Source organism: Petaurus breviceps, unplaced genomic scaffold (genome assembly GCF_028583685.1).
Source record: "Petaurus breviceps papuanus isolate PSGF00001 unplaced genomic scaffold, PetGlider_PUasm1.0 175, whole genome shotgun sequence".
Taxonomy (NCBI): Eukaryota; Metazoa; Chordata; class Mammalia; order Diprotodontia; family Petauridae; genus Petaurus; species Petaurus breviceps.
Genome location: NW_027185764.1, coordinates 10598165 through 10670253, shown reverse-complemented (window position 1 = coordinate 10670253; position 72089 = coordinate 10598165). Strand labels below are relative to the sequence as shown.

General features: G+C 36.4%; 1 protein-coding gene across 2 annotated transcripts; it reads right to left on the bottom strand.

Moving 5' to 3' along the window:
- Positions 1-15960: 15960 nt before the first annotated feature.
- LOC138159036 (cytochrome P450 3A24-like) lies at positions 15961-60204 on the bottom strand. 2 transcript variants are annotated; one of them, XM_069085379.1, is made up of 13 exons: positions 60128-60204; positions 49360-49453; positions 47416-47468; positions 43990-44099; positions 42744-42841; positions 42201-42289; positions 37812-37960; positions 37119-37246; positions 35631-35703; positions 33394-33554; positions 30080-30306; positions 16752-16914; positions 15961-16056 (listed from the first exon to the last, which is right to left on the bottom strand). In XM_069085379.1, exons 1-13 carry the CDS (start codon positions 60202-60204, stop codon positions 15961-15963), a joined length of 1518 nt encoding a protein of 505 aa, XP_068941480.1. The 2 variants fall into 2 exon arrangements, with proteins under 2 accessions (XP_068941480.1, XP_068941479.1); XM_069085378.1 differs by having other exon boundaries at positions 42744-42857; positions 44000-44099.
- Positions 60205-72089: the final 11885 nt, after the last annotated feature.

The window sequence follows — 72089 nt, the reverse complement described above, 5'->3', positions numbered from 1 at the left end:
AAAAAAAAAAAACCTAGAAATCAACCTTCAAGAAATTCTCAAGGAAAATTGCCCTTATGTTTTGGAACCAGTGGGCAAAATAGAGGTTGAAAGAATTCACCAATCACCTCTTGAAAAAGATCCCAAAAAGAAAAATCCTGAGGATATTGTAGCCAGGTTCCAGAATTCCCAGATCAAGGAGAAAAAATTACAAGCATCCAAGAAGAAACAATTCAAATATTGTGGAAACACAATCAGGATAATACCGGATCTGCCAGTTTCCACACTTAGGGATTGAAGGGCTTGGAATATGATATTCTGGAGGTCAAAGGTACTGGGTTTAAAACCAAGAATCACCTACCCAGCAAAACTGAGTATAATGTTTCAGGGGAAAATATGCTCATTCAATGAAATAGACGATCTTCAAGCATTTTTGATGAAAAAAAACAGAGTTGAAAAGAAAATTTGACATTCAAATACAAGAAACAAGAGAAGCATGAGAAGGTAAACAGGGAGAAGAAATCATAAGCAACTTATCAAAGTTTAACTATTTACATTCTTACATAGAAAAATGATAATTGTAACTTATGAAACTTTTCTCAGTATGAGAATAGTTGAAGGGAATATAAATGTATATATATATATACACATACACACACATACATTTATATGTCTATATAGGAGGGTTTATGGGCATATGAATACATATGTGAGTGTGTGTATTTATGTTTATAGGTATACATAGACAGAGGGCACATGACCAATTGAATAGGAAGGGATGATACTTAAAAGGTGAAATTGAGAAGTGAGAGAGGAATATAATGAAAAGAGATGGGGAGAGACAGAATGGGGTAAATTATCTCATATAGAAGAGGTAAGGGAAAACTGTTAAAATGGAGGGGAAAAACAGGAAGGGAAAAGGGAATGACTCAAACTTACTATCATTGCATTTGGCATAGGGAGGGAATGACATACACACTAAATTGGGTATCTTGACCTACAGGAAAGTAGGGGGAAAGGGAATGAGAGGGGAGTTAATGGAGGGGAGAGCAGGTTGGGGGGAGGGTAGTTAGAAGCACCCACTTTTGAAAAGGGACAGGGTCAAAGTAGACAATATAACAAGTGGGGGAGGGATAGGATGGAGGGAAATAGTCAGTTAGCCACTATGGAAATGTTTTGTGTAACTACACATGTACAACCTATATGGAATTGCTTATATTCCCAGTAAGGGGGGGGTGATGAGAGAAGAAGGGAAAGAGTCTGGAATTCAAATTTTAAAATCAAATGTTTCAAAAATGTATTATTATTACTTTTTTTACATGCAATTAGTAAATAATATATGTAGGCACTGGGGTATGGAGATTCATCTTGCCCTACCAGAAAGTTGGAGGGGGAATGGGAGAGGATATAGGAGAGAGCAGATTGGGGGAGGGAGCATAACAGCTTAATTCATATACCTTTTTAGTGGTCTAGAAAAGGCTATGGATCCCTTCTCAAAATGTTTTAAAATGTACAGAATACAATTAGTTACCAAAGAAATCAATTTTTCTAAAAATTGTTTTCCAAAATTTTATATTGTCCATGTTAAGAATCCTTGATTTAATGTCTATCACTGTGTATAACTCAAAGTAAATGATCAATAGATGTTCATTAAAAGATTGTTATTAATATAATTATGATGATGAAATCCTTTGACAAATCCCTTTTGCTTTTAATGGTATCTTACACTTTCTAAAGCTATGTCACATCTATTTTATGGGTCAATTTGTCTAATTTGGTTCTCACAATGACCCTATAAGGTAACTGATAAACTAAAGGACAGAAATGGTTAATGATTTCCTAACTCAACTACTGACTCATCCATCCCAGTCTTTGGACTCTAATTGTTTCCATTACATGACACAGCTTCTGATTTAAAGCTCCACATGCTGTCTGCCCTATCTATGTACAAACATCAAGAGATAAATGCTCTTAGGTAGTCAATGGCTCAAAACCAAGAACTCTTGGGTTCAAGTTTTGCCTTTCAAGTGCATGCTGGTTAATGACCCTGAACAAGGTAATTAATCAAAACTCTAGAAAACTCTCTAAGACTAAAAGTTGTAGAAAATGTCAAGTAGTGATAGTCCTTCCTTCACCTGGGGATTCTTGTGTCAGGTAATCCACAAGTCTACTTTCTATCCCCTAAATCACTGAGGGCATAGAGCTCAAAAGGAAATTCCTTTTCAGTCAATGTCTAAATTACTATAGGAGTATTAATAATACTGAGAACCACTCAGGCAGAATTTGATGTAAATCATTCAATCCCTAAGGCTTATTAATGAAGCCCTTTGTCTGATGAAAAGAGGGCCTATATACTACTATACCCCCACCCCATCCCAGAACACAGAAAGACAAGTACACTATAACTTATCTTTGGAAAATCTGATGTCTTCAAAAGAATCAGAAGATGCAAGATCTATCATTTTTCAGATAAGAAAACTGAGGCCAAAGGAGAAAAATTAATCTGTCCAAAGTCACATAGGTAGTAAGCACCAGAGCTGGCAGTTGTACTCAAATCTCCTCAGCCAAGAGCTAATGCTCTTTCCGCTGTACAAAGGGAATAAAGGAGAACTCATAGAAACTCACTTTGTAATAAGCAAGTGCAGTGCCAAAGAAAGTAAGAGGTGTGGGTTACAGAATTCCCAGGTTTTTAAACAATTTGTGTGTCCAGGTCCCATATCTGTAAAATGGAGGAAAAAATACAAAGACATTAGAGCCAAGACAAAGACCAAAGATGTAAATGGTGCAGTCTACTTGTCAGTAACCACAAGGCGAGGAGCTATAGAGATTACTCTGAGGAAGGCTTCATTCGTTCAGATCCAGATGCCAAGGGGACACTTACAGGAATACCTTAAGGTTCCCAGAAACATCCTAAGACTCATACTATCCAGCTCAGACTCCTTGAAGTCCAACCCAAGAGTCAGTAAGGCCTGAGACAACACATTAAGTGTATTCAAGTTTGGCAGTGCTCAAGTAAACCATCATCAGCACTGATACTGGAATATTCTCCCCCTCTCTCTGAATTTATTCCATCATTACTACAGCTAGACTCTATTGTGCTGTGAGTAGGACCATGTCTCTGTTGCTAGACTGCACCCAGTCCAGGGTTAACACTCTATACATACGACCAAGTCAGCTCAGGACATGAGCCTCAGACATGAAGCCCACCTCTCAAGGACCAACACAGCCCTGATGCCTCAGACACCAGACAACTTATATACAGAACTATGACACCAGTCACCACAATCAGCTCCAATATCTTTCCCTCACCTTAATGACCTACCCAAACACCAAATACTTAGATACCACACCTCTTACTGTTAGTACCTTATGTGCAAGAAGGGCTATTTACACCATTTCTAACATTCCTCCCTCCTTGATAGGAGAAAGAGAAATGACTCTTTGATATGACTGTCATACTCCTACAGCTTACTCTTCCATTTGATACAGAGTTCTCTGATGACTAAACAAAAAATACCCATTTTCCTTGCCATGATTTCCCATTCTCTTTTACCTACACATCTTGTTCCTGTGGCACTCAGGTAGCAAATCAGCTCTGCCTACCTCTTTCATTGTGTCCTCTGGATCTTCTTTCTATTATCAACATGTTTCCCTTCTTCTCCTGGTTTTCATGCCCTTAGGTATGCTAGTCCAATGAAGGACTAAGTATACTCCTTCCTTTCTTCTCATTGTCACTCCAAGATCCTTCCTCTGATATCACTTAGCAACTTTTCATTGTTTGAGTTTCATTCCTTCTGTATATGTCTTACCTAATACAATTCTGGAAGCAGTTATAATTGGATTACAGCTCTCTTTCTGAGCACTTCAGACCCTGGCTCACTCTTCCTCTGCAATCTAACCATGCCCTTATGCTAAGTGACATCAATATTCAATTCATCCCCCAAACCTCCCGGCCTCTCTATGTCTTAATCTCAACTCTAATGTCCTATTCCTCATTTCCCATCAGTCACATAAAACATAACAACTTTTACCTCATTATCACACCAAATATTCCACATCTATGGTCAAGGATTTTAAAATTGCTTTATTTGACCAGATCTTAGAATTTATTTTGTTTCCACATTGTATTTTTCTTGATTTTATTTTTCATCTTTACCTTGAACTCTAGTCCCCAAACCACGCAATTCAGTATCGTCCTAGGCTCTGACTTCACTTTTTTTTGGTAAAAATAAAAATTTTATCTTTATATGTAATGGCTCACCCTCCTTCCACGCACACGCACACACACACTGTGAAATGAAAAAGGGAAACAAAACCTCCGTAACAAACTGTTATGTGAGGCAGCATGCATAGGCCCAGATGACACAGCTCCAAGTTGATCCACCAACCACAAGGGCCATTCCCAGACCTATCACTACATGGCTGGGTGTAATGGGAATGCAAATTTGGAAGATCTTCCCTGCCCCTAGGCTAAAGTGCACCTGAAGCCTGGGGTGGGAGGCTTGTTTTTCAGTAGATACTTTTTGATTGGCCAGTGGGTCAATAAGGTTGTTACATTCCCTGAGCCAGGAGAAGGCTATATAAGCCCTGGTGTGAGGCTTTGTTTTGGGGCCTCACTTTGAGAAGTGTTCTGTGATTTGATGTGAATTCTGGGAAGCCGTTGTCCAGAGCACCCCCCCCCCCGGCTTTGAAAAACCCAGATGTTGAAACCCAGATGTTGACTGGGTATGGATGTAATGGTTGGACAGTTTGGAAATCTGTCTACTTGATCTGTTTCTGTCTTGATAATTCTGCCTGTATGCTTTGAAGTTCGGGGTGCTGACCTTTTTCCCCTGAACAAGGTAAACAATATATGTCTGACTGATTAAAGTAAGCTTGTTAACCCATTTTGAGTTGCTTTCCTTTATCAAAGCAGATCCAAGAACCTGTGGTGGCAGCAAACCCTGAGGACACTTGGGGTGCTTGCTGCTACACTGGGATCTGTAGGAGCTGGGTAATAGACAAATTCAGGGCCCCCAGGAGTGGCAGCAGCTACTCCTGAGACAATCAATCAACAGTCTGGAAATTTTAAAAGCACCTATATGAACTTCCAGGGACCAGGATGGCTGAGTTTCTCCAATCCCCCCTATGACCCTGAAAACACAGAAATTATTGCCCCAGAGCAAAATTTTAAATAGTAAAGGCATAGGAGTCCTAGAGGAAGGGTGAGGCTAAGTCCCTACCTCAAAATGGGTAAAAAACAAATGGCAAAGACAAAGACTCTAGAATCCTATCATTGCAAGAGGGAGGAACCAAATTCAGAAAGAGACAGCATTGACTCCACACCCACTGCTGAAGCCTCAACAGGGAATATGAACTGGTCTCAAGACAAGAAAGTGTCCTTAGAAGAGTTCAAGAAGGAATTTTAAAACCAAATTAGAGAGGTAGAAGATAAAATGGCTAATTTTCTTAAATCAAAGTGGCAAAAATAGAAAAACATTTCAATGAAGAAAGCAGCTCCTTAAAAAGAAAAAAATGCGTTAACTAATAATGAAATCGGAATATATGGAAAAGGAGCTTCAACAACTCACTGAGGAAAATAACTTTCTAAAAATTAGAATCAATCAAATTGAAGCTAATGTCTCTATGAGGCACCAAGAATCAGCCAAAAAAGACATCAAGAATAAAAAATTAGAAAAAGAGGTAAAATATCTCAATGGAAAAATAACTGACTTGGAAATCAGATCCAGAAGATATAATCTGAGAGTTATTTGTCTACAGTAAAATCATGATGAAAAAAATGAACCTGGACAACATTTTCCAAGAGCTCATCAAGGAAAACTGCCCTTAGATCCTAGAACCAGAAGATATAATAGATATCTAAAGAATCCACCAAAAACCTTCTGGAACAGATTGCAAATTGAAAACTCTGTGAAATTTTGTAGCCAAATTCCAGAACTATCAGGTAAAGGAGAAAATACTACATACAGCAAGAAAGTAAAATTCAAATATCACAGAACTCCAGTGAGGATCATACAAGATCTGGCAATTTCTACACTGAAAGACCGGACGGAATGGAATATTATATTTCACAAGGCAAAAAAGCCCGGGTTACAACCAAGGATCAGCTCTCCAGTGAAACTGGGCATAACCTGTCAGGCAAGGAGATAGTCATTCAATGATAGAAGGACTGCCAGACCTTCCTGATGAAAAAGTCAAAGCTCAATGGAAAATTCAATCTCTGATTACAAGACTTAAGAGAGACATAGGAAGGTAAATAGGGAAAACACACACACACACACACACACACACACACACACACACACCACTTGTTATTTAATAAGAGACAACTGTTTACAACCCTATATGGGAAGCTGATACCTGTTAATACTGAGAATTCTATATTTATTGCAACATTTAAAAGGGATATAGATAGAGGTTGTGGGTATAAATTAAACAAAATGATGATGAAAAACCTTATTAAGTGGTGCAAAAGGAGTGCAATGGAAGAAGAGGAAAGAATGAAGCAGAAAATGGTACATTATGCCACACAAAGGGGCATAGAACCATCATAGTAGAGGGAAAGAAGGGAGGGAGATGAACATTATATGAGCTTCAGTCTCATTGGTTCTGGCATAAGGAGGGAATAACATAATCACTTAAGCATAGGACTCTATTGAGAAGAGACATAAAACCTATCATAACAGAGGGAAAGAGGGGAGGGAGAGGAGCAAGGCATGAAATCTATTCTTCTCAATCTTTCTTCAAGGAAAAAATAACATGGTACATTAAGTATAAAAAGGTATTCTACACTACAGGAAGTAGGAGGGGGGAAGCACACACTAAAGGGGGAGAGGTGGTTAGAAAGAAGAGAATAAGTAGTAAGGGGGAAGGATAGGAAAAGGGAAGGGAGCATATAAGGAAAGAATACTGGGGAGGTGGCAGTCAAAAGGAAAACGTAAGGAGGGGAAGGCAGAAGGGCGAAAATAAAAGCATAAAGGGGGGAACAGAATGGAGGTAAAGATACAGATAATAATCATAACTGTGAATGTGAATGGGATGTGCTCTCCCATAAAATGGAGGCAGAGAGTAGAATGGATTAAAAACCATAATCCTACAATGTGCTGTTTACAAGAAATACATTTGAAACGGGGGAATACACACAGGGTAAAGGTAAAAGACTAGAGTAAAATATATTATGCTTCAGCCAACACAAAAAAGCAGGGGTAGTAATCCTTATCTCAGATAAATCAAAAGCAAAAATAGATCTAATTAAAAGAGAAAAAGAAGGAAACTATACCCTGCTAAAAGGTACCATTGAAAATGAAACAAAATCATTACTAAACATTTATGCAACAAGTGATAGAGCATCCAGATTCCTAAAGGCGAAGTTAAGAGAGGTAGAGGAATAAATAGATAGCAAAACTATACTACTGGGGGACTTCGATCTCCCCCTCTCTGAACTTGATGAATCTAACCTCAAAGTAAACAATAAGGAAGTAAAGGAGGTAAATATAATCTTAGAGAATATATATATGGTAGACCTCTGGAAAAAACTGAATGGGGATAAAAAGGAATATACCTTCTCAGCAGTACAAGGCACATAAACAAAAATTGACCATGGCATAAAAACCTCACAATTCAGTGCAGAAAGGCAGAAATATTAAATGCATCCTTCTCAGATCATGATGCAATAAAAATTATATGTAATAAAGGGCCATGGAAGGATAGACTAAAAACTAATTGGAAACTAAATAACTTAATACTAAAGAAAGAGTGGGTCAAACAAGAAATTATAGAAACAATCAGTAACTTCATTCAAGAGAATGACAATAATGAGACAACATATCAAAATTTGTGGGATGCAGCAAAAGCAGTTCGTAGGGAAAGTTTTATATCTTTGTGTGCATACATAAATAAAATAGAGAAAATGGAGGTCAATAAATTGGCCATGTAACAGAAAAAGCTAGAAAAAAGTATGAATAGAATATTCCCAATTAAATACTAAATTAGAAATAATGAAAACCAAATGAGAGATTAATAAAATTTAATTTAAGAAAACAATTGAATTAATAAAATAAAACTAAGGGCTGTTATTGTGAGCATACCAATAAAATTTATAGACCTTTAGTCAATATGATAAAACAAAAAAAAGAAGAAAACCAAATTACAAGTATCAAAAATGAAAAGGGTAAATCTACCTCCAGTGAAGAGGAAATTAAAACAATAAATTGGAATTATTTTAATTGTAAGCACATAAATTTGAAAATCTTAGTGAAATGGATGAATATTTACAAAAATATAAATTGTCCAAATTAACTGAAGAGGAGGTATACTACTTAAATAACCCCATCACAGACAAAGAAATTGAACAAGACATCAATGAACTCCCTAGGAAAAAATCACCAGGTCCAACTGGATTTACTAGTGAATTCTACAAAACTTTTAAAGAAAAATGGATTCCAATACTTTACACACTATTTGGGAAAATTGGAGAAGGAATCCTACCAAATTCTTTTTATGACTCAAATATGGTACTGATACCTAAATCAGGTTACAGACAAAACAGAGAAAGAAAATTATAAACCAATTTCCCTCATGAATATAGATGCAAAGATTTTAAATAAAATATTACCAAAAAGACTACAGCAAGTTGTCATGAGAATGATATACTTTGATCAGGTGGGATTTATTCCAGGAATGCAAGGGTGGTTCAATATCAGGAAAACTATCAGTATAATTGATCACATCAACAACAAAACTAGCAGAAACCATATGATTATCTCAATAGATGCAGAAAAGTCTTTTTGACAAAATACAACACCCATTCCTATGAAAGACGATAGAAAGTATAAGAATAAATGGAGTCTTCCTTAAAATAATAAGTATCATCTATCTAAAATCATCATCAAGTATTATATGTAATGGGGAAAAACTAGAAGCATTTACAATAAGATCAGGGGTGAAACAAGGATGTCCAATATCTCCCTCTCATTCTATTTGGTACTAGAAATGTTAGCAATAGCAACAAGAGAAGAAAAAGAAATTGAAAGAATCAAATTAGTCAAAGAAGAGACTAAGCTATCACTCTTTGCAGATGATATCATGATATACTTAGAGAATCCTAGAGAATTCAATACAAAACTGCTTGAGATGATAAATAAACCTGGCAACATTGCAAGATATAAAATAAACCCAGACAAGTTCTTGGCATTCCCATATATCTCTAATGAAATCTAACAGCAACAGTTAGAAAGAGAAATTCCATTTAAAGTTACTGTAGATATAATAAAATATTTGGGAATCCACCTGCCAAAACAAACTCAAGACCTATATGAATAGAACTATGAAACACTTTCCACACAAATAAAGTCAGATCTAATTGGAAAAACATCATTTGCACATGGCTGGGTCGAGCTAATAAAATAAAAAATGAAAATTTTACCTTAAATTAAATTACATATTTAGTGCCATACTAATCAATCTACCAAAGATTACTTTGTAGAGGTAGAAAAAAATAGTAGCAAAATTCATTTGGAAGAACAAAAGGTCCAGAATATCAAGGCAAAGAATGAAAAGAAATGCTAGAGAAGATGGCCTACCCATACCAGATTTTAATCTGTATTAGAAAGCAGCAGTTATCAAAACTACTTGGTGCTGGCTTAGGAATAGAGTAGTGTATCAATGGAATAGATTTGGCACACTAGATGTCTATAGTAATGTCGATGTCTATAGTAATCCATATGGAGGTATATAGTAGCCAATTTCTACAATAATCTGCTGTTTGATAAACCCAAAGACCCCCGTTTTTGGAATAAGAATACACTATTTGACAAAAACTACTGGGAAAACTGGAACATGGTATGGCAGAAATTAGGCATAGTGGAGTGGCTAGGTGACGCAGTGAGTAAATTACTGGCCCCAGAGTCAGGAGGACCTAACGGTTCCGGCCTCAGACACTTGACACCCACACAAAAAAACTAGCCGGGTAACCTTGGGCAAGTTACGTAACCCCAATTGCCCTCTAAAAGGCAAAAAAAAAAAGAAAGAAAGAAATTAGGCATAGACAATTATCTTTTTTATGTGTAAAATTTATAAAGTTTTTAATTTTTTTTCATTTTTAAATGCTTTATTAAATTCTGATTTACATAATTCATTTCCACCAAATTTTGAGTTACAATTTTCTCCCTGTTTTTCCCCTACCCAGCACCCCAAAATAGCAGTCCCACAGGATATCCCCTCTTCCAATCTGCTCTCCCATATTTTCTCCCATATTCCTTCCAACTTTTCCAGTAGGGCATGCTGGATCTCTATGCCTCAGTGCCTGTATATCTTATTTCCCAATTACATGAAAAAATAGCATTAATAATAGTGTATATATATACATATATATTTAAAATTTGATTTTAAAACTTTGAATTAAAAATTCATTCCCTTCCTCCCTTGTCACCCACCCTTACTGGAAGAAAAGCAGTTAAGTATAGGTTGTACATGTGTACCTAATGCAAAACAATAACATAGTAGATATATTGTAAAAGACTGACTATATTTCCCTCCCTCCTGTCCCACTTCCCACTTGTTCTATTCTCTACTTTGATCCCATCCTTTTTCAAAAGTGGATGCTTCCAACTTCCCTCCTCCCCCAACATGCCCTCACTACCATTAGCCCCCCTCTGATCCCCTTCCCCCTACTCTCCTGTAGGGTGAGATAACCTATTTAGTGTGTATTTCATTCCCTCCCCAAGCCAAATTCAATGAGAATAAGGTTGACCCATTCCCTTTTGCCTTCCTATTCTTCCCCTCCATTGTAACCATTTTCCCTTGACTCTTCTTTATGAGATAGTTTACCCCCATTCTGTCTCTCCCCATCTCCTCCCATTATATTCCTCTCTCCCTTCTTAATTTCACCTCTTAAGTATCATCCCTTCCTATTAAATTGGTCCTGTGCCATCTATGTATACTTATAAACATATATACACACATTTACATATGTATTAAAAATAGTCTAACTCAAATGGCAAAAGAGGCTCAAAAAGGCAATGAGGAGAAGAATGCCTTAAAAAGCCAAGTTTGCCAGATGGAAAAAGAATCTCAAAAGCTCACTGAAGAGAAATGTTCCTTCAGAATTAGATTGGAGCAAATGGAAGCTGGTGACTTTATGAGAAATCAAGATACTATTAAACAGATCCAAACAAATGAAAAATTAGAAGGCAATGTGAAATATCTCATTGGGAAAACTACTGACCTGGAAAATACGTCCAGGAGATATAATTTAAAAATTAGTGGACTACTGTAAAGCCTTGATCAAAAAAAGAACCTAGAAATCATCTTTCAAGAAATTCTCAAAGAAAATTGCCCTGATGTTTTAGAAGCAGAGGGCAAAATAGAGGTTGAAAAAATTCTCTGATTGCATCTTGAAAAAGATCCCAAAAAGAAAACTCCTAGTAATATTATAGACAAATTACAGAGTTCCCAGGTAAAGGAGAAAATACTGCAGTCAGGAAGAAACAATTTGATTATTGTTGAAACACAATCAGGATAACACAAGACCTAGCAGCTTCTACATTAAGGGACCAAAGGGCTTGGAATATGATATTCCAGAGGTCAGAGGAGCTAGGATTAAAACCAAGAATCACCTACCCAGAAAAACTGAGTATAATACTTCAAGGGGAAAATATGGTCATTCAATGAAATAGAGGATTTTCAAGCTTTCTGTATGAAAAAAACAGAGCTGAACAGGAAATATGACTTTCAAATAAAAGAAGCATGAGAAGGTAAACAGAAAAAAGAAATCATAAGGAACTTATTAAAGTTGAACTATTTATATTCCTACATGGAAAAATGATCATTGTAACTCATAAGACTTTTCTCAGTATGACAATAGTTGAAGGGAATATACATGTATATATTAGGGGGTGATGTTGAGGGTTAGCTCCGAGGGGTCTGCCATGGGCATGAATCTAGGCCAAAGACCCCCTTGAACCTTTTTCCACCCACCTGGGCCCAGTATCTCAGGATGTTGCCTCACCACCCACCCTCCCCCCCATTACTCACCCCTGTCAAAGGAGGCTTGGAACATTCTGGTGGTCCTTGAAACCCTGCCCTCTTGAGCAATATAGACAAAATAGTGATGAAAGAAATAAGAAAGGAATGGAATGTCCCACAGGAATGGCTTCCTGAAGGTTGCAAGTTAAGTGACTCATATAGCAAACAATATGAAGCTTCCCATGAGAAAGTATGATGTAAGTGCTTCAGCTACAGCATATAAACCCTAACCCTCAGATGCTTATTTGAAATTTGCTTAGCATGCATGCAATAAACATATGAAAGCTGCAATCTTTACCTGACCCACAAACTCATTATTCATATTCTCAGGTTTCAGCTGGTGCTATGAGTGCAGGCTATATATATATATATATATATATATATATATATAAACACATATATACACGTACATGCATGTACATATACTTATATGTATACATATACATATATACACACATACATACACATATATTTATGTATAGGAGGTTGAATGTGTATATAAATATATATGTGAGTGTTGGCATATGTATGTTCATGTATACATAGAGGGTAGAGGATTAGTTGAATATGAAGGGATAATATCTAAAAAATAAAATTAAGAGGTGAGAGAGGAATCAATTGGGAGAAGGAGAAAGGGAGAGAGATTAGAGTGAATTATCTCATGTAAAAGTGGTAAGAGAAAATTGTTACAATGGAGGGAGAGAGCAGGAAGGTGAAAGGGAATGGGACAACCTTATTCTCATTGAATTTGGCTTAAAGAGGGAATCACATACACACTCAATTGAGTATCTTACCCTACAGGAAAGTAGGGGGGTAGGGGATAAGAGGTGGGAGGTTAGAAGGGAGGGCAGATTGGGGAAGAGGGTAGTTAGAAGCAAACATTTTTGAAAAGGGACAGGGTCAAAAGAGAAAATAGAATAAGTGGGGGGCAGGATAGGATGGAGAAGGCTTCTTGAGACCAGTCAGAATTTCTTGAGACCAAGATCTGGTGGCAGAATAAATACAGAAGAATAAAAACTGAGGCAGAATTTCCTGAAAACTTGTGGTGGTGGAGATTCTTCTGAACAGGAACCCAGAGGCAAGAGCCTGGAGCCAGGAACCAGGAGCCCAGGTGGCTGAAGCATGACTGGGATGCTGAGACTTTGTGTCTTGGTTGAGCCTTGAATTCCCTGGAGCAGAAATGGTGAAGGATCTGACATGGGCCAGACCGTGTGAACTTCAGTGTGGATCAGGACCTACCCAGAGAGCTGGTCAAGGAACTGGGAGCTGTCTGCCAGTGAGCCCAGGTGACAGTCTGGTGAATCCATGTAGAATGTGAGACCATGGAAGGGGATCCAGGGAATCTGAGAACAGGCCTCAAGTCAAGATGAAAAGACGTCTCCTTGGGTACTGAGTAATTGTGTAATTATAGTTTATTAGTGACCTGAGGGGTGGAGGGATTTGTGTATGATACTTAGTAATTGATTGATGAACAAATGACTGATTTAGTTAATCAAGTGTGCCCAATGAGTGGAAGCCTTTGTACTTTGAGACTACTGATAAGTGACTGATTGAGTTAATCAAGACTTTGCCCCAAGAGTGGAAGACTTTGACTATTGTACTTTGAGATATTGTTACTGATAAGTGATTGAATGAGTTAACTTAGTTGCCCCATGAGTGGAAGACTTTGACTATTGTACTTTGAGACTATGTTGTGAATATTATATTGTGATTTTTTTGTGATAAGTTGTAATATTGTGAATGCTGTACCGTGATTTTCTGTGCAAGTTTTGCTTTGATTTGTTATGGAATAGAGTGATCACTATACTGTGTAATCAGAACCTTAAAAGCTGTTCACAGTAGCATTCTTCTGGAAAGCTGCTTGTGCATGGAATTACAACTAGGAGTTTGTATTTACCTCTGTATACAATGGGGAAAAATGGAAAATTTGATATGGCAAATGGCATTCCACAAGTAACATTTTAGGAAGAATAATCTGGTAGGGATCCAGAGGATAGATTCAATTAGGGAGAGACTCAAGGGAGTGACACCAATTACAAACCTACTCCAGTACAACAGCTACACAGGGATGATATAATATAGTTTTAAACTATAGTGGTCAATTATAATGGCAATGCCTAAACAAATACAGGAAACATTACAGAAGAAAAAGTGAATACAGATTAGAGATGATGGAAAAAGAATCAAATATCTTCAAACATACCAACTGGAAGAACATCTAGCCTTTCCACCAGCACCCTTTTATAGTTCATAATTTACTTTTATTTCAATCTTTCAAAAGCCCTTATTTAACAAGCAAAGGACTTAAATTTATTAGGGCAGGGGAAAGATTAAAAAACACAATTCCATTGAACATGCCTTAGACAGGACTACATAAGTAAGAAAAAATTTTGAGAGGTGTTGGCTTTCTAGTGGGCACCATATGTTTTCCATTTTTGAATGTACCTCAACTACATGCTATCCCTATCCTGGGTGAAATAGTCCCTGAGTGAAATAGAGGCCAAGCAGTTATGTAAGGAGTTGCTTTAACTGTTTATATGCTAAGGTATAAATGCTTGTCTTTTACACTTTTTATCACCTGAAAGAAACCCTTTTCTGTATTTGATAAATTGTTAGCATAAATTTGGGTGGAAACTGATGATCCTTATACCATTTGCATAAAGAATAAGAAAGAAGGGGCAGCTACATGGTACAGTGAGTAGAGCACCAGCCCTGGAGTCAGGAGGACCTGGGTTAAGATCCAGCCTCAGACACTTAACACAAAAAATAGCCATGTGACCTTAGGCAAGTCACTTAATCCCAACTGCCCTCCAAAAAGCAAAAAAAAAAAATGAGAAAGGAAACAAATGCTGACATTCCTGGTTGCAACTCTAATGGGGGACAAAACCAAAAGAGTCTGATTATTAAGGCATCCCTAAGACTGAAGTTGATTCATGCAGGTTCAATTCTTTTGTCAGAATTTATATTCAAATGTTTGTTGAAGAATTGCAAAAGGAAAAAAGAAATAACTGCACTATTTTTCCCCTTACCAGAGCTGTCAATGGTTAAACTAGACTTCTGTATGAACATTCTGATCAGCTAATGGGCAAAATAATAATAATGAGATAAGCAAAACCAACACATGACTGATCCAACTAAATGATACTGATATGACTTTAAGGATACTGGACATCAAATAAGAGTTTTTTCAGAAATGTCTTTTGTGGTTTGTAGCAACATAGTTGTCTAATGCAGAATATTTTTAAAATGATATTTTATTTTTCTCCAGTTACACTTAAAGACAAATTTTAGACCTTCATTTTTTTTAAATTTTAAGTTACAAATTTTCTTTCTCCCTCCACCTTCCACCTCCCAAAGATAGAAAGCAATCTCATGTAAGTTACATGTGATCAATAACACAAAATATATTACCATAGTAGTTGTGTTTGAAAGAAGAGACAAACCAAAAAAGTTAAAAAAAAACAATTTTAAAAAACAAAAAGTAAAAAATATTTTGCTTGGATTGAATGCAGAATTTTAAAACAAGTGATATACCCCTCACAATATTACTATATTCACTATTAATTGTCAAGTACTATTGTTCATAAAAATAATGAATAGACACTCAATTCATGGTTTCTCCATGTTCATCCATTACATCACTACAGCCTAATAATATCAAGTAGTACTAATCTGTTGTAGGTTATTTCATTTGGCCCATGATCAGCTGGATCATTTTATGTGACAATTGACACCACTGGACGGTATATAATAGTACTCAAACTCCAAAATATCATCTGAAATATTTAAGTACTCATTTCCTGTGGTTAAAAAAAAGACTCATTTCTTTTTCTTTGTTCGGTTCATAAGATAAATTGAGTTACTTTTGAAATCTGAGGATTCAATGTCTGTGAACTACAGTAGAGAAATTTGGGGCATGATTGTACAGAGGAGAGAGTAGATTAAGAAGGAGTATTTTTAGTGTTGGTTTGCCATCTTGGATCTTGGTACAGCCTGCAGGACAATGGGTACAGTTGGTTTAAGTAATACCTGCTTGCTCAGCTTCAGAGGAACCTGCGACAATTAAGAAAAACAATAAGAGTTCAATAAGTATCCAATACCAAACAACAGAGAAAAAGAGAAGTAGTTACAAATGTTACTGATATCTTGTGGAAATGAGATTATGGAAATGAAAACAAAACCAACTAGAATGTCATGCAAAGGAGTGCTAAATTGATATGATTGTGAGAGAGACTCAATGGAGGTTTGATCTCAGAGATTGTAACAGAAAAGACAATCAATCGAGAAATATGTATCAACTAAATATTCAAGTTTTATTAATAATAATAAATTAATGTGGTAAGATAGAATCAAAAATCTTACTGAAATTAAGAGATTTTATTCACTTCCATAACTTTAATACTACATATTTTCTGTCATAAAATGAAGGGATTAAAAAGGGGCTGCTAAACATTGGTCTTCAAAAACTATATTATTTGCAACAAAGAATTTCATATTCATGCTATTGTTACTAGTTAAGTCAAATTAATTGTGTAAGAAACAACACTTTAATTGCTTCTCTTTAGGCCTTCTATACATTTCTTTCGTAATAATGATAAATTAATTCTTAATAGCCTACTAACAGTGAATAGGCAAATTATGTCAAATTAAATTGGTCCACATGGCATAGGATATTTCTCTGCTCTGAAAATTAAAATGTCATGATAAAAACCATCTTCAGTATTGAAACAAAACAATTGACTCCTCACCTGTGTCTCTTTACAAGTTCTGAAGGAAAATTCCTGGAGGAGTCGGCAAGTAGCAAGTTTTACATTTACAAGTGCAAATCTCATCCCAATGCAGTTTCGGGGACCAATACCAAAGGGCAGGTACACATAGGGGTTCATGCTCTCTTTGTTTTCCTTGCTGAACCTGATTTTTCCAAATGGCAGGAAAAAAGGGATGAGTGAGAAAAAAAAAAGAAGATCCAAGAACACTAAGCATAATGAATCTGACTTTGGAAGAGATGCATCAACCCATCAATCAATAAACATTTATTTAATCATTGCCATTTGCCAGTTCTGCTAAGTGTTGGGCATACATAAAGAGGCAAAGGACATTCCTTAGCCTCAAGAAGCTTAAAATACGATGAGAGTCAAAATGCAAAAAAAAAAATCTACATAATGCAAGCTATGTACAAGATAAATGGGAAATAATTAAAAGAGGGGAGGCACTGGAATTAAGGGGGTTGAGAAAAGCTTCCTGTAGAAGGGGGATTTGTGTTAGGAATTAAAGGAAGCCAGGGGGGTTTGAAGTCATAGTAAAGCAGTGTGTGCATTCCATGCAAGGGGAACAGTCAGAGAAGATTCTTGAATTTGAGATGGAGATTCTTGTTTGCAGAACAGCCAAGTGTCCAATGAAATTGTATCAAAATGTAAGTGACAGGGAGTGAGGTGAAAGAAGAGTTAATTAGAGGGCTAAGATATAAAGGGTTTTGAATGCCAAGGAGAGCATTTTGTATTTGCTCTTGGAGACTCTAGAGAGTTTCTGGAGTTAACCCAGTAGGGGGTTACACAATCATACCTGCCCTTTAAGAGCATATTGTTTCAGCTGTTCAAGTGCCTTTGAGCTTCACCTTTGATAGTATTAAAAGTGTTTGTTGGAAACAGTATACATTGTGTTGCCCTTAATAAGCCTAATGGAATTTAGGAGACCTTCCCTGATCTTAATAGGCTTAATGTCATCACTTGGAGCCCACAGTGGGAGGAATTTCGTTTGCCACAAGAAAGAGAACAGGAAGGGTGGAACAGGAAGGAGCAGAGCAGAGAAAAGCTCAAGCATGAGCTCAGACCAAGCAGAACTGACAGGGAGAATGCTTGTGATTTCAGCACTCTGTAGCATTCTGTCTGTTTTGTCTGTCCAACAAATGCACCCTTTCTGTTGTTTCTAGACAGAAGTCCTGAAAGGATATAGTACTGTTGTTACAGAGCCCTGAAAGAGGACTTTATTGTTGTTACAGAAAGCCTGGGAGTTTATTGTTGATTTGTGTTTGATTTCTCAGACAGAAGTGTTGTCTATTGATTTGTGTTACTTTGTTAGACAGAAAGGGAATTGAGATGATAGTGCCGACAATATGTGTAAATATTGTTATAGTTCTGTTAAGCTTTGTCTTCCTGAAAACAGAAACTTTGAAGAGCTTGGAGTGGAACAGTAAGCAGAGATAGAGAACCACAGTAAAGAGCTGCCTGTGTGCGAATCCAGGCAAGATCTGGGAGCAGTCAGTCTGTGGAGGAGTAGTCATGGGGTTTGGAAGCCATCCTTGAGTTAAGATGAAAAAGAACTTTACTTGGGTACTCTGTATTGACTGAGGAGGTGGTAACTTACTGTAACCTAGGGGTGGGTGGTGTTTGTACTTTCTGCTACCTCTTTTTTTTTTTCAAATGCTTTATTAACTTCTGATTTACACCATTCATTTCTGCCAGATTTTGAGTTACAAATTTTATCCCCATTTTTTCCCTACCCACTGCCCCAAAATAGCAGTCCCACAGGATATCCCCTCCACCAATCTGCTCTCTCCCATATTTTCTCCCATACACCTTTCGACTTTTCCAGTGGATCTCTATGCCCCAGTGCTTGTATATATTATTTCTCAATTACATGTAAAATAGTATTAATAATATATTTGAGTATTTGATTTTAAAACTTTGAATTCCAGATTCATTCCCTTCCTCCCTTGTCACCCACCCTTACTGGGAAGATAACCAGTTCAGTATAAGTTGTACATGTGTAGCTAATGCAAAACAATAACATAGTAGATATATTGTAAAAGACTGACTACACTTCCCTCCCTCCTATCCCACCTCCCACTTGTTCTATTCTCTTCTTTGATCCCGTCCCTTTTCAAAAGTGGGTGCTACCAACTTCCGTCCCCCCCTACTCTCATGGAGGGTGAGATACCCTATTTAGTGTGTATTTCAATCTCTCCTCAAACCAAATTCAATGGGAATAAGGTTGATGCATTCCCTTTTGCCTTCCTATTCTTCCCCTCCATTGTAACCATTTTCCCTTGCCCATTCTATATGAGATAGTTTACCCCATTTTTTCTCTCCCCATCTCTTCTTAATTATATTCCTCTCTCATCTCTTAATTTCACCTTTTAAGTATCATCCCTTCTTGTTAAATTGGTCCTGTGCCCTCTATCTATGTATACCTGTAACCATATATACACACATTCAGATACGTATTCATATGCCCATATACCCTCATATATAGACATATATATTTCCTTCAACTACTGAGAAAAGTTTCATAAGTTATAATTATTGTTTTTCCATGTAGGGATGTTAATAGTTCAACTTTGATAAGTTCCTTAGGATTTCTTTCCCTGTTTACCTTCTCATGCTTCTCTTTCTTCTTGCACAGAAAACCTGTAACCAGACCCCCAGTCCCTAGCACAAGAAGTCTGGGACAAGATCCTCTGGGCCCCAGAAGCAGAGATCAAATTTGAAAGTAAAAAAAGGCAAACAAGATAAGGAAGAATAAAAAGAAATCAATGACCACAAAGAAATATCTTGGTGACAGGGAAGATCAAAACACAAATTCAGGAGAAGACAACATGGTCAATATAACTACATTGAAAACTTTGAAGTGGAATATGAATTGGCCTCAAACCCAAAAAATCTTCTTGAAAGAGCTCAAGAACAATGGTAAAAGTCAAATAAGAGAGCTAGAAAAAAAATTTTAAAAACACAATTGACAAAATGGAAAAAGTACACTGAAGAAAATAACTCCTTAAAAAGTACAATTGGCAGGGGCAGATAGGTGGTGCAATGAGTAGAGTGCTGGCCCTGGAGTCAGGAGGGCCTGAGTTTGGATCTGGCCTCAGACACTTAGCACAAAAAATGCTAGCTGTGTGACCTTGGGCAAGTTACTTAACCCCAATTACCTTCCAAAAAGCAAAAAGAAAAAAAAGTACAATTGGCCAAATGGAAAAGAAGGTACAAAAGCTAACTGAAGAAAATTATTACAGTTGGGCATCAGGAAGCTAATGGCTCTATTGAGACATCAAGAATCAGTCAAACAAAATCAAAAGAATGGAAAAAATAACATAAAATGTTAAAATATATCATCGGAAAAACAACTGAACTGAAAAATAGATCCAGCAAAATTTAAGAGTTATTGGCCTACCAGAGAACCATAATGAAAAAAGAGCATGAACAGCATCTTTCAAGACATCATCAAGGAAAACTGCCTTGATATCCTAGGACTAGGGGATAAAATAGTCAACAAAAGAATCCACTTATCACTGACTAAAAGAGATCACAAATTGAAAAGACCAAGAAATATTGTAGCCAAATTTTAGAATTATCAGATTAAAGAGAAAATACTGCAAGCAACCAGAAAGAAAAAATTCAAATATCATGTAACCACAGTAGAGAAAACACAGGACCTTGCAGCTTGTACGTGAAAAGATTGGAAGACTTGGAATATAATATTCCATAAAGCAAAGAGTTTGGATTACAGCCACAAATCAACTACCCAGAAAAAAATTGATCATGGTCTTTCAGGGGAGGAGATGAACATTCAATGAAATACAGGACTTTCAGACTTTTCTGTTGAAAAGTCAAGAGCTCAATGGAAAATTTGATCTTCAAATTCAGGACTCAAGAGGGGCATAAAAAGGTAAATGGGGAGGGGAAATCATGTTATTCAATAAGGACAAGATGTTCACATCCCTATATAGAAGGATGATACATGTAAATCTTGAGAATTTACATTTCTTATGGCATAAAAGGGATGTACTTAGACAGAATATGTAGGTATAAATTAACTTATGTGATGATTAAAAAACATATTAAGAGGTACAAAGGGAATGTAATGGGAGAAGATGAAAGGAGGAGGTAGAAAAGGGTAAATTACATCACAAGAAGAGGCATAAAACGTATTGCAGTAGAAGAAAAGAAGGGAGGGAGATGATCATTGCTTGAACTTTACTCTCATCAGATTTGATTAAAGAAAGGAATAACATACTCAGTTAAGTATAGAAATCTAACTTTCCCTACATGTAGTAGGAAGGGAAAAGGGAAAGAAAAGGGAGGGGGGATGATAAAAATGAGAGAATACTGAGGGAGGTGTTGGCTAAAAGCAAAATTCTTTTGAGGAGGAGAAGGAATAAATAAAAGCACAAAGGGGAGGGGGTACAACAGAGAAAAAGACACAGATAATAATAATAACTGTCAATGTGAATGGGATGCACTCTCCCATAAAATGGAGGTGGATAGCAGGATGGATTAAAAACCATAATCCCACAATGTTGTTTACAAGAAACACATTTGAACAGGGGGGATATACACAGGGTAATGGTAAAAGGCTGGAGTAGAATATATTATGCTTCAGCTGAAGTAAAAAAAAGCAGGGTTAACAATCCTAATCTCAGGCAAAGTAAAAGCGAAAAATAGATCTAATCAAAAGAGATGAAGAAGGAAACTGTATCCTGCTAAAAGACAACATTGAAAATGAAATAATATCATTACTAAATATATATGCACCAAGTGGTATAGCATCTAAATTCTTAAAGGAGAAGTTAAAAGAGTTACGAGAAGCAATAGACAGCAAAATTTTACTTGTGGGGGACCTCAACCTCCCCCTCTCTGAACTTGATAAATCTAACCTCAAAATAAACAAGAAAGAAGTTAAGGAGGTGAATAGAATTTTAGAAAAGGTAGACATGGTAGACCTCTGGAGAGAACTGAATGAGGATAGAAAGAAATAAGCAATTTTCTCAGTGGTACATGGAACATACACAAAAAATGACCATGTACAAGAGCATAAAAACCTCACAATACAGTACAGAAAGGCAGAAACATCAAATGCATCCTCTTCAGATCTTAATGTGATAAAAATTGTATGTAATAAATAACCATGGAAAGAAAGAATAAAAATTAATTGGAAACTAAATAATCTAATCCTAAAGAATGAGTAGGTCATGGGGTGGCCAGGTGGCTCAGCAAGTAAGAGCACTGGCCTGAGTGTCGGGATGACCTGGGGATCGAATCAGGGCTCAGATACTTAGCACCACACCCAGAAATAACTGGCCGTTTAACCTTGAGCAAGTTACTTAACTTAAAAGTTAAAAAAAAGAATTGCTTAAAAAAAAAGAATGAGTGGGTCAAACAACAAATCATAGAAACAGTGATAGAGACAACATACCAAAACTAATGGGATACAATAGAGGAAGTTTTATATCTCTGAATGATTACATGAATAAAATAGAGAAAGAAGACATCAGTGAACTAGGCATGCAACTGAAAAAGCTAGAAAAAAAAACAAATTAAAAATCCCCAATTATATATCAAATTAGAAATACTGAAAACCAAATTAGAGATCAATAAAATTAAAATTAAGAAAACTATTGAACTAATATATAAAACTGTGTTGGTTTTATGAAAAAAACAACAAAATTGATAAACCTTTGGTTAATTTAATTTTTTAAAAAAGCAGTGAAAGAATACATCACCAGTATCAAAAATGAAAAGGGTGAATTCATCACCAATGAAAAGGAAATTAAAACAATAATTCAGAATTATTTTGCATAATTATATGCCCACAAATTTGACATTCTTAGCAAAATGGATGAACATTTGCAAAAATAAGTAAAGTACTTAAATAATCACATGCCAGAAAAAGAAATTAAACAAGCCATCAATGAATTCCCTAAGAAAAAATCTCCTGAACAACTAATTCCATTATGATATAGACTATTTGTGAAAATTGGCCAAGGAATCCTACCAAATTCTTTTTGTGATACAAATATGGTACTGATACCTAAACTGGGAAGAGCCAAAATAGTGAAAGAAAGTTATAGACTAATTTCTGTAATATATATATATACATATAATATGCAAAATTTTTAAATAAAATATTAGCAAAAAGATTACAGCAACTTGTCACAAAAATAATACACTTTGATTAGGTATTCCAGGAATGCAAGGCTGGTTCAGTATTAGGAAAACTATCAATATAATCAATCATAACAACAATAAAACTAGGAGAAACCATAAGATTATGTCAATAGATGCAGAAAAGGCTCCTGGCCAAATATAACACCCATTCCTATTAAAAACACTAGAGAGCAGAGAGATAAATGGAGCATTATTTAAAATGATAAGTAGCATCTACATAAAACCATCCACAAGCATTATCTGTAATATAATGTAATATAAGCTAGATGAATTTCCAGTAAGATTAAGGGTGAAACAAGGATGTCCATAATCACCACTGTCTACCATTCAATGTGGTACTACAAATGTTAGCATAATCAATAAGAAAAAAAAAATAAATTGAAAGAATTAGAATAGGCAATGAAGAAACTTAGTTATCACTCTTTGCAAAAATGATGGTATACTTAGAGAATCCCAGAGAATCAAGTAAAAAACCACTTGAAATAATAAGCAACTTTAGTAAAGTTGCAGGATATAAAATAAACCCATATAAATCATTAGAATTTCCATATATTACTAACAAAACCCAACAGCAAGAAATAGGAGAAATGCCATTTAAAGTTACTGTAGACATTATAAAATATTTGGGAGTCCGCCTGCCACAACAAACCCAAGAACTATATGAACACAATTATAAAACACTTCTTGCAAAAATAGATTCAAATCTAAATAATTAGAAAAGCATCAGTTGATTATGGACAGGTCAAGTTAAAATAATAAAAATGAAAATTCTACCTAAGTTAATTTACTTATTCAGTACCATGCCAATCAAACTACCAAAAATTATTTTATACAGCTAGAAAAAATAATATCAAAATTCATCTGGAAGAACTAAAAATCTAGAATATCGAAAGAATATCTACTTCATTATCTAAATTGTGTATTCATTGGAACTTTATTTCAGTATGCTGTGTCAGATGGTCTATGCCCAATTTTTGCCATGTTATTTTCCAGTTTTCCCAGCAGTTTTTGTCAAATAGTGAATTCTTAACCAAGAAACTGAAGTCTTTAGGATGCTAGGGAAGGTGATCTAGCCATACCAGATCTTAAATTGTATTATAAAACAGCAATCATCAAAACTACTTGGTAATGGTTAAAAATAGAGGGGTAATCAGTGGAATAGGTTAGGTAAACAAGACAGTAGTCAATGCTTATAGCAATCTACTGTTTGATAACTACAAACAAATTAGGGAAGCAAGGAATAGTTTATCTTTCAGATTTATGGAGAATGGAGGAATTTATGACCAAATAAGAGATAGAGAACATTATAAAAGGCAAAATGGATCATTTTTATTACATTAAATTGAAAAGGTTTTGCACAAACAAGGCCAATGCAACCAAGATTAGGAGGGAAGCAGAAAAGGGGGGAAGAATTTTTACAACTAATGTCTCTGATAAAGGCTTATTTCTAAAATATATAGAGAACTTAGTCAAAGTTAAAGAATAGAAGTCATTCACCAATTGATAAATGATCAAAGGACATGAACAGGAAATTTTCAGAGGAAGAAATTAAAGCTATCTACAGTCATATGAAAAAATGCTCTATTTCACTATTGATTAAAGAGCTGCAAATCAAAACAACACTGAAGTACCACATCAGATCTATCAGACTGGCTAGCATGACAAAACAGAAAAATGATAAATGTTGGAAAAGATGTGGGAAAGTTGGAATACTAATTAATTGTTGGTGGAATTGTGACCTGATCCAGCCATTCTTGAGAGCAATTTGGATCTATACCCAAACGGCTATAAAAATGTGCATACCTTTTGACCCAGCAATACCACTTCTAGGGCTGTATTCCGAAGATATCATATGTATGAGAGGGGGAGCATGTCTAAAATATTTATAGCCCCTCACTTTTGGTGACCAAGAACTGGAAATTTAGGGGATACCCATCAATTGGGGAATGACTAAACAATTGTGGCATAGGAATGTTAATGGAATACTATTGCGCTATAAGAAATGATTAACAGGTGAACTTCAGGAAAACCTGGAAAGTTTTATATGAACTGATGCTGAGTGAAGTCAGCTGGACCAGGAGAACATTGTACACAGTAACAGTCACAGTGTGTGATGACTAATTTTGATACACTTAGCCCTTCTTAGCAATGTGACTTAAAACAATTCCAAGGGCCTCATGTTCAAAAATGTCATCTAAATCCAGAGAAAGAACTATCGAGTCTAAATGCAGAGGGAAACAGATCATTTTCTTTTTTTGTTTGCTTTTTTTTCTTTTCTTTCTCATCATTTCTCATTACAATCCTTCTATACAACCTGACTAATGTGAAAATATTTTTAATAGGAATGTATGTGTAGAGCCTATATCACATTGCAGGCCATCTTGGGGAGGGATGGGAAAGAGAGGTGGAAAAATTTAAAACTTATGGAAGTGAATGTTGAAAATAAATATAAATAAAATAAAAAAATATAAATAAAAATAAATTAAATAATAAATAAATAAAATAAATATATTTAAATACTAAAAAGAGGACTACAGTAATGCATCACAAAGATAATTAAGAACAGGTAGGACTTCTAACAGGAACACAAGACTCATTAAATATTAAGAAATCTAAAACTGACGTTATCAATTACAAAAAAAAAATCACATCGTTATATGCACAAATCCGGAACAGGTTTTTGACAAAACATACCACTAATTCCTACTAAAAACACTAGAAAGCATAGAAATAAATGGAGCTTTACTTAAAACAATAAATAGTACCTATCTAAAATCAAGACCAAGCATTATTTGTAAAGGAATAGAATAGAAGTCATCCCAATGAGATAAGAGATGAAACAAGAGTGGCTGTTACCAATATTATTATTTAGTAGTGTACCAAAAATGTCAGCTATAGCAATAGACAAGAAAAAGATATTGAAGCAAAAGGAATCATCAGTGAGGGAGAAAAAAACACTATTTTTCTGTGAAGTTATTAGATGGCATACATAGAGAATTCTAGAGAATCAATTAGCAAAATCTTGTCAAAATATTTACAACTTCAGCAAACTGGAGGGATACAAAAGAAATCCACATAAACCATCAGCATGCAAAAGGGGATAGAAATAGAACTTTCATTTAAAATAAGCATAGAAAATACACTCCAGCTGCCAAAAAAACATACACTCCACCTGCCAAAAAACACAGAAGCTATAGAAACATAATTACAAGAGACTTTTCACACAACTAAAAGCAACTCTAAACAATTGTAGAAATATAAATTATTCGTGAATAGGTCAAACCCACATAATAAAAAATTACAATTCTACCCAAAATAATTTAATGATTTAGTGCCATATCAATCAAACTACTACAATATTATTTTATAACACTGGGTGAAAAGAATAAAATTCATCCAGAGAACAAAAGTTCAGGACTATCAAGATAATCATTGGGAAAAAGTGAATGAATAAAGCAAAGTAATAACTTTCACACTATACTACAAAACCATAATCATTAAAACATTCTGGTACTGTATAAGAGAGTGATTGATCAGTGAAATAGATTAGGTACACGATATATATAAGTAAAAGACCACAGTAATCCAGTGTTTAATAAACTATTAAAAAAAAACTTCTGGAAAAAAAATTGCTTAGCAATAGGGCAGAAACTAGGCATGCATGAACATCTCACAGTATATAGCCAGATAAAGAAAAGTTGCTTACATAATAGAGTCACAAATGGTAATTTCATGATCAAAGTAGGAAAGCATAGAAAAAATTACCTTTCAAATATATGGATAAGGAAAGATTTTATCACCAAACAAGAGATAGAGAGGATCCCATAAATTAAAATGGATGATTTGGATCATATGAAATTAAAAGGGGGTTGCACAAACCAAAGCAATTCAGCCAATATTTGAAAGAAAACAGAAAACTGGGGTGGGGAAAATATATAGCAAGTTCTTCTGATAAAGGTCTCATTTCTCAAACATATAAAGAACAGAGCCAAATTTGTACAAATAAGAGCAATACCCTATTGACAAAAACTCAAGGGATATGAAAAGGAAATTTTCCAAAGAACAAACCAAAGATATATATAGTCACATGAAGACATAACATAAATCACTAGATTAGAGGTATTCAAACTACAACATCTCTAGGGTACCACCTCAGTCTTATCAGAATGGCTAATCTGACAGGAGAAAAATTACAAATGCCATAGTCAATGTGAAAAAAGATACACTTGAACACTGTTGTTGGAATTGTGAACTGGTTCAACCATTCTTGAGAACAATTTGAAACAATGCCCATAGGGCAATAAAACTGTAAGCCATTGGGTCCAGCAATATCACTATTTAACTGTATACCAAAGAGATCAAAGAACAGGGATAAACCCATTTGTAAAATAATAATAGTAATTAGAGCAGTGATTTTGTGGTGGCCAAAAATAAAATCAAATGAAAAAGATACCTATCAAATGGAGAATGGTTGGACAAATTATGATATGATTGTGATGGAATATGACTATGTAGTAAGAAATGATAAAGGAGATGGTTTCAGAAAATTTGTGAGAACATAAAGGAACTGATGCAAAATGAAAAACATTGGCAAAGCAACAAGAAATGTATAATGTTCAACTGTGAAAGACTTAGCTACTCTGCTTGAAACAGTGATTCAAGATTAATGCCAATATATACAAGAGTCGAAAAATAATTCCAAAGTTTCTATGATGAAAACTTGTATCTTCCTCCAAAGAGAGAAATTATGAACTCCATGTGCATATTGAAGTATGTCCTTTATTATTTTTCTTGGGTAATTTTTTTGTACAAGACTAAAACAGAAAGGTTTTCATTACTTCACAAGTAAAATTGATTCATATTGCTTGACTTCTGAATGGGTGGAGAAGGGACCAGAAGGAGGAAGAAAATTTGAAAATCAAAATTTTTAAAATCAATGTAAAATATAAAAAGGAGACAAAGAGGATATCAAGAGATCTTCCTTAAGACAATAGCAACATCTAAAGAACCACTTGTCTGTCTTCAGAACAATTCCTTCCCATCATGGAGCCCAATTTGTTACTTGTCTTTTTTTTAATCCCAAATTAGCCTTAAAGGCAGAAATTTCAACAGACTCTCAGCAATCTATTCTAATAGCAATATCATTTTAGAGATGCTAAACCTTGATTTATTAAGAAATTTAAGAAATGAAACTGTTGATCACTTCTTTCAGTAGCATTTTTTTTTTTTGCTTTTTTTGGAGGAGGGAAGGCAGGGCAATTTGGGGTTAAGTGACTTCCCCAAAGTCACATGGCTAGTAAGTGTTAAGTGTCTGAGGTTGAATTTGAACTCAGGTCCTCCTGACTCCAGGGCTAGTGCTATACTCACTGCTCCACCTAGCGGCCACTTGCAATAGCATTTCAATTACACTCAAGACTTTTTGAGCTAATGAGTGGCACAGTAGATAGAGAGTTAGGTCTGGAGTCAGAAAGACCTGGATTAAAACCTGATCTCAGAAATTTATTAGCTACATGACCCTGGGCAAGTCATCTAACCATGTTTGACTCCATTTCCTCATGAGTAAAATGAGATAAAGGGCAAACCACTCCAGCATCTCTGCCAAGAAAATACCAAATAAGGTGATGAACAATCAGACATGACTGAACAACAAGAAAACGCCAAAAGACTTTAAATAATTCTTTCAAACATGATGATGAGCATACAAGGAGAGAAAGTGAAGGGACTTACTCTGTACCTTTCTATCGCATTGTAAATTTTTTGAGGAGGTTATCTACAAAGAATAGAGGAGATTATATAGGAAAATAGCAGGGAAGGAAGGATCAAGTGAAACTGTATTCAGGATAGAAGAGCCACAGGCACGTTTGTAGGCAGTAGGAAATGAGTCAGCAGACAGGGACAGATTAAAAACAAGTATATGAGTGGGGATGATGGATGTGGCAAGCTATTAGAAAAGATGGGATCCCTTAACCAAGTAGAGAAATTAGCCTTGGTAAGGAAAAATTTTACTTCATCCTGTGATAATGGTATAAAGGAGAGGGCTAATGGCAGAAAGCATCTGAGTGATGGGACATAAGGACGGGGGGAGAAGAAGTAGTTGACTGTGAATAATCTTTTTTTTAAGAAGATAAGGGAAGATTCTCAACTGAGAGACTGGAAACAGGGGGAGAAATGAATGGTTTAAGGAGGGATGAAAATATTTGGAAGAGTCACTATGTAGAATGGGATCATTACTACCTTAGCCATACAGTTAAGTGGTGTCAGAGGACAGTTATGAATTCAGATCTTCCTGACTCTGAATGTAGCACCATGTCCTCTGTCTGATATGCCTAAAATATTTAATCATTGCTAAGGACTTGAAAGTACCTACAAATAAGTGACTCATGAAAATAATTACACTTTTGCATTGACCCCAGAATAGATAACCAATAGAATAACTAAATACAAGAGTCAAAGTTTAAAGAATTTGAAGCTGGAAGATTTTTCAGTTGGCATACAGCTTAAGCCCTCAATTTTCAACTTGGAAACTCTAACAAATACCAGTATTCAAAACCTACTTCTAACATTTTTTAGCTGTAGGGCTAATGCCAAGTCACTCAATGTCTATAAGCTTCAATTCTTTCACCTATAAAATGTAAATGGGGTGGCTAGGTGGTACAGTGAATAGAGCACTAGCCCTAGAGACAGGAGGATATGAGTTCAAATCTGACCTCAGACATTTAACACAAAAAAAAAACAGTCATATGATCTTGGGCGAGTCACTTAAGCCCAATTGCCCTACCTTCCCCCCTCGAAAAACTAAAATGAATGAATGAATGAGTGAGTGAATAAATGAATGAATAAGTAAATGAATGAATGAATAGATGAATAAATAATGAATGAATGAATGCATGAATGAAATAAAATAGAGACAATAATGCCTAAAGTGGCTATGTCTAAGCTATGGAAATAGCTACTGTAGACTTTATTCAGGGCTGTTGTGAGAGTTTAAGTTACAGACCCAAAGTCATCAATACAAGCAAGGCAAAAACAGGATTCAAATTCTGATCCTGTCTCCTAACTCAATGTTCTCTCCAAACTGTTAACGATTGATCATGTTGAGTAACCTTTTCCCTTATTAAAAAAAAATAATTGTTTACCTTTCAGGACGGAATTCCTCCGGCTCTGGCCAGTAATCTGGGTCACGATGAAGGACAAAAGATGGGGCCATCACCACTGTGCCTTCAGGAATCCTCAGTCCATTGATTTCAACAGTTTTCTTAGCAACCCTTTCAACCCTCCCAGCTATAGGAAACATTCTGAGATTTTCATTTATCACCATGTCTAGGTACTCCATCTGTACCAGAGCATCATACGTGACCGCTTCCTGGGAAGAGAACAAACAGGTTTAAGTACTAAGTTCTAGCTATTAAGGTGATATCACATTTAGCTTTACTCACTTGGTCTGAGAATGTGTCTACACCAATTCCATTATAGATGTGGTCACCAGATATTACAGTAATACCCTCTAGAAGAAAGCTATAAACATTTTTTACTAATGAACCTATGGAATGTTGGGAGTCACTATAGTCCTCAACATACTAAGGAAGTGATTCAGAACTTCTGAGCTCTGTCAAAGAGATTAGCATATATATAAATGTTTTAATAAAATTAGCCCTTTTGACCCCATGGCAAAACTTTTGAAGCTCAGTAGAAGGATGAATGTGCTTAGAAGTGCTAAGATGAATACTTTTCTTCTCTTCATCTGGAAAAAAACAAGGCCAACAATGAAATCTAGGGTGGAATAGTAGGCAAAATTTACTCAGTCAAATTTAGATACACTTGAAACCTGAGAAGAGCCCTTCTGTGTATTTATTGCTCCCCAGCTTCCATTTCTTGTCATCTCTGCATATCTTTCCAAAGGACCTTAGTGCCTGGTACTTTATCCTGCCAGTGATCATCAGAATCTTCCTATGACAATTCAAATGGAAGTGATTCAGTGTCCTGGCATGGCTTTGGTATACTGTCCAGGTTTCACAGGCATACAACAATGAGGTCAGCACAATGGATCTTCAGACCTTCAGTTTGGTAGTCAGTCAAATATCTCTTCTCTCCCATACTTTCCTTTGGAGCCTCCCAAACACTGAACTAACTCTGGCAAGGCATGTGTCAACCTCATTTTCAATATGTACATCCCTGGAAAGCACTCTTCCAAGGTAAGTGAGCTTATCCACAGCAATCAAAACTTCCCCATTGGCTATAACCAATGATTCCACGTATGGTTAGTGTGGTGGTTGCTGATGGAGCACCTGTGTATTCTTAGTGTTAATTGTTAAGTCAAAATTAGCCCAAGCAGCAGAGAATTGATCCATACTTTCTTGTATCTTAACTTCAGAGGCTGCATTGAGTGCACAATCATCTGCAAACAAAAAATCATGCACCAAAACTCCCTCCACTTTGGTCTTGGCTTGAAGCCTTTTGAAGTTGAAGAATTTACCATCAGTGATGTAGCTAACCTTGATACAGTGTTTATCCTCATTGAAAGCATTTTACAACGTGGCTGAAAACATCATGTTCAAAAGTATGAGAGTAAGCACGTACATAGCCTTGTTTTACTTCATAGGTGACTAGGAAAACATGGGAGCATTGGGCATTATGCAGAACCTGGGCAAGTATGCCATCATGAAATTGACATATACTGCTGATGAAATTCTCCAGGCAACCAAATTTTTAGTCTGCTTCAGAGAGCAAAACTCCAATGGGCTGATTACATTGTTTGAATTCAAAACATATCCTTGCTAAAAAAAAAAAGACTATTTTGTGGAGAATTTACACAGGGCAAGTGTTCACATGGTGGTCAGAAGAAGCAATAAAAGGACATTCTTAAAGTCTCAAGAACTTTGGAATTAATTGCGTGACATGGGTATACTGGCACAGGACCACTTGGCATGGCATGCCCACATCAGAGAAAGTGTTGTGCTCTATGAGAAAAGCAGAATGGAAGTAGGTTAAAAGAAACAGGAGATGTATTGGAGAATCCACCCCCAAATGTTTACATGGACTATTTCTGCCTGACCTGTGGTAGAACATTCCAAGTTCACACAGGTCTGATCAGACACAATAAGAAACACTGTACGTTAATTTTAGCATAGGAGTATCATTTTGGTTCTTTTTGAGAATGAAGGAAAACAATCAACCCTGCCAGAAATGATTATCCAGACTCTAAAATTCCTCCTTCTCAGTTCACCATAATGTTAGGATCCTCTATCAGTGTTTCATAACAGTTTAGTATACCTCCAAGGGACTTCACATCAAAAAAAGTCTCAAAAGGATGCATACGCAATGGTAGAATTTAGAAGAGATACTTGGGGGGGGGGGCGCAGAAACGTTTTCCCAGCATCCATCTCCACTGATAACATAGTTATCTATTAACAAGGACGACTTTGATCATATCATCTTGTTCTAACACTTCAGGATAGTTTAGAGGATATTATAGGACTCAGCAAAGAGTAAGGGGGAATCACTATTTAGCAGTCATCATCTATCTCCAAGAAAAATATATTCTGGCAACCTGTAGAATACTAGAAAAAAAATATTAATATGCAAAAAATCTGTCTCCATTCATTTCTGGGCCTTTGCTGTTCTCAGCACCATTACAGGGGCTCAGGTTTAGTTTGCTACATGGTCAATGAGATCTAAAGAGACTAGCAAATTTGCCTTCCCTTCCTTCCTACTACCACACTCTAGGTTGATCACTCATTACAGTTTAAATGGATTATTTCAATACATTCTCAAGGCTATCCCTTAAAATGATCGGCAAATAGCTAGTTGTGTTCCCGTAAAGTGATTAGCCTACTTGTACAAAAGTGATAGAGACAGGTGATCCTGATGCATCAAAAAGAAGTGCCTAGGTATACACAATTCCAATGTCAACTCATAAGACCTTTTGACTTCGAACACCAAGAAATTATTATAAACCTTTTCATAAGTCACACCAGGGATTGAGTGAGAATCTGAAAATAGGAGATAAGAGGAAAGTAGAGAAGGAAAGACAACCAAGGGATAAAAAAGACAGAATAAGAAAGGAAGGAAAGGGGAAAGAGAGCAAGTGAGGAGTGCAAAAGAGACCCAAAGTCACAAAAATATCAAGTATCTGAAGACATGAGAAATGAGTGCCATTGAATGGAAGAAGGCCTTTGAAGAGACTGTATGAACAGAGGACAAGTGGGTTGTTTCAGCATTTTTCCAGGGGCTGGCACTAATTCCTGAGAAATTTCCTTTTATGCAAGGAGAACTCCATGTAAATCTATGGTGTCTCAACACATCTTTGCTTTTAAAAACCCTCACCATGCCTCAATAATGGGCAAACACTCAGTCAGCACAGATGATTTTGACAAAGCTACCAAGAGGTGAGGCAATTGGGTGAATAGGAAGAAAGTTGGCAGAGGGATGTGAATACATGTATTCCTCTCACCTTGGTGGGTAAAACTGCATCTACCTCCTTCTGAAGTTTCTGCTGGATCTCAGGGTGGGTGGCCAGGTTGTAAAAAAGGAAGGAAAGGACAGAGCTGGTGGTTTCATAGCCAGCAAAAAGAAAAATAATGGATTGGGCCAGGATTTCCTCATCACTCAGATCTGAAATAGAGGCAAGGAAGATATTCAAACAAAGTGATCATGCTTTGTTATAATCAATCAATTACATCACAGAAATTTAGGAATGGCTCTGACTCTCCAGAAGACCCAGAAAAGATATGATATACACTCATTGAAATGATAGGAATTTTCACCAAAATCTGTAATCATAAGGAAAGAAGTTAATTCCAGCCACGGTTGCTCAATCTTTTTTTCTCCTATGCCTGTTCTCTTTCTACACACTTGCCTCATCTTCAGTTGTTGTTTCTAAATGTGATAAAAGTAACATTTCATTTCAAGGAATTCTCTTTCCTTTCTAATGCACTATGTCATGGGATAGATGCACTAGAAAGCTCCAACAATAGTCCAGAGGAGAGAGGATAAGAGCCTGTGATCGGGTGGCTGTGTAGGGAGTGAAGCAAATAGGCAGGAGAGATGTTTGAAGGGAGATCACAGATCTAGAGCTGGAAGGCACCTCAAGAGCCATGAGGTCCAGCCTCCTGACTTTTGTGTTCAGTAACTGAGATCTGAGAAGATTAAGTGACTTTCCCAAAGTCCCATCGGTGAGAGAGTGAGGATTTGAACCTAGGACCTCAGACTTCGGAAGCATACTCTTCCCATTGTACTCCCACTACATCCTATCACTGATAGACTCCATGAAGGGAAGGCATCCAGAAGTTAATAGTAAACATTGGTTGCATTTCTATACATAGTGCCTATCGTTTACATTTTGCCTACATTATTTCATTTGACCATCCATCATAACAAGCCTGTGAAATTTCTAGTGCAAGGGTGCTTCTCTCCATTCTTTAGAAAAGGCACTTGAGGTTCAAAGCAGTAAGATGACTGTTCCAAAGTCACTGAGCTAGTAAGTGGCTGAAACTGAGACTAGAATCTGGTCTTCTGACTCTGAATTTCACGTGCCCCTTCACTTAAAATATGCTCCCTCAGGCTGAGTTCTGGTAAGAATGCGTAGGTACGGCATCGGAGAGTCTATATTCTACTTAGGGTTAAATGAGAATACTGCTAATTAAAACATAATTTGAGAAGTTTGCTCACAAGTTTTAAAATGCAAGAGAAACTAGTACTCTTTTTTTCTTTCCTGTATTACTATTGTTCAATCGCTTCAGATATGTCTGACTCCTTGAACCCCATTTGAGGTTTTCATTCCAAAGATACTACAGTGGTTTTCAATTTGCTTCTCCAGTTCATTTTACAGATGAGGAAACTGAGGCAAACAGGGTTAAATGACCTGCTCAGACTCACACAGCTGGTAAGTGTCTGAGGTTGGATTTGAACTCAGGAAAATGAGTCTTTCTAACTACAAATCTGACACTGTACCTTGTATGCCACCCAGTTGTCCTGCTGAGCACAAACAAAACAGGGAATGGAGTAAAATTATAGGATTTAGATCTAGACAGCAATTGAATGTTCATCTGAGCCAGTTCCTTGGTTTTACCTATGACAAGCAAGTCCAAACAAGTTGGAGTGACAAATGCAAGTGACAAGTACTTAGTAGCACAGTTAGAATAAGAACACAGATTTCCTCTCTTGAAAAAAATGTGTTTTTCCCCACCTTACTATGCCTCACTGCTGTCCTATGTATGAAATTAAAAAGTGTCTCTTGTGCCACCATCCAAGCTTCAGACTAACTTGACCATTACAAATTCAAATATACTTTTGAAAATTGTCTCCATTTGGTTCATCCTACAGTTTTAAGCATTGTTCTGAAATGGCTTACAGAATGTTGGACTTGGAAGTAAGTCAGATCTGAATTCAAATCCTACTTCAAAATTTTACTAGTTGTGATCCTGTGGAAGTGGCTTAATCTCTCTCAGTCTCACATTCCTCATCACTGAAAAAGAAAAAAGAACGACCCCAAGTACACAGAATGATTATGAAGACCAAATGAAGCAATATACATAAGGTGCCCTGCAAATGTGGAAACCCTGTAACATCATCAATGTCATCTCTGTCATTGCCATTGCCATTCATCTAAGCATATTAGAACTTTGTTCATAGTTTCCTAGATAATGGTTTCAAGATTCCAATTTGTGACCAGTCTCATGTCCAAGTTACCTTTGTGAGAGTGCACCTCTGAATTGTTAGAAGTCTGAGAATCCAACATAAGCTGAAGTAAATCGACCCGTTGCTAGAAAAAAAAAAATGGAAACCACTAATGCTGAGAAAACACTTGAGAACAAAGAAATCATGTATGAATGTAGAAAATGAATATGCCTTCTGTCAGATAGACAAGTAAAGATCCAAATCATTAGAGACATTATGGTTTCAGCTCAGTGGCAGTGTTGGAATTCTACCCAAGGCACGTCCACAAAGGACCCTGGAGAACCGAAAAAACTGATCCTCGAGTGAATGAAATATGGACTTAAAATCAGATTCCTGAATTTTAAAAGATTATGTCCCAAACACCAGTCCATGGTTATGGAAGGGAAGCAGAACCTGAAAAACCTCAAAGAAAATATTATGGGGTGGCTAGGTGGTACAGTGAATAGAGCACCCACCAGCCCTGGAGTCAGGAGAACCTGAGTTCAAATCCGGCCTCAGACACAACACAAAAACTAGCCATATGACCTTGAGCAAGTCACTTAACCCCAATTGCCCTCCAAAAAGAAAAAGAAAATAATATGTATTTCAGGAAGTTAATTCTCTTAAGTCTGACCGAAAAGACAGAAAGATAATGTTTTAGTGGCTTATAATATCATTGATGTGGACCCCAATTATCAAAATCTTACAATAACTTCATGGATGATTCTCCAGGATCACAATAGGCAAAGAAATTGGTCTCATTGAGGTCAACCAATGGACATCTCTCTTCAAACTCAGCTAGATTGATCCTAGTTCAGCAAACATGCAATGAACCAACAAGCCCAAGCTTTGTATCTTGCAAGCATAAAAATAGGGAGTAGTTTTATGGCCTGTCCTTCAAGAACTAAGGGTGAGAACTGTTCAAGCAAAATGGTTGAGAATAGGAGCTTTGTGGGAAAATGAAAAATGTTCCAAATTTTGACCTAGATTCCACATGAAGAATTTTAATATGACATTACTGGCAAATTATACTTTTTTCTGCCCATTCTTATATAGCCTTTGCTATATATATCACAATATATCATTAGCAAAGACTGTTTTGAGAGTAAATAAATAAAGGATGAATAATCCTTGGCTCCTGCTACACAGCCCATACTAATTTACAAAACAATATCAGATATGCATTTCATCCCTTCTCTGTGGTTGTAAATTAATTCAGAACTTGTACAATTACTTTTTTCTCTTTTTTCTACCAAAGACATAAATCACTTGACCTGGCAAATATTAAATAATAGGAGCATTAAGTAAGAACTGGAATTGAGCTTGAAGACCACCAAGTGATACTTCTTCAGGTTTCAGTAAGTCCTCAAAAAATCTGACAATTAGAATAAATTAAAATTATAATGGACAAAGAAGAACATCAAGCAAAATGGAACAGAAGTTTTGCTTGCTCTACTCTGAGGTGAATACAACTATTTATAATGTACACATTCTTATTCTAAACATTGCAGACCTACTTACCTTCTGTGAATTTTTCTGTCGTTCTTCCTTTATTTTTTTTACTGATTTTGTTAAGAAATCTACTCCTTCTTTTGAAAGTAGAGATATGTTCAATTTTTTTAACAGAGGAACAAGGAATGGAAAGATTGCTGAGGAAAATAGAAAACAAAAATAAATACTTATGAAACTGCATGATTTTATGAGATTCTATCACCTTTATTTAGAGTGTAGATGGGGAGATTAAGTACCAGATTTGCAAACTGTGATATGGCTTACACATTTCCTTTTTGACATCACTAACTGTCTGTAAACTGGTGGAGGTCAATGAAAAGTCCAAGAGTAGAAGGGAATCTCTCTTCAAAGTCATGTGTACTGTGCCCATCCCTGTTCCTAAGTTAACTGCTAAGCTATGACCGATCCAAACAGCAAATAATTCCCTTGAGGATTTAGGTCTTTGGCTCTCGGAAAGGCCTCCTTCCATAAAAGATAGCTTAATTAAAGGGTTGATTATCCATAATTCCTGAGATTGTATTGGAATCTCTCTACACATCAGTTTAATCTTCTGTTAAAAAAAGGGGGGGGGTGGTTAGACTTGATGGCTCCTAAGTTTCTGTCAAGCTTTCAATATATGATCCAATCTATTGAATTATCTTCAGGAATATCAGAATGACTGATTTTTTTATTTTTTCATTCTATAAAGAAGAACCAGTTTACCTGCTGTAAGCCTGACTGGGTCCAGAATATTAAATACAAGTAATTTGCTGATTGCTCTGACAAAGGGATCATTCTTGTTATTCAAGGAATTGATATTGACACCAAATGAAGTGCTAGTGATCACATCCATGCTGTAGGCCCCAAAGATGCTGAAAAAAGAGAACAAAAAATGACTAAGAACAGGCTCTGTATTAGAACAAGCAAAGACAGAAAGTGAACCTCTAATCCAGTGGTGTTGATTTCAATAGAAACTAGGGTCATTAAACCATTCTAAAAGATACCTGTGGGCCATATGTTAAAATCAGAAAACCACATATAAATATTACCTACGTTCTATTTTATTACCTATTTTCAATTACATTTTAATATGATCTGATCAGGTTTTTCCAACTGCGCTCTATGTCCAAGCCTGCAGGGCATAAAAGTCAGAGTTGAAAATGGTCAGCATCGGGGCGCCCAGGTAGCACAGCAAGTAAGAGCACTGGCTCCAGTGTTGGGATGACCTGGAGATAGAATCCCGGGCTCAGACACTTAGCATCCACCCAGAAACACCTGGCTGTGTAACCTTGAGCAAGTTACTTAACCCCGATAGCTTTAAAAAAAAAAAAAGAAAGAAAGAAAGAAAATGGTCATCATCTACTAGGTAACATTTTTCAGAAAAAATGTTGATTCTTTTCATGAAGTAACTAGAAGTCTAAAAAGCATTTTGTAAATGCATGAATGAACTGGACATTCATGGGACAAAAGACTACCATTAGACAAAATTGTGTGTGTGTTTGTGTAAAATCATTCTATACATACTTCTCTTTATCAGTTCTTTCTCTGGACACAGATAGTGCCTTCCTTCATATGTCCTTTGTAGTTAAGTTTGGATAGTTATAACAGTCAAAATTACTTAGTCACTCAAATTTGTTCTTCAAAAATATTGCTGTTACTGTATACAACATTATTTTCATTCTCCTTATTTCTCTCTTCATTACTTTGAGCAAGTCTATTCATGTTTTTTATAAGATTATCGAGCTCATCATTTCTCAAGGCCCGGTAGTATTTTATCACAATCATATACCACACCTTGGTCAGCCATTTTCAAATTAATAAGCATCCTCACAATTTCCAGTTCTTTGCACCACAAAGAAGCCTGCTATAAACATTTTTAAACGTATAGAATATTTTCCTTTTTCCCTAATCAACTTTGAAAATAGACCTAGTTCTGATATTTCTGCGTCAAAAGGTAAAGTCAGTTTAAAACTCTTTGGACATAATTCCAGGTTGTTCTCTAAAATAGTAGGAGCAGTTCACAATTATATTAACAACCAATTTGTGTGCCAATTTTTCCACATCCTCTCCAACATGTACCATTAAAGCTCTTGCTTTAACCTGCTTGGATCTGGATTGGTGTCTAGGGTAAAGGTCATGCGGTGCATGACCAGTTTGCCAGAGCATGTGGAGGCTTCTGAGAGGGCAGCCAAATAATAGCTCCAGCATCTGAGAAAACCCTAGCAATTGGAAAAAAGTTCCCCCCTCTGGTAGCAGAGTTCTACTGTGGCAAAAAGCTCAAAAGTGAAGCAATTGAGTGGCAACATGAGCAAGCAAGGGAAGCAAGGCAAACACAATGGTCCGACGTTGGGATATTTTTGGGGGGACAAAAAGGATCAAAGCATGGAACAGGAGGAAGACAGTGAAGTCAGAAATCCTGCACCAGAAGCTTCCAAGAAAATAATAAGCTGCTTACAGCCCATAGAGGAGCTTAAGAAGGATTTTGAAAATCAAATAAGAGAAGTGGAGGAAAAATTGGGAAGAGAAATGAGAATGATGCAAGAAAATTATAAAATGAGTCAGCAACCTGACTGAAGAAAATAACACCTTAAAAAATTGACTAACTCAAATGGCAAAAGAGGCTCAAAAAGCCAATGAGGAAAGAATGCCTTAAGAAGCCAAATTTTCCAGATGGAAAAAGAATCTTAAAAGCTCACTGAAATGAATCATTCCTTCTGAATTAGATTGGAGAAAATGAAAGGTGGTGACTTTATGAGAAATCAAGATACTATTAAACAGATCCAAACAAATGAAAAAATAGAAGGCAATGTGAAATGTCTCATTGGAAAAACCACTGACCTAAAAAATAGATCCAGGAGAGATAATTTAAAAATTATTGGACTACCTGAAAGCCATGATCAAAAGGAACCTAGAAATCATCCCTCAAGAAATTATCAAAGAAAATTGCCCTGATGTTTTAGAACCAGAGGACAAAATAAAGGTTAAAACAATCTGTTGATCACCTCCTGAAAAAGATCCCAAAAAGAAAACTCCTGGGAATATTATAGCCAGATTCTCCAGTTCCCAGATCAAGGAGAAAATATTACAAGAAACCAGGAAGAAACAATTTGAATACTATGGAAACACAATCAGGATAACACAGGATCTGGCACCTTTTACTTTGAGGGATTGAAGGGTATGGAATATGATATTCCAGAGATCAAAGGAGCTGAGATTAAAACCAAGGATAACCTACCCAGCAAAACTGAGTATCATGTTTCAGGGGAAAATATGGTCACTCAATGGGGGAATAGAGGATTTTCAAGCATTCTTGATGAAAAAACCAGAGTTGAATAGCAAATTTTACATTCAGATATAAGAAGCAAGAGACACATGAGAAGTTGAACTATTTACATTCCTACATGGAAAAATGATAATTGTAACTTATGAAACTTTTTTCAGTATGAGAATAGTTGAAGGGAATAGAAATGTGTGTATATATATATATGTGTGTGTGTGTGTGTGTGTACATACATATATGCCTACATAGGAGGGTAAATGGGCATATGAATACATATGTATGTGTATATATGTGTACAGGTATACGTAGAGAGAGGGCACAGGACCAGTTGAATAGAAAGGGATGATACTTAAAAGGTGAAATTAAGAGGTAAGAGACAAATATAATGAGAGGAGATGGAGAGAGATAGAATGGGGTAAATTATCTCATATAGAAGAGCCAAGGGAAAACTGTTACAATGGAGGGGAATAACAGAAAGGCAAAAGGGAATGAGTCAACCTTATTCTCAATGAATTTGGCTTAGGGAGGGAATGACATATACACTAAATAAGGTATCTCACCCTACAGGAGAGTAGGGGGGAACTGGATGAGGGGGGAAGATGAAAGGTAGGGCAGGCTGGGGGGGAGGGAAGTTGGAAGCACCCACTTTTGAAAAGGGACAGGATCAAAGTAGAGAATAGAACAAGTGAGGGGCAGGATAGTATGGAGGGAAATATAGTCAATTTTTCACAATATATCTACTATAGAAATGTTTGCATAGCTACACATGTACAACCTATATTGAATTGTTTATCTTCCCAGTAGGTGGGTGATGAGGAGGTAGGGAAAGAATCTGGAATTCAAAGGTTTAAAATCAAATGTTTAAAATTTTATTATTATTATTTTACATGGAACTGGGAAATAAGATATACAGGCACTGGGGCACAGAGATCCACCATGCCTTACTGGAAAGTCAGAGGGGGCATAGGGGAAGATATGGGAGAGAGCAGATTGGAGGAGGGGATATTCAGTGGGATCACTGTTTTGGGGTGGTGGGTAGGGGGAAAATGGGGAGAAAATTTGTAACTCAAAATTTTGTGGAAATGAATGATGTAAACTAAAATAGAAAAAGAAAAAAAGGACCAACTAGGGCATCAAAAGCCTGTAAGTTACCAGCATGAGTTGGTCTTGGAGCCTGGCATAATAAAACAATCAATAACCCAAAAAAGCTGCAATATAACCAACCCAGATACTCTCTCCAAAAATGAGTGCAACCTGGACCTAACATAAAGTCTAAAGTCAAGAAGCTGAAAAGAAATTAACAGACAAAATGAATTCCATAATAAAAACTTATTATGGTGACAGAAATACTCAAAACACAAATCCATAAGGAAATAGCTGCCAAAAAATCTACAAGCAAAGTCTCAAAGGAAAATACAACTTGGGCACAAAGTCAAATACAATTTCTGGAAGAGAAATTTAACAAGAGGTTAAAATGCTTTCATCGATGTAAAAAAGATCATTAGTAATTTTGAAGAATTTTTTTAAAGTTTCTCAAGGGCTTAGCTCAATGAAAAATTTGGAAGCCAGACTAAAGGAAGTTCAGAATATTAAAAGATGAAGAAAAAGGAGCAAAAGTAGAGTCCAATTGTCAATGATTTCCCCAAATTGCTTATCCTCAGAGGGAAAGAACTCACTACGTTGTCTTTACACTTGCTTTGTTAATTAAAAAGACGAGAATAACTCTAAAAGTGGGTGCTTCAGTTTCTGAGGAAAGATGGCAGGAGAGAGGCTTAGAGAAGCAGAGTGTCCTGTTGCCCCTCAGATTCCTGCAGCTGCTGCCCCATACTTACTCCTTCAGAGTTACAGGCTTGTTTTTCTCTGCTTCCTTCCTCATGTTTTTCACTAACACATCTCCATATTGGTTAATGATGGGAAACATCTGAAGGCCAAATAACAATAATTACATATGTAAAAGTCAATTGCAAAATAAACCAGATTTCCTAAGGCAGAAGAAGCACAATGGTATTTCATAAATTCATTTTTATGAATGTCAAGCAGCATACATCTATAGTAAGAAAAAGCTTTCTTGGCCATCTAGTTAAGCTACTTCATTCTAAAGAAGAGGAAACTGCAGCCAGAATGGTTAAGTGCCTTGCCAATGGTCACCATGTAATAGGCATCAGAGGTGAGAGTAGAGATCAGGTTCTCCAACTTTAGTGACTGTGTTTTCTCCATTGTATCACAAAAAAAAAAAAAGAAACAAAATATTCCCGGATAGGAAATCTCAAATTTGGGGGTCGCTTAATAAGGCTTTAATTGGAGAAAAGGGAACTTATTTTGTTTACTCTCTGTTAGACTGTTTTCTAGAATCTGATCAATTTCCATTTCTTTACCTCCTTGAGTTTTCCACTTGTAAATGTTGGAGACAATATTGTTCGAATCCTCTTCCAATGGTCATCTCGAGCAATTGTGATAGCATTTTCCAAAATCCCTACTGGACCAGCCCTCTAGGAGAAAACGGTAAAAGGCAAAACCATTCTTTTATTGAGTTGTGAAACCAGAAGTAGAGGTCTATTGTACTTTCTAGTATAAAAACTAATTCTTTTTTAAATATCTATAGTTTGTGGTGTGGCTAGATGGTGCCATGAATAGAGCACCAGCCCTGGAGTCAGGAGGACCTGAGTTCAAATCCGGATTCAGACATTTGACACACTTGCTAGCCATGGGACTTCGGGCAAGTCACAATCCCAATTGCCCTACAAAAATCAAATAAATGAATGAATATATATATATATAGTTTGTTATCTGACCCTTTATAGTCCATACACTTTGGTCAAGAAAATGTATTTTCTGGGTCCTTTAAAGCTGTGACAGTTGAACCTGAAGGAGCATTTTCCAGGCTGCATGACTACAGAGGTTACTTCCCAGAATGATGGCTTAGTATACTACATTAAAAGCATTGCTATTCTCAGGGGTCCTAGGTGCCATGTCCTAGATTGTCTCCCAACAATGTCTGATGTGAAGCGGTGTGTAGGTAGTGGTAGTGGTGATAATTTGACCTGCCAGGCATATAACACCTCCTATCTCTTCCTCATGGGATCAATTGCTTTAGTTATTCTGACTGACCTGTCACATGTGAGATAATTGTTTGACAATTGATGGGGACAGCCAGTACTTCCTGCATAGGATTTTTCTGCAGGATCATGATTGGGAATGCCTGGCCAAAGGTAGGAAAGGAGGGGTGGGGGTACACCCAGGACTATGTCTCCTGTGCCCATCTGTCTATTGGAAGCAGGTCAACATTGCCTTAGGAGAAGAGGAAAGCAGGCCCATTTTACTCAGTGACCTTTCCCCCTAATAATGGTCCTATGGGCTGCATTATAAGCAATTCTAGTTGTTGGGGAAGCATTGCCACTCCCAAGATTTTGGGGGTCAAGAGATGTTGATGGGGCTTCAAATAGCTCAGCAAAAATTGCCTTCTGCCTCCATTTGCCTCATTGCCCTCAGCTAGGTTGTGCCCGCCCTGGCTTCTGCAAAAATGTAAATAGTGAAGCTACTGTTTAGACATGGCCTAAAAATTGTGTGACCTTTAACATTTTTAGCATGCTTTACTCATTGCTGCCAGCATTACTTTTCCACTGTCACTTACCCGACGATTGGTGAAGACAGAATAGCACTCTTTTACCATCACTGTTTTGATAGTTTCTGGGTCCATGATGGCCAGTACTGGTTGTCTGCCATCAAAAAACCTATAGCCCCAAATGGAACAAATGACATCAGTCACCAAGTTGCACTGTTGGAAACAGAGGTTGCAAGTGGAAACTATAAACTGATGGCCATTAGTTTGCTGCTGCCTTATATTTTCTCTAATTTGAGTTGTGGAAGTGAACCAAGAAACTAAAATAAAACTCATCAGAGAATATTTATGAAATAGTGCCAAGACTATAATCCTGCCTCAGACAGTTCCCACTCTGTGACCCCATGCAAGTCAGACTCACTTTCGTCATTGGCAAAATGAGAAAAAGAATAGCATCAACCTTAGAGGGCTGTTGTATGGATCCAATAAAAGAACATATGTAAAACAATTTGAAAATCTTAGGGTAGATTTTATTGTTATTGTTCTTTTTGAGTGGTATGCTGGGAAAGGGGAATAGCTTCATTGAGGAGATGACATTTGAATTGAGCTTTAAAGAATGGTCAGGTCCTCAACAGGAAAAGGAAGAGAGGAGGACATTTCAATGACAGCACACAACCTGAGCAGTCACAGTGGCTAGTGTGTTTGGGAACCAAAGTGTCATCCAGTTTCACTAAAGGACAAAGGGGATACGGCAGGCTATAAGGGGGAAAGCCTGGGAAGATAAGGAGGTAACATGCTAGGAAGAATCTTGAACATCAGCCAGTAGTTTCTGAATTTTACTTAGGAGGCAATAGAAAGGCAGTGAGGACTTTTGTGCACATATGTGAAGGTTAACAGACACAGGAAAAATTATTCTGGTAACCATATTAAGGATGGATGACATAATTCAAGAAAATTCCAGAGGACCCATTCATGATGAAAAACTCCATCGACCCTCAAATGGACAACTCATGAACATTGTTTTTCCCTTTTATTTTTCTTGTAGTGTTTTTTTTCAGAATATGCTAATATGGAAATGTTTCTCATGACTTCATATATATATATATATATATAATTAATATCATGTGACTTGCCTTCTCAATGGATAAGGGAGGGACTAGAGAGAAGGAGAGCATTCCAAACTCAATTTTTAATGAAGGTTGAAAAAAAATAAATATTTAAAAAAATAAATAATCTTTAAATGCACCAAGTTGAAAGGAGAGTGGAAGCAGGAAGAATCCTGTCAGGAAGCCACAAAAATATTCTGTATGAGTGATAATAACAACTTGTACTAGTATTGGTAGTGGTACCAGTAAGATTATAAAAGAGAGTTGAGGGATGTTGTAGAGATGGAATTGAAAATTCCAGGAAGCTGAAGAAATCAGAAATAAGAGGGAGAAAAAGAAGTTGGATTTAATGCATGAAGCTATAAAAATAGACAACCATATATATCAGAAGTTTCAAGCTCATAGGTGATATGAAAGCCACTTTAAAACTCTTGGTTACCAGATTAAAATGAAATTGGAAAATGTTTTTCAAAATAAGTAAAAACGATATAATCTTTCTGTTGTTTTTCAGTCATTTCAGTCATGTGCAAGTATTTATGACCCCACAAATGTGGCAAATGTGCTGTAGTGGTTTACTTCTCCAATTCATTTCACAGATGAGGAAACTGAGAGAAACAGGGTTAAGAGACTTCCTCAGAGTCACACTGTTAGTAAATGTCCACAGCTGAATTTGAACTCAGGTCTTCCTGATTCCAGGCCTGACATTCTATTCATTGTGCCGCCAAGGGTCCCAACTAAAATTATGTACTATGAATTTGAATGGGGTCAAACTGACCCAATTTCTCTATGCATGATTCTCTTTTGTCCTATAATAGAAGCAGAGAAATATGGTATTGGGATTCAGCCTAGAATGAAGGTGTGGCAGTTGGGATTGATGGAAGAAAAGTGTTTGAAGGATGCTGGGAGAGGAGGTAAGAAAGCATTAAAATAGCAAAGCATTGGGTCAAATAAAACCCAAGAGGAGCGAGCAGAATAGGAAAATAGGAATAGGCCAAGGACCACCACGTATGGTAAGAGAAGTACTAGGTGAGTGAGCAGATTAGATCAAAGCAAATAAATTTGTAATTAAATTGTCCAATTTCAATTTAAGATTTTGGTATTGGTGAGATTATTAATTCAAAGGTGTGAACATGCTGGCTGGAAGTAGCAAAGGAACTCTTTGGAACTGTAGAGATTGAGGACTTGCAGGGTCAGAATATCAAACGAAACACTGTGTTGTAGCCGAGAGCAGGGGGTGCATAGAAGAGAAGATGGTGAACCCAGCACCAAAGTCATTGAAAAAGTCGGGAAAGTTACTTGGAGCAGAGCAGATAACAAAGGGCAAATATTTAGGGTATAGTAAAAAAAGAATGATCTAGAAACAATAGTGATGATTAAGGAATTTGCCTTCTCCATTTTCTAACTCTGTGAGTATTGGGTAGAGAGAGTAGGAGACAAGAGAAAGCATTGAAAGGAATATGGTATTTTCAGGAGAGCTTCAGGTTTCTATTAAAGCAAGGAATCATAATTCAACCTGGTAGAAAAGTTTATAGATGTGTAAGAAAGATGGTAGATGATAGGATGGCAGTTCTCTGATGGACAGAAGCAATAGGTGATAGAAAATTTAGTTGGATTGGACCTGGGACATAACTGAAGTGATTAGAATAAGGAAAGTATTCAGGATGAAGCATTGTGGATATCTGCATATAAAGTTACAAGAATGGATGCCCATGATTATGAAGAAAATACAAAAAGTGTGCTAGCATGGTATGCTTTCCCAAAACCAATCAATAGATTACCCTCCTGAGAGTTTAAGATAGAATTTAGAATCTTGGTGTTCCAAAGCAACCAAGATGAAACATAAGAAAGAAAAACCTGGTGGAAGATGATTGGCAGGGAATAAGTCTAATGGAGTAGCACTATCACATCAGCAAAGGACATGGATGGGTACACAGTTTTGCTGACATGAGGTGTATGTATGCATGCATGTATGTGTGTATGTATATATGTGTGCATATGTATATACATATATCTATATATGTGTGTACATATATTCGCTTATGTGTGTATATGCATATTTAATTACATGTGTCCCCTTCATACTTATAGCTTCAAACATGTGCTCTACCCATCTGTGTACTAATGTGTAGTTGTCCAAACATAATTCCAATGAAGATCTCTTCTTATCATTAAATTTAAGCATGTTAGTGGGAGAGAATCCATGACCCAGGATAATATCATAGTAGGTGCATGTGTTATGATTCTTTTGGCTTGAACTAGAATTCTGTGGCACTAAAAAGATCTATAATACCTCTACCTTCAGAAATGTAATTGAGTGGGAGCTATGAGTGACTGACCATTGAAATGTGTAGGTATTAAAGGAAAGATACTTAGAATACTTACCCCCAGATTTTCCCATATTTTTTAAAACAAGTCATGTCAAAATATGTTAAACCCTGCAAAAAAAGCATTTTATATTGGTATAAATTCTTTAAGATGAAAAATGTTTTTAAATACCTTATGTAAGGAAATTAAAAATAAAATAATTGTATTTCTTGCTATTGTTATTATGCTCTTCACTTTGCCTGGAAGTTGTTGCCCACCCCCATCTCTATTTGTTGACATCTGATACAACTCAAATGTGGTCACTTTCATGAAGTCTTTCCTGATCTCCCCAGCAGAAAGAGATTTCTTCAGGATCCTTGCTCTATTGATTTTATCTCTAATAACTTTCTCCTCTGCTATGAAAGACTGTTTGAAGTAGGGATTGTTCTGTTCACTGTATTTGTAACCCAGTGCCTTTAAAACATTGTAGATGCCAAATAAAATGAATTGATATACCCTCACTATATTCTCCTTTCAATTACAAGTATCTTAATATAAGTCATTCTCTGTACTAGATAACAGACTTCAAGGGGTCACCTGCCACTGACTTTTTTATCTTTGTATTTCCACTAGTTCAAGGGTTCTTAATAATTTAAGTTTCAGAGACCTTTTTAGTGCTGTAGAAAAGTCCATGCACCACTTCTGAAAATGATGTTTTAAAATGCATAAAACACATAGCATTACAAAAGAAAACAATTTTTCTAAAAATAGTTTTCAAAAAATTCATATTTCACATGTTAAGTATCCTTGATTTAATGTCTTTCACAAAATATCATTCAAAGTAAATGACTAACAGATGTTCATTAAAAGATTGTTGCTAACATAATTATGATGATGAAACACTTTAAGAAATTCCTTTTAGGGGCAGCTAGGTGGCTCAGTGAATAGAACACTGGCCCTGGAGTCAGGAGGACCTGAGTTCAAATTTGGCCTCAGATACTTAACACAAAAACTAGCCTTGTGACCTTGGGCAAGTCACTCAACCCCAATTTCCCTCCAAAAAGAAAAAAAAAGTTCCTTTTGCATTTAATAGTATCTTACACTTTCTAAAGCTATTTCATATATACTTATGAGTCAATGTGTTTCATTTGATTCTCACAACAACTGATGAGGTAATCAGTAAACTGAAGGACAAAAAAGGTGAATGTTGGCCAAACTAAGCCACTGACCCATCAGTCCGAGTCTTTGGACTCTAGTTCTTTCCAGCACACGATACGTCTTCTGATCTAAAGTTTCTCATAGTCAGTCTTATCTATGTATCAACATCTGGAGATAAATGTTTCTATGTAGTCAGTGGAAAGGTATAAAGATATTTCAAAACTGGCCTCAAAACTGAAATTCTGCCTCTCACATGCTGGTTGTGCGACCCTAGGCAAGGTAATTATTTGATGTTGTAGACAACTGTCTAAGGGTAAAAGTTGTGGGAAAAGTCAGGTGGTAATAGCCATTAACTCACCTGGGAAATTTGTGCCAGTTAAATCACAGGTCTAATCACATCCCCTAAAAGATTGAGGGTACAGAAACCAAAAGGAAATTTCCTTTGAATCAATGGCTAAATCTGCCAGAGATTATTAGTAATGCTGACAACCGCTCAGGCAGAATTTACTGTAAAACATTGAGTCCTTAAGGCTTGTTAATGAAACCCTTTGTCCAATGAAAAGAGGGCCTGAATGCTTTTTATACACTCCATCCTATAACACTAAAGTGCAAGTGCACTATAACGTATCTTTGAGAAATCTGAGATCTTACAAAGAATTAGAAGATCCTAGAGCTCAAGCTGAACGTCCAAGCCTCTCTTTTTACAGATGAGGAAACTGAGCCCTAAAGAGAATAATTGATTTCCCCAACATCACATAGGGAATAAGCATCAGAACTGGCATTTGTACCCAAGTGTCCTGAATCATGAGCAAATGCTTTTTCCACTGAACAAAGAGAGTAAAAGGAGAACTGAAAGAAACTCACTTTGTTATAAGAAAGAAAAGTGCCAAAGAAAGGAAGAGGGGCTGGTCCCGGAATTCCCAGGTCCTTAAAGAGCTTGTGTGTCCAGGTCCCATATCTGTAAAGTGAGGAAAAAAAATACAAAGAGATTAGAGCCAAGGCCAAGACCAATGAAAAAGATGATGCAGTCCACTTGTCAGTAATCACAAGGGGAGGAGCTATAAAAGGTAACTCTGAGGGAAAGCTTGGTTCACTCAGATCCTGATGCCGAGGGGGCAGTTTCAGAGATACTTCATGACTCCAATGAGCAACCTGAAACAATACAAGGCTAAGCTGAGATTCCTTGAAGTCCTACCTGAGATTCAGTAAGGCCTGAGACAACACATTAGGTGTACTCAAGTTTGGCAAACATCAAGTAAACCATCTTCAACATTGCTACTGGATTATACTCCCGCTTCTACCTGGACTCATTCCATCATTACAAGAGCTGAACTCTATTGTACTGTGATTAGGACTGAGAATCTGTTGCCCGACTAGGCTCAGTACATGGTCAATGCACCTTACATACAACCAAGACAGCTCAGAACATTAGCCTCAGACATGAAGCCCTCCTCTCCAGGACCCTGCCTAACTCTGGTGCCTCAATCACAGACAACTCACCTTTAGAACCAGAGCACCAGACATCACAATCACAGTTTCCAATATATTTCACTGAGCTTAATGACCCACCCTAAAACCAAAAATATAATACCTCTTACCATTAGGACTTTATATGCAAGAAGAGCTATTTACATCATTCCTAATAGCACTCCTTCCTTGATACTAGAAAGAGAAATTACTGTTTGCTATGACTAGCATACTCCTACTGTTTACCCTTCCATCTGATAGAGAGCTCCCACATGCCTAAGCAAAAATCACCAACTTCCCTTGCCTCTATTTCCTGCCTCTACGTATCCTACTCTGACCCCTCTCAGACAACAATCTAGCTCTGCCCACCTCTTCTATTGTGTCCTCTGGATCTGCATTCTATTATCAACACATGTCCCTTCACCTCCTGGATTCTCATGCCCTCAGATATACTAATTCTAGTGTGGGCCTCAGTACAGTCCTTCTTTGCTCCTTATTACCACTCTCAGACCCTTCCTCAGGCATTATTTACCAACCCGTTCTCCTTTGAGTTTTAATCTTGCCAGATAAATATTACCAATCTAATTCTGGGAGCACCTGCACAGTGGATTATATTTCTCTGTTTTAAAGCACTTCAGACACTGGCTCCCTCTTCCTCTGCAATCTAACACTGTCCTTATGCCAGGTGACACAGATAGTCCTCAAAACACCTTGATCTCCCTATTCCTTAATCTCAACTCCTAATACCTATTCACTCATTTCCCATCAATCACATACAGCAATAATCACAGCCTTGATTTCATTATCACCTGAAATATTCTGTTTCTAGGTTCATGATTTCTAAAATTGCATTATCTGACCACATCTTATAATTCCTTTTCTCTCCACATCTTATTTTTCATAATCTTATTTTTCATCTTTACCTCAAACTCTAGTCCCTGAATCATCACTATTCAGTATCCTTCTAAGCTGTGGCTTGACTTTTTTGTTAAAAATAACAATTTTAGAGGTGGCTAGGTGGTGCGGTGAATAGAGCACTGGCCCTGGAGTCAGGAGGACCTGAGTTCAAATCCTGCCTCAGACACTTAACACAAAAACTAGCCATGTGACCTTGGGCAAGTCACTTAACCCCAATTACCCCCTCCCAAAAGCAAAAATAATAAGTCACAATAATTTTATATTAACAAGCATTGGCTCATTCTCCCTTTAGCCTCTTCACACACATACACACACACACACACACACACACAAGAAAACAGAAAACAAACCTCTGTAACAGTCATATAAAGTACATCCCCACATTGTCTGTATCCATAAATGCATGTCTCCCTCTGCATAGCTATTCCTTCATTTCTGTCAGAAAATGGACAGCATTCTAAATTATCAATCCTTTGGATCCATTAATGATAGGTAATCATTATGATACTGACTTCTAAGATTTTCAAAATTGATCAATTAAGAAATGTTACAATAAAAATTATTCTTCTGGTTCTGCTCACTTTGCTTTGCATTCAGTTCAAAGTGAGGTTTGAGTTAAACCCTTCCCCCATTCTTCCTCATTTATATAGATTTCTGCTTTCACCTCTAATTATGATATATGCCTCCCCATTCCTTTTATTTTCTTCCCCACTATATTTTCCCTCCCCCCTTTCCTTTCTCCTGTAGGATCATCAGAACTTTACAAAAATCACTTCCAAGGTCTCAATCTCATTTGCTTCTTCTATGACCTCATCTGGCTATGGCTCTTATGGTGTTTATGAGATATTGTATTCTATGTCTCACCCAACTGGAATGCAAAGATTTCATCCCTAAAAGACATTTCTAGCCTCTTCCAATTGCACACTTTTTAATATGTCTTTTTACTCATAAGTCTGTAGTATAAAGTTCCTATTTTAAGCTGGTCTCTTCAAGAATGCTTAGAAGTTCTCTATTTCTTTTTTGCTGGTGTTGTTTCCCCCTTTTTCCTTCAGAATTTATTTATTTATTTTTAGTTTTCAACATTCAATTCCACAAGATTTGGGGATCCAAATTTTCTTCCCATCTGTCGCCTAATCCCCACTGCAAGATGGCAAGCATAGTGATTACCCCTTCCCCCAGTCTGCCCTCTCTTCAGCCACCTCATGAACCTCTCTAACACCTTTCTCCCTTACTTTCTTGTAGGACAAGATAGATTTCTATACCATATTGCGTGCATATTTTATTTCTCAGTTACATGTAAAAAATTTTTAACATTTGTTTTCTAGAACTTTGAGCTCCAGATTCTCTCCCATGTTCCCTCTTCACCTACCTATATTGAGAAGATAAGCAATTCAATACAGGTTATACATATGTAGTTACTTTGGCCCTGTCCCTTTTCAAAAGTGTTTGCTTCTGACTATCCCCTCCTCCACCATGCCCTCCCTTCTATCATCCTCCCCCTTAATCCCCCTCCCCTCCCATTTTCCTATAGGATAAGATACCCAATTGAGTGTGTATGTTATTCCCTCCTTAAACCAAATCCAGTGAGAATAAAGTTGACTCATTCTCTTTCACCTCCCTATTCTTCACCTCCATTGTAACTGCTTTCTCTTACATCTTTTGTGTGAGATAATTTACCCTATTCTATCTCTCCCTTTCTCCTTTTCCCAATATATTCCTCTCTCATGTGTTAATTTTATTTTTTAGATATCATCCCTTCATATTCAACTCACCCTGTGCCCTCTGTCCATATATACATATACACACATAACATTCATACATATATACATACATATACACATACACATACAAATATATAAGTGTGAATGTGTATACATAAATATAGACATATATATGTATATACACATATTCCCTTCAACTATCCTAATACTGAGAAAAGTCTCATGAGTAACAAATATCGTCATTCCATGTAGGAATGTAAACAGTTCAATTTTAATAAATTCCTTGTGATTTCTTTTTCCTGTTTACCTTTTCATGTGCTTCTCTTGATTCTTATATTTGAAAGTCAAATTTTCTGTTAAGCTCTGGTCTTTTCATCAAGAATGCTTAAAAGTCCTCTATTTCATTGAATATCCATATTTTCCCCTAAAGTATAATTCTCAGTTTTGCTGGGTAGGTGGTTCTTGGTTTTAATCCTAGCTCCTTTGACCTCCAGAATATCATATTCCAAATTCTCCAATCCCTTAATGTTAAAACCCATAGATCTTGTATTCTGTTGATTGTTTCCACCATACTCAAATTGTTTCTTCCTGATTGCTTGTGATAATTTCTCCTTGACCTGGGTACTCTGGAATGTTTCTATAATATTCCTAGTAATTTTCTTTTGGGGATATTTTTCAAGAGGCAATCAGTGGATTCTTTCAATGTTGATTTTACCCTCTGGTTCTAGAATATCAGGGATAATGTGATAATTTCTTTTTTTTACCTTTTTTTATGCTTCTCTTGAGTCCTATGTTTGAACATCAAATTTTCTATTCAGGTCTGAGCTTTTTATTTATTTATTTTGCTTTTTGGAGGGCAACTGGGGTTAAGTAACTTGCCCAAGGTTACACGGCTAGTATTTTTGTGTGGGTGTTAAGTGTCTGAGGCCGGGACCAAACTCGGGTCCTCCTGACTCCAGGGCCAACACTCTACTGACTGCACCACCTAGCCACCCCCTTGATAATTTCTTGAAAGATGATCCCTATGTTCTTTTTTTAAATTAAATTTTATGTTTATTTTTAGTTTACATGATTCATTTCTACAAGATTTTTTTGATCATGCTCTTGTTTTGTTCATAGTTTTCAAGTAGTCCAATAATTTTTTAATTATCTCTACTGGATCTATTTTTCAGGTCAGCTGTTTTTCTGATGAGATATTTCACATTGTCTTCTATTTTTACCATTTTGGGGATCTGTTTTATACTATCTTGATTTCTCATAACGTCATTAGCTTCCATTTGCTCCATTCTAATTTTGAAAGAATTATTTTCTTCAGTGAGCTTTTGGACCTCCTTTTCTGTTTGACCAGTTCTGCTTTTTAAGGCATTCTTCTCTTCATTGGTTTTTTGGACCTCTTTTGCCATATGAGTTAATCAATTTTTAGGTGTTATTTTCTTCAGTATTTGGGGGGTCTCCCTTAGCAAGCTGTTGACTCATTTTTCATTATTTTTTTTGCATCACTCTCATTTTTTCCCAATTTTTCCTCTACTTCTCTTACTTGATTTTCAAAATTCTTTTTGAGATCCTCTAAGGCCTGGGACCAGTTCATATTTTTCTTGGAGACTTTTAATGCACAAGTTTTTACTTTGTTGTCTTCTTCTGGTTATATGATTCATTCTTCTTTGTCACCAAAGAAAGATTTTGTAGTCTGATTTTTTTCCTCTGTTTGCTCATTTCCCCAGCCAATTACTTGACTTTTGAGTACTTTCCCAAAATAGGACTACACTTCCAGAGTGCAGAGTGTTCTGTCCTAAATTTCTGGGGTTTTGTGCAACTGTCATCAGAGCTACTTCTAGGCACCTGTGAACTTTCAGTTCTTCCAAGGTGATATGATCAAAGGAAAAATATTTGCTCCTCCCACTGTCTATTCTCTGGTCTGTGAGCGACCATAAGTATTTTTTCTGCCTCAGGACCATGAGAATTCCCTCTCCACATCTGGCTTAAGCTCTGTCATGGGAGTACTGATCCTCACCCCAGGACTGCTACCCAAGACTGTAACCCATATCCAAGAAGGGAAAAGCAAGAGCAATTGCCCTCTGATCAGTTATCCCCAAACCATCACTGGACCTGATTTTCCTGGAAGCAGCTACTACCACTGCTGCTGCTTCTGCTGCCACTGCTGCTGCTTCTGCTGCCACTGCTGCTGCTTCTGCTGCCACTGTTGCTGCTTCTGCTGCCACTGCTGCTGCTGCTGCCACCACCGTTACAGCTACCTTCCCACCAAGGGCCTGGGGTCATATTGTGCTCTTCTCTCACCCATATCCAGCAGAGTTTCCCCACTGACCTTTTACTCTGTCTTTGGCATTTGTGAGTTGAGAAGTCTGGAAACTGCCACAGTTGTCAGTGATTCAATTCCCTGAGTCCTTCTCCTGCTATTCCGGAGCAGCCCTCTCAGGCCTGCACTCTGCTCCCAGCCAGTGTGATAGACCCTTCCTGTGGGCCTACAAGGCTGTCTTCAGCTTTAGATGTGTTTCACTCTGTCATTTTGTTGGCGCTGTAGTTCTAAAATTTGTTTAGTCATTTTGTACAGATATTTAGAGGTGATTAGGGGATGAACTCAAGAAAGTTCCTGCTTTTAGTCTGCCATCTTGGCTCCTGAATTTCTCTATTTCTCCATCAGTCCTTTTTCCTCCACTATAATTAAATTCAGTTTTGCTGGGTTAGTCACTATTGGTTCTAAGTGTATGTTATTTGCTTTGGAGAACAGCATATATCACACTCTCTTCTTCTTTAATATAAGCTGCTAAATCTTATAAGGTCCTATCTGTAGCTACTTTTACTTAAATTCTTTCTTTCATAGCATTTACAATAGTTTGCTTTGATTTGGAACCTTTGGATATTGGTTCTGACATTCCTAGGCATTTCCATTTAGACATCTCTTTCCAGAACTGTCTAGCGAATTCATTTAGGCATCTCTTTCCATTCTTGTCTGGTGAATTCTTTTGATTTTTTTTTTGTCTTCAAGTTGAATGAAATTTGGGAAATTTTCTCTTCTGCTTTCCCAAAATATGATTCCTGTGCTCTTTTTTCTGTTCATGGCTTTCAAGTAGTCTATTGATCCTTAAATGATTTTTTTTTCCTTGATCTATTTTCTGGGTAATTTTTTATATGTGAGACCTTATATCATTTTTTCAATCTTTTGGCTTTGTTTTAATATTTCTTCTTGTCTCATAGAATTATTATCTTGTGTTTGTCCTTCCTAATTTTCAAGTAAGCAGTTACTTGGATAAGATTTTGTACCCTTTATGACAAACAGTTAATTCTCTTTCCAAGTGTGTCCTCCAGGACCACTCATTTCTTTTCCAGTTCTTTTCTCTGTCAGGCTTAATTAATTTATAATACCACTTTAATTTAATTCTTTTTAGACCTTGCATAATTTCTTCTAGAAATTCTAATTGGTTTTGTGGACAATCTGTAATTTTCTACAAGGAGAGGTAGAAAGATAGATAGATAGATAGATAGATAGATAGATAGATAGATAGATAGATAGATAGATAGATAGATGATAGCTAGACAGACATGCATATATACACACACATAGACATATGTATGTATGTTGTGTATGAACATATGTTTGTATGCGTGTATATATACGTATCTATACTACTCTTCTCTTTTTGGTTCACTGCTTAGGTATCCTTGGTCTACTTCAGATTGGGTTATGATTTCAGATTCCCCCTCTAAACTCTACCCTGGGCTGGGGGCTGAATCTGTGATCCTCTCTATGCTAGCCTTACTTGACTTGCATTTTGGCTTATGATCTCATTATTCATTTGAAATTACTTCCTCCAATGGCAGCAGCAACAATCTCTCAATTGTGAAATTAAATTCAATGACTTTTTCTCACCCCTTCATTTTGGATGCTATCTCTTTAATATGTCTAATATACTCATGGCTAATTACAAACAGGATTTATGCACCCAGACATAAAAAATCAGTAATCGTGGTAGGATGAGGAGAGATGTAAGAAACCTCTTTCAGGATATCCTCGTGCCACTGCTTCTTCAGATCTAAGTGATCTGGTGGATAGAACACTGGACTTAGAGAGAAGAAATCCTTAGTTCAAATACAGCTTTTGACACTAAGTATATGTGTGATGCTGGACAAGCTACTTAACCTCTGTTTGTCTCAATTTTCTCAGTAGTGAAATGAGGATAATAATAACTACTCTTCAGGATTGTTGTCAGGATCAAATGAGTACATTGTTAAAGTGTGTGCCATAGTACCTGAAATATAGTACATGCTTGAAATAGTCTTTCTTTCTTACCTGTATGTTTCCTCCTACTTTCCTTCTTTCAAAAAAAGTAATTGGGGTTAAGTAACTTGCTCAAGGTTACATGGCCAGTTATTTCTGGGTGTGGTACTAAGTGTCTGAGCCTGGATTCGATCCCAGGTCATCCCGACTCTGGGGCCGGTGCTCTTACTCACTGTTGCTACCTGGCCACCCCCTCCTACTTTCCTTCTTTCCTCAATTTTTTCCTTCCTAACTTCTTTTCTTCTTTATTTCATTATATACTGCAGCATATTCAAGCTCATCATGTACCTATCCAATATGCTTTAGGAGGCCCACAACTTTAATTTCTCAAAGACTTTTGTACTGAATAAGAAGACAGACTTGCTGAAGGTATATTACATTGATAAGGATGTTAAGCAATGGAATCCAAATCAGGATGGTAGATGCTGGGGTGACCCATATGTTTCCATTTTTTGATGCCTTTGAATTCTTTGTCCTAAACCAGAATATATTGTAGAACCTTGTAATTAGATTCACAAAGGTCATATTGACTTTGGATGGGGTTATGAAGACTAGGATACTCTAATACATTGTTGATGGAACTTTAGAATCAAGAAAATATTTTGGAAAGCAATGCCCCAACACATTGTAAGAGTTCCAGAATTGAATATAACTTTTAATCAAACAGAAATCAGCATAAGATATTCAAATTACTTATACACATAAAAATATCTTCATTGGTTCATTATTTTAAAAAGCACAAATAAGGTACATATTTTATTCAAAATTAGCTAAACTATTCATGGCACCTTATCATAATCAAATATAATAGAATCTCCCACAATAATTATAGTTGATATACACAAGAAAATAAGGAATGAACTTTATGAAATGAGGTATAGCAAAATCAGAATGGTTATACCCTTACACCAAAACTTCACCTACATAAAATAGAAAAAGAAAGAAAAAAGGAAAGAATATGGGCTCAAATATGGTAAAAATTTCTAGCAAGCCTGCAGGAAAACTATATTATTTTCTTTCCTTGGTATTTGTATGCTACTTCAGTTGATTCTACTTCAACATAGGCTGAAGTATGGGGTAAGTTTATGGCTGTTGTTTCTAAGGTTCAGTGCATTAAGTTATGACTTTACAGTAGTTTCTAATACACTTTTAAAGACCTTGGTTGCTTTACCATTCATCTTCTCTATATTCAATATTTATATTATTTCCTTATCTAGGCTATGGTTTCCCTTCTTTTCTTGATTAGCATATCTGTTTGCTGATTATAACCTCAATGTAGTAGCTTCCATAAATCAACAATATCATATTATGTTACTTTATATTACATTTGTGTTCTGTTGTTTTGTATTCTTAGGCAGGATAATTTTCTTTCTTAACCTCAAGTTTCTCATCTGTCAAATGATGTTCCATAGACATACTATACCATTTTATGTTATTTTATATTACATTTGGTTTGGGTTGACTTCTTAGGCAGGCTATTTCTCTTGTCTTAATCTCAAATTCCTCATCTGTCAAATGAGGGAGGAAATGAAGGAATGATAATAGATAATCCACAAGGTGTTTCCTAGGTTTTATATCTTATGCTCCTATAAATACTATAATACATCATTACCCTCAGACAGGAATGGCTCAAAGCATCACACACTGGCAGTTCTCACTTCCAGTATGGGACTTAGGATGATAGATTCTCGAGTTTTAGGAGGCTTCAGAGTACATCTTCAGAGTCCCCTCATTATATAAATGAAGGAACTCAGACTCAGCAATTTAATATCCTTGGCCAAGGTCACATAGGTAAATAAACATCAAGAGAATGATCTAAATTAAGTCCCTTTCTCTATAGAATGCATTTGCATTCCAGTTTGCTAGGAGCCTCCTAAGCAAACAGTTTCACTGAAATTTTGGCATGAATGCAGAAGGTTCCCATGGCATCTATTGTTCATATTTCACCACTTCTGTGACTTTCTGGTTTTTTCTGATAACTCTAAGAGAGAAACCTGAGTATTGGGATCATGATATTAAACTATCTCCCTGTTCAATAACAAATTCATTTGTACCTAACTGGTCATTTTTTATATCCAAGTGGAGAACTAACTAAATAGAGAATATTTATTTTCTATTACAGGGAATTTTGAAACTCATAGTACACAAGGGACATAGGAATATCAACTTATATCCTGGAAATTTTTGAATGATTCATGGTCTACAGGAAAAAATAAAAGGAAAATTTGTGAAGTTCTGTGAATTTTCCTGTAACATTTAGCAGTGACCACTGTCTCAACATGAAAGGATATAAACAAAGACCTAAGAAAAAATGTTTATCTCCTCTAGAGCATAATTAAATGATAGATCTTGAAGCCATCAGAAGACTTAAAAAATAAGGAGAGCACATGTTGAAGTTTGGGGTGCTGCAATACCTGCAGCTGATTCACTACCTGTTCTACTGGTATTACAAACCTTGGGTCTCATTAGCTTGTGGGATTGTAACACTAGACATAATTGATCAACTGGTATTTTTTGCACAGAAAACCTTCCATCACTGACATGTATCCATGACATTGACCAGTTTTTAGTTCCCTGCCTTTCCAGAAGAGTGATTAGTTAAACACAATGGATGGAGCAGAACAGGAATGCTCAACTTTTGGGGACACTACCACCCCCAAAGTCTTTGAAAAAGCAAACACTAAAATATTCCATACAGAATCCCTGTAAATCACATCATAGAAAAGACTGCAGTGTTTTCATCAAGATGAGCATTAGCAAATCAGGTGCAATTTTTTTGAACATAAAGAAATACCTTTTAAATTTTGAAAAATAAAATAAAGAAGAAAAATGGAAAGGTAATAAGAAAAAGAGAAAATTGACATGAACTCAGGTTTCTTTCTTTAAGAAAGAAAGTTTGTTTTTTCTGCTTTTAAATTACTTGACCAATACCAAAGAAATAAGCACCAAGTCTATTCTTTTGGGAAAAGACACTATGACCTTTGATCAAAGAGTTTATACCTTTCCCTTAGTACGTTTTCTAGCAAACAATATCAATCCATTTATATAAACAAAGAAAGATAAGAATTTTCAGTTACAGACATCATAAATAACAGATATATTCTTATGTACATTATACAAAGAGTAGGAGACACTAGAAAACAATCATTATTAAATGTCCTGTGACAGTCACAAAGGAGCTGGGTCTTATCCCTTGATAAATTGTAAAAGGAAAAAAAATATTGTCACTTACAGAAACAAGAGAGTCAGGAAGAGAACAAACAGCGCCCAGGTTCCAGCACTTAAGCTTGGGATGATGTTCATTGTCATGCTCTGTAGTCAGCTTATTATTTCTGTCTCTTCTCCTCGTCTCTCTTTGTGCCTTACTTCTTAAAACCTCAGCTCAAGTGCTGTTGTAATTCCCTGATAAATTCTGAAAGGAATATATAGATTGTAAAATGAGGGTGGAGTTAAAGGGTCAACCAATTAAACTATTATACGGTTTGGAACTTTTGTGGTGCCTATACAGATCTTTATCTCTAAAGTCTCAGAGTTCATTCTAATTGTCCTACTGTAGGGAAAAATTTCATGGTATCCTGAAATGGTCACTTAAGTTCAGAATGTAATGATTAACCATTTTCAATAAGTAATGACACAAACATCTTTGGGGACCATCTCCTGTGATCCTGATGCATATCTCACCACTCGACACAGATGGCTCTGGAGAAAAAAGCGTGGCTGGTGACTTTGCCCTGCCTCACTTAAATCCAATTTACTCTCAAGTCATGGCATCACTTCCTGATGTTGTGGTCCTCTTCCAGAATGAAGGGCAACCAACAACAACAATACAAACATCTTTATTCCTCATCAGAAATAGTGGTGACAAACTAGAGGGAAATTAAAGTTTTATGAAGTTTTAAGTACAAATCAGTCTCATGCAACTTTTTTCTTATCAGTTACCGACTTTTTTCAGTCTGTCTGACTGACCATGACCTTATTTGGGGTTTTCTTAGCAAACATACTGGAGGGATTTGCCATTTCTTTTTCTATCTCATTTTACAGATGAGGAACTGAGGTAAACAGGGTTAAATGTCTTGCCCAGAGTCACACAGCAAGCAGGTGTGGAAGGCTTAATTAGAATGTATGTGTTCTTTACCCTAGGGCTGGCATTGTTTCCACTACACCATCTACTCTTTCTCTGAAGCCCTCCAAGGAAGGAGAACCCTTTACTTCCTGAAGCAAGTCAATTTTAATTCTGGGTAGTCCAAATTCTCAGGAATCTGCCACTCCCATTAAGCCATCATTTATCTCCCTATAACTTCCACTGTTGGTCCCAGTTCTGTTCTCAACTACCATGTAAACGAAATCTAATCCCTCTTCATTGTGATAACCCTTCAAACATTTGAAGATAGCTAACATGCCTTCCTAACTTGTCTCTGCCCTAAGCAAAGCATTCTCACTTCCTTCAGCTGATCTTCAGATGATATAGAATAAAGCTCCTTGTCAATTTTAGATATTTTCTTGTTTTTTTAGTGTAACTTCTCAAATGTGGTGGCAATGACTAGCACAATACTTCATACTGGATATGAAAATGGCAAAGGAGAGTGTAACTAACATCTTCCTCATCTAAGACAAGATACCCCTTTTCTTTTTCAATTCAATTTCATTTTATTTTCAGTTTCATATTCTCTTTTTCTATCCTCTCTCCCCCATCCCTACCTTTTGCGAAGGCAGAAGAAACAAAACCAATTACAATCATGTAATTGTAAAAATCAATTAAAATTCAAGAGGACCTGAGTTCAAATCCAGCCTCGGGCACATAATACTAGCCATGTGACCTTGAGCAAGACACTTAACCCTAATTGCCCCTCCAAAAAAAGGCTAAAAACTTTGGGGCAGCCAGGTAGCACAGCGAGTAAGAGCACTGGCTCCAGTGTCGGGATAACCTGGGGATCAAATCTGGGCTCAGATACTCAGCACCACACCCAGAAATAACTGGCCATGTAACCTTGAGCAAGTTACTTAACCCCAATTGCTTTTTTAAAAAATTTTTAAATCAATTAAAATTAATGCAAAACAAAATACCATATTAATCATACCCTCCAAAAATGGAAAAGAGAGTAAAAAAAAATAAATAAAAGCATGCTTCTATCTTCACTTTAGGTGCATTAGCTGTATTCCCCAAAGCTGAATTACATGTTTCATCATGAGTCTTTTGGATGTGATTTGTCATAGTACTTATCAGAGTTTAAGGGATTTTCAAAGTTGACTGTTTTTACAATATTATGATTATACAAATTGTTCTCTTGATTCTGCTTACTTCGCTCTGCATCAATTCAAACAAGGGTTTCAAAGTTTTTCTAAAAACATTGCCTTTCTCCCCTTCATTTATTCATTTATTTATTAGATCCCAAAAAGAAAACTCCTAGGAATATTATAGCCAGGTTGTGGAATTCCCAGATTAAGGAGAGAATATTACAAGCAGCCAGGAAGAAACAATTTGAATATTGCAGAAACACAATCAGGATAACCCAGGATCTGGCAGCTTCTACACTGAGGGATCAAAGGGCTTGGGATATGATATTCCGGAGGTCAAAGGAGCTGGGATTAAAACCAAGAATCATCTACCCAGCAAAATTGAGTATCATGTTTCAGGGGAAAATATGGTCATGCAGTGGAATAGAGGACTTTCAAGCATTCTTGATGAAAAAACCAGAGTTGAATAGAAAATCTGACATTCAGACACAAGAAGAAGAGATGCAAGAGAAGGTAAACAGGGAAAAGAAATCCTAAGGAACTTATCAAAGTTGAGCTATTTACATTCCTACATGGAAAAATGATCATTGTAACTTATGAAACTTTTCTCAGGATGAAAATACTTGAAGGCAATAGAATCATATACACATATATATACATATATATGAGGGTATATGGGCATAAAATACATATGTGAATGTGTGTATATGTGTTTACAGGTATACATAGATAGAGGGCACAGGACCAATTTAATAGTAAGGGATAATACTTAAAAGGTGAAATTAAGAGGTGAGAGAGTAATATAATGAGAGGATATGGGGAGAGACAGAATGGGGTACACATAGAGGTTGATATTCTCCTTGTTTTCTTTACTAAGCTTTATTTTTCAAAATGGCAAGAGAAAGAAGATTACTGGGGGGGGGGAGGATCCAAGACTTATCAAAAGAACAATGAATCTGATTCTGAAAGATAGAAGTCAATCAAGAAACAGTTATTCTGTGCCTGCCATGTGCCAAGCACACTGCTAAGTGCTGGGGATACAAAAGCAAGCAAAAGATATTCCTTGCCCTCAGTGAGCTTACAAGTCAATAGGAAAGTCAATGAGAAAAGAAATCTATACAATGCAAGCTATATACAAGATAAATGGGAAATAATTAACAGAGACAAGGCCCTGGAATTAAGAGATGTTGAGGAAGACTTAATGTATAAGGTGAGAATTGTGTTAGAACTTAAAGAAAAACAAGGATGCCAGTACTCAGAGTAGAACAGTGAGAATATTCCAGGCATAGGGAACAACCAAAGCATTTGCTCGGAGCTGAGACAGAGTGTCTTGCTTGTGGAACAGCCAGGCCAGTGAAACTGGATCAAAGTGTAGGTGAGAAGGAGTAAGTCACAAAAAGAATGGTAAAGTATTAAAGGGTGAGGGTATGAAGAGTTTTAAATGCTAACTAGAGCATTTTGTGTTTGCTCCTGGAGTTACTGGAGTCTACTAAACATGAGTGTTTGATGAACTGATGCAAGATGATATGAACAGAACCAGGAGAACAATTTGCAAAGTAACAAAAATATACTAATGATAATCAACTGTGAAAGACTTAGCTACTCCAAAACAATGATCAAAGACAATTCAAAAGAAACAATAATGAGACTGCTATCCACCTCCAAAGAGAGAAATTATGAACTCCAAGTACAGAACAAAACATATTGTTTTTCACATTATTTGTCTTTTTATCAAGGCTAATATGTAAAGTATATTTTGCATAACTTCACATATATTCTATATTGATATCATATATCACATATAATGATATATGATATATGATATATTGCTTGCCTTCTCAAGGGTTGGGTGAATGAATGGAAGGAGAGAATCTGGAAGATGAAACATGAAATATCAATGTAATTTTTTTTTATTGAAAAAGCAGAAATCAGAAGATATGTCTTATGAAGACAGTGACAATATCTAAAGCACCTGTCTCTCTTCAGAACAGTTCTTTTTATCATGATGCCCTTTTGTTATTTGTAATTTTTAAGAATCTCAAACTAGTCTTGAAAGGTAGAGATTTCAAAAGACTCTCAACAAAGTTTTCTAATATCAGTATTAGTTATATTATAGACATTCTAAACCTTGGATTACTAAGAAATGTGAGAAATGAGACTAGACATATTTTATTGCAATAGTAGTTGACTTAGAATAAAGATTTGCAAATAATTCCTTTTTTCTTTTTATTAATTAAATTTTGGTTTTCAACAATCACTTCCACAAGATTTTGAGTTCCAAATTTTCTCCCCATCTCTCCCCTCCCCCTATCTAAAGGTGACATTTATTCTGATTATCCTTTCCCCCAATCTGCCTTCCCTTCTATCATCTCTCCACTCTCTTATCCCCTTCACCACTACTTTCCTGTAGAGTAAGATAGATTTCCATACCCAATTGAGTGGGTATGTTATTTCCACATTAAGTCAAATCTGATGAGAGTAATGTTCAGTCATTTCCTCTCACTTCACCCTTCTTTCCCTCACTATAAAAACTTTTTCTTGCCTCTTTTATGTGAGATAATTTACCCCATTCTGCTTCTCCCTTTCTCCTTCTCCCAGTACATTCCTCTCTCTCATGCCTTAATTTTATTTTTTAGATAGTATGCTTTCATATTTAACTAAGCCTATGTCCTCTGTCTATAGCTATATCTATATACATATATACACACATATGTATAAGTATGTATATACATGTATACACACATTATATATGTATATATGTGTGTATATTAATTTATGTATATTGTCTCTAACTACATTAATATTGAGAAAGGTCTCATGAGTTACAAATATCATCTTTCCATGTAGGAATGTACATATCAACTTTAATAAATCCCTTATGATTTCTCTTTCATGTTTGCCTTTTTCATGCTCCTCTTGAGACTGGTATTTGAAAGTCAAATTTTCTATTCACCTCTGGTCTTTTCATCAATAATGCTTGAAAGTCCTCTATTTCATTAAATATACATTTTTTTCTCCTGAAGGACTATACTCAATTTTGCTGCTTAGGTGATTCTTGGTTTTAATCCTAGCTTTTTTGACCTCTGGAATATCATATTCCAAGCCCTCTGATCCCTTAATGTAGAAGCTGCTAAATCTTGCATTAACCTGATTTGACAATATTTCAATTGTTTTTTTTCTGGCTGATAGCAATATTTTCTCCTTGACTGGGGAACTCTGGAATTCGGTTACAATATTCCTAGTAGTTTTCTTTTGGGATCTCTTTCAGGAGGTTATTGGTGGACTCCCTCAATTTCTGTTTTACCCTTCATTTGTTGAATATCATGGCAGTTTTATTTGGTAGTTTCTTAAAAGAGAATGTCTAGACTCTTCTTGATCATGACTTTCAAGGAGTCCAATAATTTTTAAGTTATCTCTCCTGGATGTATTTTCCAAGTCAGTTGTTTTTCCAATGAGATATTTTACAGTCTTCTATTTTTTCATTCTTTTTATTTTGCTTTATAATGTCTTGATTTTTCATAGAGTCAATAGATTTTCTCCATTCTAATTTTTAAGGAATTATTTTCTTCAGTAAGCTTTTGGATCTCCTTTTCCATTTGACTGGTTTTGCTTTTAAGGCATTCTTCTATTTGGACTTTTTTTGCGTAGTCTATTTTTTAGGGGAGAAGGCAAGGCAATTGGGGTTAAATGACTTGCCCAGGTTCCCACAACTAGTAAGTGTCAAGTGTCTTAGGCCAGATTTGAACTCAATTCCTTCTAACTCTAAGCCCAGTGCTCTACTTACTGTGTCACCTAGCTGCCTGGGTACTCAATTATTAAGGTGTTATTTTCTTCAGCATTTTTGGGTCTCCTTTAGCAAGTTGTTGACTAGTTTTCATTATTCTCTTGCATCACTCTCATTTCTCTTCCCAATTTTTCTTCTATTTCTTTTACTTGATTTTCAAAATCCCTTTTCAGCTCCACCATTTCCTGCAACCAATTCATAGTTTTTCTTGGAGGCTTTGGATGTTGGAGCTCTGACTTTGTTTTCTTCTGGTTGTATGTTTTGATCTTCTTTATTATCAAAGCAACTACTTTCACTGCCACTTCCACTACTGCCACTGCCCCGGGGCAAGGATTTGACATGCTCCTCTCTCACCCAGGTCTAACAGACATTTCCTACTGACCTTCTAAGCTGTCTTTCATGTTTGTGGGTTAAGAAATCTGAAAATCATCAGAATTGACAGTGATTCAACCCACTGAGGCCTGCTCCAGATTTTCTGGGGTGTCTGATTTGTACTGATGCATTTTATGCTGCACTGCAATCTTCTCTCAGACTGGGTCAACAGACCCTTCCTGTCTACTTTCCAGGTTGTCTTGTGCTAGACATTTGTTTCACTCTGTTATTTTGTGGGTTCTGCTGCTCTAGAATTTGTTTAGAGTTATTTTTACAGGTATTTGGAGGAGTTTGAAGGAGATATACAGAAAGTACCTGCTTTTACTCTGTCATCCTGTCTCCACCCCCATAAAAAAATTCTTTGAGCTCTCTGTGAATGTCCTCAATTATTTCTGTAAAATATGAGGGAAGGTCCTCAGCTGAGAATGAGGAGAGAGGAAGTAATGGGATATGTGAGGGTGGAATGAAAATGGAAGAAGTCCTGTGTAGAGTCTCCTTAGTCATAGAGCTAAGTGGTGTCAGAGATGTGCTTTGCATTCAGGTCTTCCAGACTCTGAATGTAGTACCATGTCCTCTATCTGATGTAACCTAAAAATTTAGTCAGCACAAAGGACTTTTCTAAAAATTTTCAAAGAAGTTATTCTTAAAATTAACTTCACATTTGCATTAATCTCTTATTGAACCCAGAATATAACACCTAAAGAATAACTGAGACAAAAGCCATAAAATTTAACGTTCAGGGAGAACTCAGATGACATATAGTTTAAACCCTCATTTTTCAACTTGGAAACACTAACAATTACCAGCATTCAAAATCCATTTCTGACACATCTTTTTTTTTCTTTTTTTTTTTGGAGGGAGAAGGTAGGGTAATTGGGGTAAAGTGATTTTCCCAAGGTCACATGGCTAGTTTTTGTGTTCATCTGAGGTTGGATTTGAACTCAGGTCCTCCTGACTCCAGGGACCTAGCCACCCCAATTTCTGACACTTCTTAACTAGATGTATAAGCACAAGTCACTTAATGTATATAAGCTTCACTTCCTGGGGCAGCCAGGTAGCACAGTGAGAAAGAGCACCAGCTGCAGACTTGAGAGACCTGGGATCAGTCCCAGCTTTAGATACATAACACCCACACAAAAATAACTGGCTGTGTAACCTTGAGCAAGTTACTTAACCCTGATTGCTTTAAAAATAAATAAATAAACTTCACTTCCTTTCATCCATAAAATATGGGCAATGATGCCTAAAGTCACTGCTTCAAAGCTGCTGCAATAGTTACTGTAGGCAAGGTTGTTGTGAGAGTTTAAGTTACAGGAAAATTATCAAGTTAATCAAGGAACAAAACCAGGATATAAACCAAGTCTTGTGTCCCAATTTGGTGTTCTCTCCAATGTCTCAGCTGACCATATTGAATAACATTTTGCCCTTTTTTAAAGGGGAATGGAAAGTCTGGAACTCCTCTTATTCTTGCCAGTACAATGAGTCATAATGAAGGAAAACTCCATTTAGGAATCATAAGTCCATTGATTCCAACAGTATTTTTAGCAACCTTTTGGGTCCTGCCTGCTATGGGGAACAGCCTGAGATTTTCATTTATTACCACATCTAGGTACCCCGTCTGTACCAGAGCATGCCTGCTTCCTAGGAAGAGAACAAAGAGATTTATGTGTACTAAGGTGATATATCTATCCTTCACTCATTTCATCTTAGTATGAATCTATACCAACTCCAAAGAACTGTAAAAGGAAATAGCAAATAACTTCAATATCTTTGCCAAGAAAACCCCAAAACTATTCATGAAGAATCTGAAACAATTGAAAATAACAAAAACAACAATAAAATACCAATTCTATTATAGGCTTGGTCACCAGATACTACAGTAATACCATCTGGAGGAACACTACAAAAATATTTTTGCTATTGAATCCAGAGAATGTTGGGAATCACTGTAGTGGTCAGTGTGCTAATGAAGTGATTCCAAAATTCTAAGCTGTCAGTGAGATTTGCATCTATATAAATGGTTTCACAAAATGAGATCATTTTGAGCCATGACAAAACTTTTTTTTTTGCTTTTTTGAAGAGGGGAAAGTAGGGCAATTGGGGTTAAGTGACTTGCCCAAGGTCACATGGCTTGTTTGTGTGTGTGTGTGTGTGTGTGTGTGTTAAGTGTCTGAGGCCAGATTTGAACTCAGGTCCTCCTGACTCCAGGGATGGTGCTCTATTCACTGTGCCACCTAGCCACCCCCTCATGACAAAACTTTGAAACCTCAGTAAAAGTAAACTCTGCTGAAATGGATCTATTTCTTTTCCTATTCTTCCAGGTTATCTCTTGGAACAAACCAGGCCAACTAGAAAATTGAGGGTGGCATAGACAAAATTTACCTCAGTCAAATTTACTTTAGATACACTTGAAACCCAAGAAGAGTCCTTCTATATTTCATTGCTCCCCACCTTCCACTTTTTATCATCTCTGCTTATCTTTCCAAAAATGGCTAACTTCTATCTAGACTCTAGAAGCCCTCACTCTCAGCTCACCATCAATGTTGGGGTTCTTTGGAAGTATTTCATGTCAGTTAATATTTTATACCTCCAAGAGACTTCACAACAGGAAAGACTCAAAGTGATACACATGCAATGGTATAATTTAGAACAACTATTTGGGGTTGGGGCAAAGAGGTTTTCCTGGCATTCCTAGTAACAGATAACATAGACAGTTGTTATTTACAAGGACAACTCTGATCATATCTTGTTCTAACACTTCTGTATACTTTAGAGAATATTATACGACTTCAAAAAGAGTATGTGGAAAACACTATTTAGCAGTCATCATCTCTCTCCAAGAAAAAAAAATATATCCTGACAGCCTATAGAATAATAGAGAAAATGGGTAACATACAAAAAATATCTGTTCCCAAACCAAAATGAGACAGAATCTATCCCCATTCACCTGTGGACCCTAAGCTGTTCTCATCACCATTATAAGATCTCAGATTGGGCTTCACCAGATGGTCAATGAAATCTATAGAGAAACTTTTATGAATGTTTCTCCTTTCCATTCCTACTGCCACCACTGTAGTTTGGTCACTGGTCACTGTTTAAATAGACTATTTCAATACATTCTCAAGTCTAAACCCTACCATCACACAGAAATGGCTGTGTTCCCTTAATGGTAATTATTGAGTTTGGTCTAAGAGTGATGGGGACAAGTGATCCTGGTGCATCAAAAAAATGTTCCTGGGTATGGACAAACTCCAATGTCCATTCATAAAATAGTTTATCTTCTGACACCAGGAAGATTTTATAACCCTTGTTATCAGTCACATGAGATACTGAGTGAGAATCTGAGAAGAGGAACAAAAGGAGAGGAGGGAAGAGGGGGGCAAGGAGGACAATAAAAAGGAATGCAAACCCACAGTGTTTCAACAAACCTTTGTTTTTTCAAACCATGACCATGTTCAATAATGGGCAAATTACAGTCAGCACACGTGATTTTGATAAGGCTTCTATAAGATGAGGCAAGTGGGTGAATAAGAAGTTTGAAAGGGGAAATAACCTTCTTACTCCTTGAGTTCCTTCTACATACCACATATTAATTAGTAGTATATAATTGAGTATGTATTTTGTTCCACCTATGAGTTTTTAAATTAGTTGAGAGTTTGCACAGTACCTTTCCTCCCTTCTGCCAGAGACACAGATTAAAGGTCTGGCAAATATTAAATAATAAAATCAAAGGAACAAAAAGTTAAATCTGGAAGGCCACAAAGTGACATTGCTTCATGTTATAAAAAATCTTCAAAAATATTTGACAATTGAAATTGAATGAAAATTAAAGTGAGCTAGGATGAACACCAAGTGAAATGAATCACAAGTTTTGTTTGCTCTACTCTGAGGATAAAGAATGCAACTAATTATAATGTACACATATTTTTATTCCAAACATTGGAGAGAACTACTTAGCATCCATGAATTTTTGTTTCATTGTTCTTTTATTTGATTTAATTTATTCTATAAAATGTCAGTTTCATCTTTTGGAAATATAGTTCAGTCAGTTTTTTTTTTTTTAACAAAGGAACAGGAAATGAAAAGAGCGCTGAAGAAAAAAATCCACATGAAGCTATAGAATTTTATGAGAGATGCTATCATCTTTCTCAGCAGTATAGATGAGTAGATAGTACAAGAGGTAAAGACTGTAATATGGCTTAATCGTTTCATTTTTGACATCATCAATTTTCTGTGAACTGGTAGGGATCAACGAAAAATCCAACAGTGGAAGGTAATCTCTCTCCCAAATGAGGTGTCCTGTGCCCATCCTAACGTAGTCTTCTACGTTAACTGCTTATCTACCTATGACTAATTCAATCAGCAAGTAATTTCCCTGAGTGCTTAAGTCAGTTGTTTTCTGAAATCCCTCCCTTTCTCATAGACAATAATTAAAGAACTGAATCCCAGAATTCCAAGGACTGTGTTATAATCAATCTCTCTATGTTTCCTCTTCTGTTAAATAAAGAGGTTAGGATTGATGGCTTCTAAATTTCCTTCCATCTCTAAATCTATGATCCAATTCATTGAGTTATCTTCAGGAATGTCAGGACCACTGAATTTTTAATTATAAATTTCTATAACCAAATAATGGAAGAGAGTTACTTATTATAAAGTATGAATGGCTCCAGAAAATAGAATTTAATTAACTTTTTGATTTCTTGGACAAAGGCATTATTCTAGTTATTCAAGGAATCAACATTGACTCAAAACAAAGTAGTAGTGATCACATCCATGTTATGGACCCAAAAGATGCTTAAGAGAGAAAGCAAAAAAGCATCTCTTCTTTCATCTCCAAGTAAAGATATAAACTGACGTTCTAAATCACTGATGTCAAAATCAGTAGAAACTGGGGTCACTAAAATATACCAAAAAATACTTGTGGGCCAAATACTGAATTAGAAAACCATGCATTAATATTAACTGTGCCCTATTTGTAAATTTTGCCATCATTTAATAAATTATTTTTCACCAACTGAGTCACAATTAGTGAATGTTGCATGGGTGAAAAGCCTACAACAAAAGTGGTTGAGAAAGAATGGTCAGAGAAATGAGGTGAGAACAAAGACAGGACAGAATCACAAAACAGAGAGAGGAGAGAGCATATGGAAAGAGAAGATGACTAAGTGTGTCAAATGTGGCAGTGGAGTCATTAAGGATTAAAATCAAAAAGAAGCCATAAGATTTGACAATTAAGATAGCAGAGAAGCAAGGAAGTATAAAGAGCTCTTTCCACCAAACAAGTCTAGAAAATTCACCAGGCTGAGGGTGGCTAGATGGCACAGTGAATAGAGCACCAGCCCTGGAGTCAGGAGGACCTGAGTTCAAATCTGGCCTCAGACACTTAACACAAAAACTAGCAGTGTGACTTTGAGCAAGTTAACACAAAAACTAGCCATGTGACCTTGAGCAAGTTACAACCCCAATTACCATCCAAAAAGAAAAAAAAAAAGAAAATTCACCAGGCTGGCTCCAGGAAGCGGGAGGGAGGAATGTCATATGTCCATATGAGTAATTTTCCAGAAAGACATTTAAAGATTTTTATATATGGGCCAGAACTTAGCCCCATGAAACATTCTAACAAGTAAAGACTTTTCCCAAGGGGAATAAAAGGTCCTAAACCCACACTAGGACATTGTGATCTCATGCCAGGTATGAGAACAGGTACCATCTGGCAGATTGTTGCTTCCTCCACCTTTCTGAGTCATAGATCTAGTGTGGACTGTGGAAGAGACCAGTAGCTATATGTGAGGATCAGTCTCAG

Bases quoted from the DNA above. Each gene is read 5' to 3' on its own strand.
- LOC138159036 (XM_069085378.1), bottom strand. From the start codon at position 60,204: ATGACAATGAACATCATCCCAAGCTTAAGTGCTGGAACCTGGGCGCTG. The intron at 49,454-60,127 runs GTAAGTGACAAT...CTCACTTTACAG, and splicing joins TTCCTGACTCTCTTGTTTCT to ATATGGGACCTGGACACACA. The intron at 42,290-42,743 runs GTAAAGAAATGG...TTTGGCCTTCAG, and splicing joins CAAGTGGAAAACTCAAGGAG to ATGTTTCCCATCATTAACCA.